The sequence below is a fragment of the Chroicocephalus ridibundus genome, chromosome 24 (assembly GCF_963924245.1).
Source record: "Chroicocephalus ridibundus chromosome 24, bChrRid1.1, whole genome shotgun sequence".
Lineage (NCBI taxonomy): Eukaryota > Metazoa > Chordata > Aves > Charadriiformes > Laridae > Chroicocephalus > Chroicocephalus ridibundus.
Genome location: NC_086307.1, coordinates 1,851,455 through 1,918,136, shown reverse-complemented (window position 1 = coordinate 1,918,136; position 66,682 = coordinate 1,851,455). Strand labels below are relative to the sequence as shown.

The window sequence follows — 66,682 nt, the reverse complement described above, 5'->3', positions numbered from 1 at the left end:
CCCCCCCTCCCCACCATGAATGATGGGGCGGCTGCTCGTCCTCGAGGCTCCCGGGAGCTGAAGGTCCTCGGAGATACCCTTTGGAAGCACTTCCCGCCCTGGCCGCGGCATCTCGCCTTCCTCGCAACCTTTGCCCTCGCGGCAGCCTTTATCCCCCGGCAAAACATGTGCAAAATCTGCCGGGAGAGAGAGAGAAAGAGAGAGAGAGACGGGAGGAAGGATTCATTCCGCTCAGCCGGGGGCCCTCGGTGCAAGGACAAAGGTGGGCAAGGAGCCGCGGCCCCAGGAAAAAAAAAACAACAACAAAAAAAAAAAAAAACAAGAACCAAAAAAAACCCACCCCCCAAAACCCCCTTAAACCCAAACCCAACGCACACGCGGATTTTGTTCTTTGTCGCTCCAGGGGAAAAAAAACCAAAAAACCAAAATAAAAAACCCCAACCAAACCTTTTGGAAATATCTACAGAACAATTCAACGGGCGCACGGGCTCAACGCTACAGTTTTGTACCTGAATTTCCGTAAACAGTTGATGGCAAAGAACCGGGAGGCCGGTTCCTGGGGCAGAAAAAAAAAATAAAAAAAAAAAAAAGGACTCCGCGAAAGCGGCGTTTAATATAAAATTGATTTTTCGGTGGCTTTTGCCACCCCCCCGAGGGACGCCCGACCTGCCTCCAGCTCTCCCAAACCCACAGCCAGGCCGCCCTAAGCACCGAGGGTGCCAGGCGGAACTCTTCAAATTAGGGCAGAAAAAGAAAAGGCCGGGTTTGAGGACGGGGGTGTGTGGGGGGGGAGGATAATATGGGTGCGGCGGGGACCCAAAAAACGTTCCTCCGCGCACCAACCTCCCGAACGCCCAGCCCCAAAGCGGCTTTTGCCCACCCGACTTCGAGCGCAGAGCGCCCAGAGCCACCTAAGTGCCTTCCCCACCCCTGAAATCCAGCTTTGCCCCCCCCCCCCCCCCCCCCCCCCGCCCCCAAAAACCAAAAGTCACGCCATCAGCTCAGCAAAGCTGGCAGCAAGAGCTGGAAAAAAGAAAAAAAATTTAAAAAAAAAAAAAGCCAACGTAAAAATTTAACGTTCCTTGAATGCTGTCCCCTCGAGTCTCAGCACCTGAAATTGCTTGTAAAAATAGGTCTTGAAATAGAATTTAAAAAAAAAAAAAAGAAAAAGAAGGAAAAAAAAAAAAAGCAAGTGTGCTTCTGAACATTTCTATTGCGCATTGGTCCGTGAACGGTGTTTTATCAAAAATAGGATACAGAGTTCGCTTGCTGTGTGTCTTTTGAGTCGACGCCTGCCCCGGCTCAGGCTGCGGAGCGGGGCAAATCTGGGCACTTCTGAGACAATCTCGCAAGGAAGCGGCTTTTCGGCACAACGGCATCATAACAGCTTGCGGTGAAGGATTTCCCAGGCCATCCGCTTGCGGAAATAGGGCATGTGTTGCTTCGCGGGGAGGAAAAGAAAAGAGAAAGGAAAAAGGCACATCAGCATCTCTCGCTGCTGGACCAGCCGCTCTCCCGGGCGCAGCTTTTTACGCGGCGCCTTTTTCTCGGGGGAAAATTTACTTTCCCGTCATTCCAAACGGGATCGCGGATGAGATGTAGGTAATAATATAACTCTGGTGTGAACAGACGTTCTCCAATAATCACAAGTAAAATATTCACGCACGGGGTGTATTCCCTGGAGGTTGACAGCGTTAAGTAACGCCCAAATTCCCCGGGATTCGGGCTACAACGCCCCACTTTCGTTACCGCTACAAGCGGGTCGCAGGATGGGTTTGGGAGCTTTTCCCCAGCTCACGCGCTTTTCGGGGACGCGCGCCACGGATCCCAGGACAACCGAAGGCCTGAGGGTGGCTTCAGAGGAACAATTTTGCGTGGTGTTAAAGCCTTGGGGCAGTGCCTTGCGCCAGCTCTGCTCCAAGGAGGCTCCCAGGCGGGCTGGGGACGCTTTAAACCCGCCGAGATGGCAAAGGGCGCGTGGAAAAAAAAAAAAAAGTCGGAACGCGCACCCGGAAGCGCCACGTGCCCGTCCCTCTCCCTCCCCGAGGACGAGGGGCACAGGCCAAGGCGGGGTTTACCTGAGTGAAGTTGATGGGTTTGTCTTTGGTAATGCAGTCGGCGTATTTGCAGGCGAACATCCCGCAGTCGCTGCCGTTCATCTGCTGCGGGATTTCCTTTAACGCAAGGACACGAAACCGAGTGTCATTTCCCAAGGAGCCAGCCCCCGTTTCCTGAATTCTAAGGATAAAGAGCTCCAAACGAGGGACCTCTCCCAAGCGAGGGACCTCTCCCAAGCGAGGGACCTCTCCCAAGCGAGGGACCTCTCCCAAGCGAGGGACCTCTCCCAAGCGAGGAATAAAGGTCATGGGGAAGAGGAGAGGTGCCTGAGGACTGGAGGAAGGCTGACATCGCTCCAATCTTTAAAAAAGGCAAGAAGGAGGAGCCAGGGAACTACAGGCCGGTTAGTCTCACCTCCGTCCCTGGGAAGGTAATGGAGCGACTCATCCTGGATGTCGTCTCCAAACACGTTGAGGAACAGGAAGTCATTGGAAGTGGTCAGCATGGATTTACCAAGGGTAAATCACGCTTGACCAATCTGATAGCTTTCTGTGATGTTATAACGGGTTGGCTGGATGAGGGGAGAGCCCTAGATGTCATCTACCTTGACCTTAGCAAGGCTTTTGACACTGTCTCCCATAACATCCTCGTTAGGAAGCTGAGGAAGTATGGGCTAGACGAGGTGACGGTGAGGTGGATCGAGAGCTGGCTGAGTGACAGAACTCAGAGGGTTGTGGTCAGCGGCACAGAGTCCAGTTGGAGGCCTGTAACCAGTGGTGTCCCTCAGGGGTCAATACTCGGTCCAATTTTGTTCATTATATACATGTATATTCATTAATGACCTGGATGAGGGGACAGAGTGTATCCTCAGCAAGTTCGCTGATGATACCAAACTGGGAGGGGTGGCCGACACTCCAGAGGGCCGTGCTGCCACCCAGCGTGACCTGGACAGGCTGGAGAGCTGGGCAGAGAGGAACCTCATGAGGTTCAACAAAAGCACGTGCAAGGTCCTGCACCTGGGGAGGAAGAATGCTCAGCACCAGTATAGGTTAGGGGTGGACCTGCTGGGAAGTAGTTCTGAGGAGAAGGATCTGGGGGTCCTGGTAGACAGGAAATTATCCATGAGCCAACAATGTGCCCTTGTTGCCAAAAAGGCCAATGGAATCCTGGGCTGCATAGGGAAGAGTGTGGCCAGCAGGTCGAAGGAGGTCATTCTTCCCCTCTACTCTGCACTGGTGAGGTCACAACTGGAATACTGCGTCCAGTTTTGGGCTCCCCAGTTCAAGAGGGACAGGGAACTACTGGAGCGGGTCCAGCGTAGGGCAACTAAGATGATTGAGGGACTGGAGCACCTCCCTTCTGAGGAAAGGCTGAGCGAGCTGGGACTCTTCAGCCTGGAGAAGAGAAGGCCGAGGGGAGACCTTATTACGGCACACGAGTATGTAAAGGGTGGGTTGAAGGAGGACGGAGCCAGACTCTTTTCATTGGTTCCCAGTGACAGGACGAGGGGCAAGGGCACAAGCTAGAACATAGGAAGTCCCGTTCAAATACACGGAAAAACTTCTTTACGGTGAGGGTGACGGAGCCCCGGAACAGGCTGCCCGGGGAGGGCGTGGGGTCCCCTTCTCGGGAGATTTTCAAGACTCGCCTGGATGCAGCCCTGAGGGATGTGCTCTGGGGCAATCCTGCTTTAGCAGGGGCGTGGGACTAGATGATCTCTAGAGGTCCCTTCCAACTCCGAAGTTTCTGTGATTTCTGTGACCTCTCCCAAACGAGGGAGGTCTCCACGGATGGGAGAACACGAGTAAGGGGCGGGGGGGTGGGGGGTGCTGAAGAGAAGGGGGTGGGCAGCAGGAATGGCGGCGGCGCTGGGGCAGCCCTGGGCTCAGAAAAGCCTCCCCGCTTCCACGAAGGTCCAGATGGGAAAAGCACCGATGAGCTGGGATTTGTTCTACCCCCTACAGTCACCGCGGGAATGTGCCCAGCGGGAAAACCAGCCAGAAAAGGTGCCCCGAGGCCAAGAAAAAAAAAAAGCAAAGACACAGAGAGACCAAACCTCGGGCTGCCCAAACCTACCTGACTCTTCTTACTCAGCAACGACCAGCCGTTAGTGTCGAACTCTTTCCTCTTCTTGTCAAGACTTTCCTGTTTTAAGTATTGCCTGTAGGAATAAGAGAACAAAGAAAGCTTACTGAGAGGAACGGGGGGGGGACGCCAGCCAGTACGCTATATGTCAGTTTACCTAAGATGGCCTCTGCCGTGTTTGCAGAATTAATGCAAAAAAAATGGAAGTCCAATATTTTCGTCTCAGTATTGGCCATTTTTAAAAGGGCTGCACAGACTCGGGCTTTGAGACAGGCAAAAGAAGGACCAAACAGACCTGAAGAACTCATCCAAAAAAAGTACCTGCCAAGCAGAGAGTCAAAACCACAAATAAACCAAGCGAGAACGAATCTAATTCATCGGAGAGAGTGAGTGACGGCGGAGAAAAGCTCAGCAGCCACGGGGCTGCCTCGCCAGGCTCCTGCACGCGGAGCGCTACGCTCCAGGGGGGACCGGAGACCTGAAGCCCGTCTCCGATGGCCTCCCGTGAACTGGTGCCGCTCGTCTTTTGAGGATCTCACTTAGCATAAAAATAGACAGGAATAAATTCATCGCCAGCTTTACAGCATCCCAGCAGCTCTGGAACAATCCCCCTGGGTGTAAAGCCTCAAAAAAGCCACCACGAAGCTCCTCTCCTGGCTGGTGGTGGGGGTTCAGGCGCTGGTAGATGTTCTCCTGGAGCTCTTCTCCCAGGTTTCCCTTCCACTCCTGATTTGATTTCTTCCCACAGCAGAAGACAGATGGCAAGTGCTTTCAAGGAGAGGAAAAGTAGGGAACGGCTCTGATTTTCTCCAAGAATGTCCAAGGCCTGGGGATGGAGAGGAGGCAGCACCGGGAAGAGCCATATTAGTGCTCTCCGACATGCGTTCGCAGGGATGGGGTCCAGCAGGAGCACAAGTGGGAGAAGGAGCCAACGGTGGCGGGGGTGGGACGTCAAATACCTTTCACAAGCAGAGGGAGAAGAGCCACAAAGCCAGCCCCGTTCCAGTTCCGAGAACTGGAGAACAGGGAAAGCTCACGGGTACTGGCCCACCTCCTCTGCCCAAAGAGGCTTCCACCAGTTTGGCCTCAATTGTACCACCGGAAGAACCAAAAAGTGGGGTTTTATTCCTGCCCCCTGGAAAAAATTTAGAAACTCTATCAAGACCATGCCCAAAGCACATCCACATGTTTTCCTTTGTAGATATAAACACCTTGAACCATTCCCTCCACTGGGAAGTACGGAAAAGGGAGCTCAGGGAGGACACAGACGTAAAGGTGGACTAGAGGGAGCCCAAGGAGACGAGGCGATGGGCCCAAGACACCCTCAATGGCCCTAAAGAAGCCCCTCTCTGTTGGCTGCCGGCGTCATTAAGAGACATCCAGCTCTGCAGACACCTCCTGCTCATCTCGGTTACCAAAAGGACCGGGAAGATCTACAGAAACCATCTCCTGCACGTTTGGCATCTTCTCAAAAGAGCCCGAGGAGCCTTCTCACTGTGGCGGCTGCAATGAGAAAGTTTGGAAAGGAAAAGCAAGGGATTAGATGCTGCTGGCTGGAACGGAGGGGTCAAGAGAGCGTCTGGCGCGGCGAGGGAGGCGGGTTTGGCCGCCAACGCGGGGAGATGTGCCATCTTTCGGAAATCTGATCCACAAAGACTTGGCTAAATCGCATCTTGCTGTTAGTAAACGCCGAAACGCGATGGCAGGAAGGGGCAATGCGATCCGCAGAGATCATTTAGGGTCAAATTTGCCGCCTTGGTGCCAGTCAGGGGATTTTTTTCTACCGTAACTCCAAAGAACTACTCAGAGAAAAACTCTCCTGGGCTCAAAAGTCGCTGACACACCCAGGGGCCATTGAGCGAAGTACTCAAAGTGGCAGCAGAATGACCCAGCGGCCTCTGAACACGAAGCCAGACCTTTCTTAGTGATCCTACCTCTAGAAAACAGCCAGAAATGGGGTTTGCTGGGTGTAGAAGTGCCAAGGAGGGGAGTCTCCCTCCTGGGAGCCCCCCCGAGAGCAGATCAGGTCCGGACAAGCGTTTTCTATCAGCCTTCATTAGCCGGACGCAGACTCGCAGCCCGGGGGCTGCCGGCTGCCAGCGACTGCTGTAATTGCTCCGGGGAAGCTCTGCTTGGCTGCTTCGCCTCGGCTGCAGTTTGGACAAGACAAGTTCAGCAGGGGGTAAACCTCAGAAAAAAGAAAACCAAACCAACCCCTTTCACTGAGCACGAGAAGTCTCCGTCTCTCGTCTCCGAAAATAAAACCTAATGGACGGCGAAGAAACTCCTCGCAACGAGGTCAAAACACGGGTGAGCCGAGCCTCCAGTTCGGTGGCTGGCGGAAGGGAGCGGACTACCTGCACCACAATAAACACGGTGAAAACGTTAATTCATTAAACACCCTCGTTTCAATTGCATTAGAAAAAAAAAAAAATCCTAGCAATTACTGCCTACTACAGAACCCACTTGAATCCTCAGCTAAATAAAAAGAGCAGCAGCAAACGGCCCGCTCTGTTCTGCGCGTCGGAGACGGGGAGTGAAGCTGTGGAGATAAATTAAGGGACGCAGCACACAGGGAACGGGGACGAAGCCTCCAAGCAACGTCTCCGCGTGGACCGGGACTGCACATATGGAACGGGGGCGGAGACAGGATCCGAGCGCGAGACTCGTCTGGCGGACGAGGAAGAAACTGGTGAAGTTTAAATGACGCCGTGAGCTTCAGCGATTAAAGCCATCAGGTGGCTTCAGCCCGTCCAGTTTTATCCGCCACTCCCACCAGCCAGAGCTGCGACGGCGACGCGCGCACGGCAGCCAGGAGATTTTGAGCTGTTTTCTAGAAGAGCGAGGAAACGACCCACTACGCACAGTTCGCGTTAACTGGGACCGTCACCTCTGTGGTTTCCTAAAAGCAGCCTCCAGCCATCCAACCTGCACGGGGAGACGGGCGAACACCAGAGACGTCGTGTAAGAAATACAGCACCTGCCCAGGCAACCGCCTGACCCACCTTTTCGGAAGGGACTGAAAGAAAACGCCTTAACTTAAAACCGCGAGGCAACTTTGGGAGGCAGAACTTAATTGATGAACTTTGTCAGGACCTCAAGGAGCAAAAAAGCTCGACACAGAACGGTTAAGCGTAATTACACGCCAAATCAAAACCCAACATGCCTGAGATGCCCCATCAAATACTGCAGGCTTTTAACCTCGCTTACCTAAATCTGAAAACGGGTATTTGCCCTCTACAGCGCTTCCGCGCACATGCGCAAAAACCTGAGCAGGTGCCTCAGGGAATTGTTGAAATCTACTCCACAGCATTCCGCTAAACGTCTGAAAGCCCCGAAGTAAAGGGCAGGGAAAGGTAAGCATTTCAAGCCCTGCTGCTAGCGGGAGATAAGAAGGTTTCTCAGGCCCGAGTCGCTTTGTGCGCTCCATCCCCTAAGCTTTCCTCCAGCCTCGGTACACCAGAATCAAGTTTTTAACTGATTTTAACAGGTTGCTTTAGGTCCGCTCCAAAAATCAGGCCCTTCCAGCAGAGCTGAGGTACCAAGCACCGTGTTTCCCAAGGGAAAAAACCCCAAAACCAGAGGCAGCTTTCTTAAAATCAGCGAAACCGATCAAATTAGAGAAACAGAGGATTTCTTAAAACCCTCTCCAGGTCTCACACCCAAGTTGCGTGAAAACCCCGCTGCTGAAGCAAAGCACGGCGGCCACCAAACCATGGACATCTTGTGGTCCCTGCTCACCCCGAGCCTGACCAGTGGCCCTCGCATTTCACCAGTTACCTTCCCTTTGCCTCAGTTTCCCTCCTGCGTAAAGCCTGGCTAACGGTACGACACTCACCACCTTTAGGAAGCTCTAAAGATTGAAAGCATGAAAGGGTCACTAACCATGAATAGGACCTCCGTCCCTTCTTCCCGGTGTGATCCTCCCACTGCATTCAACCATTAAAAGCCTCCTAAAAGGAAACAGAGGGAAAAAAATTACGTCCAGGGCAACAGTGACCTGAAATCACGGCTCTCTACCACTCACCCTGCGTGGCCGAAACACCTCGTATCCTCCTGTACTCTCTACTACCAATTTGGGGACCTGCTCCCTCATCCCAGACCCCTCAACGAGGCACGGGCAGGACTCCTGGGTCCCCCTCTCACCTCCCAGGTGCTCCCTTTCACCAGACTTTCCCTGCCTTTTTCCCGGGAATCCAAGAAATTCAGGTAGAAAGGAGCTGATTTCACCCAGACCGTCCCTGCCCCGAGGCAGGCCAGCTCTGCTCGCACCGCTCTTAAACGCGGAGGGAGAAACCGCGCTGCGAAGCTGAGAGATGCTGCCCCGAGCCGTTTCCAGAGATTTTATACTTTTCCTTTCCCTTGCCTCCCTTTAGACCAACAGCACAGAACGGTGTGGAAAAGGGAAACAGCTATTTTTACAGTTATTTATACGAACGCGGTGCACACAGGCTGCAAAACACCTGGACTGGAAAACGAAGGTGCTAAATGGACTGGAAATGGCATTTGTCTGCTGCCTGTCTTTATCAGCATTCACATTCCTTGACTGAATGAGTGACACCTCCGCTGACATGCTCAACCTCATGCCAGAAGACTCGGGATCAAATTCCCAAATCAGCGTCAGAACGAAGCCGAGACGAGAAACAGAACCGACGGCCGACCCAGGGTCAACCTGGGAGCGACAGAGGAGCTGGCGACCGACTGCGTTTTGTAAATCACTTTGCAATCAGATTTGCATCGAGCCTGACGCCCCTACGTGACTAGAGACCTTCCAAAAGAGGTTTGGGTTGTTTTTTTTTTCCACCCCTAGCCCAAGGAGTAGCTCGTTTTTAATCACGCTCCATTCAGGAGTGGCTTCCAAATATGGGAAGAGAGTTGTGGATTTGTCATGCAAGCACCCGTATCCTACAAGAGCCCGGAGCAGGCAGCCGGCTCCGCTCCCTCCCGGAGCATCGCTCGGGGTGGGAAAGCCAAGCCCCTCTCTGCGGTTTGAACCGGGAAGAACGACGTTCACCCAGCTCTGGTTTGGAGACACGGCCCGTAACGCCCTGCAGGAACTCCGTACAGAAGAGATCCGCGCGAACCTTTATCCAGGGCCTGATGCAAGAGGCGCTCCCGCACCCACCGCGCTCTCCAGAATCTCCCTCTTGAAAGAAAGGGCCAAGCGACCGAGCTGAGCTGCGCCACGGGCAGGAGAAGCTCCCACCGGAGAAAGGGGCCAGGAGATGCCATTTCTTCAAGCGGCTGCAGGACACAGGAAGGACTCCCATCCCTCAGGGTCCGAGAAGCCGTTTTCCTCCTCAAGATGATGCCCAAGATGACTCTGTAAGGCCGGTAAAAAGCCTGACATCCTGAACAGCGCGGGTCTGGAACCTGTCTATGCCCACAGAGATAACACCAGCCTGACTGACAGATCTTCTTGGGAAGAGGCGGAGACAGGGCATCGGCACAGGACTCCCTCGCAGCCCAGCGGCAGCAACAGCAACGTGTGGTGAAACACGAAGCATGAAAACCAGGATGTTCCTCGGAATCCTCCTTTCAGGACCCTGAACGGGGCCGTCCCCACGGAAGGGTTGTCTCTTCCAGAGGAAGACAAGAGGCTGTTCGGTTTTTTTAAACAGGCACGACTCAAACACGCGTTACTCACAACAGTATCCTGCAGGCCTCGCTGTTGATTCCACCCATGGAGTCGTAATAGGTGATGGTTTTTTTCCTGAAGTCTACAACCTACACAGAGAGAGGTCGGTTAATAACACACAACACGAGGAGCTCATCCCTTGGCCAGGACACAGGCTCTGCCGATAGGAAGAAGCCAATTTAGACCATTTCAGGATGTCAGAGGGTTTCTACCACCCTCGGTACAGCCCTCCCCAAACCTCCCCCACTTGCTGCTGTGTTCTTTAACCACCTGAATCTCTAAATGGGGTAAAACACAAGAGCACTCTGTTATCCTTATTGTTAAAGCCGCAGACAGATCGGTTTACAAAGGCGCTGCTTCGCCTGACGTGTGCGTAACCGAGCAGCTGAAGACACGAGTCCCCCCAGGTGTTTTTTGGGGGCCCCAGGCCCCATTTCCACCCCACCGCCCGGCCCCTCTGAGCGCAGCTTCACAGCGCTCCGAGGGCTTTGAGCCGCGGAGGCTGACGCGGGCTCAAAGGCCACGCGCTGTCTGTTACCGCAGCCAAGAGAAGGGACAGAAGAAATCAGGGGCAGGAGGCAGAGAAAGCTGCGGTATCTGTCGTCTAAATCTCGTGGCAACGTCTCTAAAGGCGAGTTTGTGGGAACGTGGAAAGGAGACCTTTCTCCGGAGAATAAGCTAGCCTAACGTGACCTTCGCAGCCATCTTTTTTATTTTAAAGACTAGAAACACACCAAAAAGTTGCAGCTACCTTTTTACTCCCCCTAGGCTTTGGTTTTAGCCACAAACACAATTTTTCCCCCCCGGCCCCGTGCAAACACAACTGCATCACTCAAAAGCCACGATATTTTAGCCTTAGCCGGGTGGGTTTATAGGATGCTCTACCGGGAATCACTAAAGCACTCACGGCCAGGCACCAGTGCACTCCCAGATGAATAGGCACCAAGAGGAGATCCACAGAGAAGACATCCACTTTCTTAGTCCACCGTTTCACGGCTTGGTACCCCGCCGTTTTTAATTTGGTAAAGAAGAAAGTATTGAACGCGTGAACTGCCGGCAAGCCCTTCTCTTTGCTCCGCTCCATCAACAAATTCATGTAGAAATTAATTATCTGGGAAAGAAAAAAAAGCATCCAGGCCACGTTAGAGTGTTGACGCTTCTCCACAAGGTGCTCTGCCCCTCTGCAAAATTCGGTAAGAAATTGGTTTTGCCTCCACCTGTCCCTCTGACAACCTGTCCCTGGGGGGATTTACACCAGCTCAACAGCCTTAAAGCCTTCAAAAATCCAGAAAGATTTAGGAACGCAGTCTTCTATATGTTTTTGGCTTTTCTCCCTGCTCGTGCCCACGGTCAGTCCCGCTCACCCCAGCATTACTATTTCTTCGAACGCCTGGTCTACACAGGGGTCTCTCCACGGATTAACTGCTCCAGAGCGTGAAGCGCAGCCCACACCGACCATCCACTCTGATTTCTTTCAGCACGGAGAAGGCAGACACGTTTCTTCACTTTAACTTACTTTAAATCGCCAACGAAAAACACCTCAACAGCCCAAGGCAGACTCCTCACCTCATCGTTGAGCCAGTTCAGATTGTTGAGGGTCTGAATGTCTTTCCGAGTGATTGTTAACCGAAAAGCTTCACTGAGGACCTCGTCCTGGTTCCCACCTCGGAACACGTTCTTTATTTCCTTTTCCATTTCCTACAGGGAAGGCACAGAGAGCATGGGAAGGGAGAGCTCCTGCTCTTCCCGTCACCGAGGCTGGACTCAAACCCAGGTTTATTCTTTGCTCCTCAAAGGATGAACTTGCTACAAAATGTACACGGCAAAAGGGAACACTTTCTACACACGGATCTCAGGAAATCGCATCCGTATTTAGAGCTTTCATACACGCAAGCGTCTGTTGTGTAGCCTAGATCCAAGCGGATTTACCTCGGTGATTTCGGGGAACTCCTCTTCGCCGTCAGCTGATTTAGCGTCCTCCTTTTCTTCCGGAACCACCGTGACAGGGATCTCCTTCTCGAGGGGTACTCGAAGATTTAAATCCACCAGATCCTGCACCGAGTGTTCCTGCTCCTGCAGCCGCTGGAGGAGAGACCTTCACATTTAGGTGGTGGCCAAGGGAGTCACCTCCCCGGGGCTTCGAGGGAGCTACGGAGGAACAATTGCTCCAGGAGATGCAGAAAAGGGCACGGAGGGGGAGCATCTATCCTGGCCACGGGAAGGGGAAGACACCAGACCCCGCAGGAGTGGATTTCTGTCATTTTTCCATTTCCAATTTGCTTTCTGCTCTGTGGTTTAACATTCAAACTTGCAAAGGCTGTTCTTTTAGTAACCGCTCGCCGTTACCTGGCTTTGCAGCTGTAAGGCCAGTGCTTTCTGCTCTTCGATTTGCCGCCACCTCTCCCGCGCTCGTGAATCGTAGACGCTGGTCCTGAAAAGCAGAGTTTCCGTGAACAAATCAGGGTTTCGTTTCTACAGGTGAACACCCACGAGAGAAAAACAGAGCAGAAAACATGTACTTACAGTTCTTTGATCCATAGCTCTGCTTGGAAGAACGGGAGGCTAGAAAGGGGGAGAAAGGAAAGGTGTTAAGTGTTGCTCTTTGCACACAGAGTAAGCAATTGCTGGAAAAGTGATTTGTAAGTATTGTCCGAGGACATCCTGGTTGCCAGAGCAAAAAGAGCTACAGACACATCTGCCAGCGGGTCTCAACTGCGGCCAGGTCTCAAGAAAAGAGGTTTGATAAATCCCACTCGAGTTCCTGTAACTACAGCAAAGCGGTCTCTCGTTCACGAGACATTCAGAAAGCCGCTGGTCACCTTTTACTCCGCATTTTAACCTCTCCGCAGAATTAAAAAAGCGAATATAACCCACCCCTTCCTCCAGATACCTTTTTACAGCCTCTTACCTTGGTGCTGGGGTTCTGGAATCCTTTACTTTGAGCAAAATGACAGAGTCCGATCCTAAAGACAGTAAATTTTATGGAATGTCGTTATCCTCACAATTACTGCCCACTCCCGCAACTGCCGCCAAGAGTCCAAATACAGGGCGGGGAGGGAAAGAGCGGGTTTGCCACATACATTTAAGTCGATTGCCAGGTTTGGGGGTTTTGTTTTGGGTCTGGCTGGGTTTTTGTTGTTTTGGGTTTTTTTTTTACCTTCAGACTGCGCGTTAGATGCTGGTAGATTTTCTTGCTGATGCTGGGCTGTGGAGTTACTGGACTGAAAGACACCGGAGGGATAGGCGGGGGGGGAGTAGAGCGAGGGTTTGTGCGAGGGCTGCTCCTGCGCTCGGAGGACGCTGGCTGCTGAGCTGGCTGGTGCGAGGCTGGGAGCTTCAAACAGCTTCGAGTTCTTGCTGGGAGTTTCTTTCACTACGGTTTTGCTGGAATTTGAACACCTGGACCTAGGGAGGACAGAGAGTAAGTTCCCAGCGACCACGTGGTGGGGGCTGTCGGCTGGGGCAGAGCATTTCGCATACTCACAGGTGGAAGGGGAACAGCGAAGAGGGCTTGGACGTGGAAAATTGTTTTCCTGTGACCATCTGAAGCAACTGCCTGTAGATCTCTCGCTCTTCCTCTCGAACAGTCTGCGGGGAAATAACCAGGTACGTCTAGCCAACGCGATTTCAGCACCGACACCGCGAAGAGTGAGCAGACAAACACGGAAGTGGAGATTTTAAGGGTAAAAGCACATCCAGGAGCCTTGAAGAGTTCAACCATCAGTCTCGACCAGACCAACCGCAGTTGAAGTCTGGACGTCAGCAGAGCGGAAACCAGTTTCTGCCCGGGAGAAGGAGCGAATCCAGAGCTAGACAAGTCGGATAGAGCCGCCTCAAGCGCTTTGCGATGCTCCAAAGGGATCTCCTCAGAAATAACCACCCCCCAAACGGTCTCCCGGCCTTTTCTTTACCTCTTCGGCCGTGCTGATGAACCGCCGGGGAGTTTTCTTGGGGCTAAGCAGGCTGCGGCGACACGGCCCGCTCCAGGAAGGACTCTGAGCCGGTTTGATGGGAAAAGCCGACGCATGGCAATGGTGGTTTGATTTTCCTACAAAACTGTTGGACGTCCCACTGCGAGGAAAGAAACACACACTTTCATTTGATTCCATGCTTGTTTCTGTCCATAACCTCATTCTCTCCCATCCCCACACCCTGCCAAGAGGCAGGTTGTCCAAATGCGATCGAAAATTAGTATTTTATTTCCGTTTTTAGGACGATCTCAAAGCTGAAGTCTGGCTCTCCATCAGCTTGATCCGAAACCATTCCCGAGGCCCGTGCGGCCAAACCGATGCCACCAGGTGGCACTGCGAGGCCGAGGAGCCACCGCCTGGAAACCCCCGGCCAGAGAGACCTTCCCGCCAGCTCCACCAGCTCCCGCTTCCATCCCCGCACCACAAAATGGCTGAACCTGGCCCTGAGACACCGCTCTCCACATCTGTATTTATCGCCAGCAGCCGATGCCCTCCCTCGCCTTCCTTCTCCTCACTCCCACGCTCGGGCTCACCCAACAGCCCGTAAAAAAAAAAAAAAAACAAAAAAAAAACACACCACAAAAACACATGGGGCGATTTGGCGTTTCTCTTCTTGAAATTAATTTTCCCTCTTTGCAAACGAGCGCTGGCCGCCGCGGGGATTTTTCAGGAGAAACAAAGACTTGACCCGGTTTGGAAAGGTCTGAAGCCACACGAGATTATACCAGCTGCAAAAACAGCTCCTGCACCCAGCACCCCCTGCACGAACCAGCACGTCTTCATCACAAAATGACGTGGTGTTATTTCTCCCCCATATCCCAGCGGTGTAACGATGTTCCTGTTCTCATCCCACCACCGCCGATACGCTCAAAACTGATCCGTTACACCACCAGCTTCCGCAAGAGGCAGGTTACGTCATGCTCTGCCCTCTAAAAATCAGCACTCACGCCCTTCACGAAGCACCTCTGCCACCGGGAGGTTTATAAACAGCGAAAGGCACCTACAGACCTGACCAACCTCAACCCACTCGACTATTTCCACCCCGAATCCACTCTGTATCAATACCAGTGGTTTCTGCAGGTAAAATCCCCACCTGAAGCCCCTCCCCGGGGCTCTGCGGGGAGGGCTGAATGCGAAGGGGAGCTGAACGCACCTGGGGTTTTTGCGGGCATCAAGGTAAGAGCCTCGGCTCACCCTCGGCTTCTGCGGGACGGAGCCCAGAGAGGGAACCAAACCCCTCCACTGCCCGTTGGCGCTGGAGCCAAAGGCTCGAGGCTCCCCCACTGCCCGGTAGCTCTCGGGGCAGGGGATTTCTGCAGGGAAAAAACACGGCAGCGGTCAGTCAAGAGCCACATCTTCCTCCTCAAGCTGCTGGGGAGGGGGAGGGAACAGCCAAAAAAAACGACACTCCAGGGCAGAAAACGATGTCTTACCCGGGCTGTAATTGAGAGCACAGGACGCGTTTCCAGCGGGACAAGCGAAAGCGCCGATCTTGTTGGGCAAAAACTGCGTGAAAAGATCACAGCATTTATTAGAAGAAAACAGAGCTCAATCTTAAACTCCAGGCACGATAAAACTAAGGGGGAGGGGGGGGGCACAACACGTTACAGCTCCTCCCCAGTCGACTCGTTATCAACTAGTGATTACTAAAGCAGACTGGTGTAATCACACACCAGCACTGGTGTGACAACACAGCCAAAGTCTCACTCACTCGTCTGCCCCCTCCTAAAATCTGCTCTGCCACTGTAATGGCAGTTTTAATGAGGAGAGAAAACCCAAACACTGTTTTCATTTTGTTACAGGGCAAAAAAATTAGCAGCTTCACAGCGACGCTGCTGACTCCTCGAGACAGAATGGCAGCGACAAGATACACGCACACACTTGCTGAGGCCGTAAACAGAGCACGCCCGCGTGTGGGTTCACCGTCCATGGGCAGATTCCACCCGCGATTTTGGTTTTACACACCCGTCGGTAACCGACAGCACGAGCAGGGCTCTCGCAGCACAGAAGTGTTGGGCATTAATGAGACGGGGTTGTCAAACCCCAGAACCCCGTCACAGCCTGGGCTGCATCCCCAGCAGCGTGGGCAGGGGGGCGAGGGGTGGATTCTGCCCCTCTGCTCCGCTCGGGGGAGACACCCCCCCTGCAGTGCTGCCTCCAGCGCTGGGGCACCAACAGCAGAAGGACACGGAGCTGTTGGAGCGGGGCCGGAGGAGGCCCCGGAGATGCTGGGAGGGCTGGAGCCCCTCTGCTGTGGGGACAGGCTGAGAGAGCTGGGGGGGGTTCAGCCTGGAGAAGAGAAGGCTCCGCAGAGACCTTCCAGCCCCTTCCAGTCCCTCAAGGGGCTCCAGGAAAGCTGGGGAGGGACTCTGGAGCAGGGAGGGGAGCCGTGGGACGAGGGGGAAGGGTTTTACACTGGAAGAGGGAGATTTAGGTGAGATCTGGGGAAGAAATTCTTGGCTGTGAGGGGGGTGAGCCCCTGGCCCAGGTTGCCCAGAGAAGCTGTGGCTGCCCCATCCCTGGAGGGGTTCAAGGCCAGGTTGGACGGGGCTTGGAGCAACCTGGGCTGGGGGAGGTGTCCCTGCCCAGGGCAGGGGGTGGCACCGGGTGGTGGTTACGGTCCCTTCCCACCCAAACCGTTCTGTGACTCTATGAACCCACCCGGCCGTTTCGCACTCCAGGCTGGGGACGCCGCGCAGACGGACCCTCCCCAGGGGCACCCGCTCCCCACCGACGGGACCGGGAGAAGCCCCAAACCCCCGTCCCCCGGCTCAGACCCCAGCTCGCTCCCCCCGGGGCTCGCACCGCACCTTGCTGTCGGGCTGGCAGAGGGGGTCCCGCGGGCCGGGAAAGGCCTTGAAGGCGGAGCCGTGGTTGGGCCGCGCCGCGTCCCGGGCCTCCATCCTCATGGGCTCCGCGGCCGCATCGGAGGGAGCGGAGCCGCCGTCAGCCCCCCCCGGCGGCGACGGAGGAGAAGCGACGGGACCGGGCCGGGCCGGAGAGCGGCGGGTTGCGCCGGTTTTCCCTCTAAATATGAAAATAACGAGGAAAAAAAAACCGGTCAGGGGAAGGCACGGCCCCGCCGGTCCGCGGCGGCCCTGAGGCGGGGAGCGGGGTGCCGGCACCGGCCGAAGCTCCCTGAGGCGGCACCGCCGACCCGGTGGGGACAGGCCCAGCCCCAGGCCCAGCCCCGCCGTTCCCGCCGCCCCCGGCCCGTCCTACCGGAAGCAAAAGCGTCCCGCGGAGAGCGCGCGCCTTTCCCGGGCTCGGTGGCGGCTGCCGGCAACGAGGCGGCCGGAAGCGGAACGCGGCGGCGCCGGAAGTGACGCCAGAGAGAAGCGGCGGGACGCGGGCGGGGTGAGGCGCATGCGCCGTGTGCGGGGGGAGGCCGGAGGAGGGCGCCCCCTGGCGGCGCGGCGGTCCCGGGTGAGCAGTGTCACCCTATGCTGGGGGGGGCAATCACCCTGTGGCGGGGTGTCACCCTGTGGGGTGTCCCCTATGGGGGGGATCACCATATGGGGGGGGGTGTCACCCTGTGGGGTGTCCCCTTATGGCGCGGGGATCACCCTATGGGGGGCTGTCACCCTATAGGGTGTCCTCCTGTGTGGGGGGAAATCACCCTGGGGGGGGTGTCACCCTGTGGGGTGTCACCCTGGGTGAGGGACGACTGCCATGTGGGACTGTCACCCTATAGGGTGTCCTCCTATAGCGGGGGATCGCCCTATGGGGGTGTTACCCTGTGGGATGTCACCCTATAGAGAGGGGATCACCCTATGGGGGGGTGTCACCCTGGGTGGGGGAAGGCCCCTATCTGGGGCTGTCACCCCATGGTGTGTCCCCCGATGGGCAGGGGGGCACCCCATGGAGGGCTGTCACCCTATAGTGGGTGTCCCCCTACGGCAGGGAACGCCGTGGGGCACCGTCACCCCATAGCGTGACCCGCTGTGGGGAGGGGTGTCACCCCACGGGGGCTCACGCTGTGGGGCCGCGTCACTCCACGTGGTGTTCCCTGATGGGGGAGTGTCACCCCATGGGGCAGCCGGTTCCTACAGCCCATCCCGTTCCGGTTGATCCCATCACAGCCGATCCCGGTGCTGCTGCTCCCTGAAGCCCGATCCTGTCCCAGCCGATCCCACTGCAGCTGATCCCGATGCAGCTGATCCCATTCCAGCTGATCCTGCTACAGTTGATCCCGTTGCAGGTGATCCCAGCACAGCTTGTGCCTCTGGGCATTCCCGCAGAGCTGATCCCTACAGCCGATCCCATTACAGTCGATCCTGTTCCAGCCGACCCCGTTACAGTGATCCCATTCCAGCCGATCCCGCTACAGCTGATTCCATTCCAGCTGATCCTGTTACTGGTGATCCCAGCACAGCTTGTGCCTCTGGGCATTCCTGCCCAGCTGATCCCATTCCAGCGGATCCCATTCCAGCGATCCCATCATAGCTGATTCTGTTACAGCTGATCCCATTACGGCCCATCCCATTCCAGTGATCCCATTCCAGTGATCCCATTAGAGCTGATCCCATTACAGCCCATCCCGTTCCAGCTGATCCCAATCCAGCTGGTCCCGTTCCAGCTGGTCCTGTTCCAGCCGATCCCATTCCAGCCGGTCCCGTTCCGGCGGCTCGGGCGCCGGCGGGGATGGTGGCCGTCCCCGAGCTCTCCCCCGAGGCCTCCCGGCTGCTGGTCTCGGCCGCGCTCTCCCTCGCCGCCCTCCTCCTCTTCCTCACCTTCCTCCCCACCGCCCCCAGGGGGGGGCACCCGCCAGGTCAGCCCCGCGGTGGGGGACGGGGGACGAGTGGGACCAGCGAGGGGGGCAGACTGGGACCAGTAAGGGACACAGACTGGGATCAGTGAGGAGGGCAGGCTGGAACCAGCAGGGAATACAGACTGGAACCAGTAAGAAGGAGAGACTGGTACCAGTAAAGAAGACACACTGGAACCAGCAGGGAATACAGACTGGAACCAGTAAGGAGGGTAGACCAGTAACTGCAGGGAATATAGACTGGCACCAGTAAGGAGAACAGACTGGAACCAGTACGGAGAACAGACTGATACTAGCAGGGAATACAGACTGGAACCAGTAAGGAATACAGACCAGAACCAGTACGGAGAACAGACTGGCACCAGTAAGGAGGGCAGACTGGCACCAGTAAGGGATACAGACTGGCACCAGCAGGGAACCCAGACTGGCACCAGTAGGACCATGCCCCCCCCCCCCACCACCGGCGGGTCCCTCCCCCCTCGGGCCCCATTTAGGGGCGGGCGGGCGGCGGGTGCCAGTCGGCGGGTGACGGTGACACCGGGGGCACCTCGCGCCCTCCCCACCCCGGCTTTTGCCCAATTCTCTTCTTTTTGCAGCCAAGAAGATGGCGCAGCTGCCGCGGGGACACATCCACGCCGAGAGCCTGGGCATCGGCAAAGCCATCGCCGTCCTCACCTCCGGGGGGGACGCCCAGGGTAAGCGACACCCCCGGGACCCCCCCAAGCTGGTGGCTGCGTGAGGGTCGAGCCCCGTTTTGGGGAGAAATCGGGTGAAAATGGGACTTTGCGGGGGGTCAGATCCTGCAACCGGTTGAGTTGCTTGAGTTTTCTCCCTGCTGCATTTTGGGGGTGACCTTGTGGGGACAGTGGGGTGACAAAGCCATGGGGCAGGGTTAAGGGGGGGGGTTTGGGGTGCGGGGGGGGGGTGGTGTCTGGGTGCCCCATGCCAAAATTTGAGGGGGCTTAAAGGGCTGGCACAAAGTGGTGGGGTTGCCCAAAAATGCAAGGATTCAACCCAAAGCTTGTCCTGCACCTGGGTGGTCCCAGGGATGGGGGATACTTCATGGCGGGGGGGGGGGGGTTCATCCAGCCTGGGGGCTGTCTCCACTCACCACCACCCCCACCCCCCCGCTGCCACCGCGCTTGTCACCCGGTGTCATGCGGCACCGCCGCTAAATGTCAACGGGGCAAAAATAACCCGGGCAGCTGCGGGGCCGGATTCAAGGGGGGGCCTGGGGGGGGGCGCCGAGCCCGGCGCTGTGATGATGGCTTTAGGGAGGGGGTGTCCCTATGGGGGGGGTGTCTCCCGGGTGACACTCTTCTCCTGTCCGTCCCCCCCCCCCGCCCCAACCAGGCATGAACGCGGCCGTCCGCGCCGTGGTACGGGTGGGCATCTACACCGGCGCCAAGGTCTACTTCGTGCATGAGGTCGGTGCTGTCCCCTTGTGCGTGTCCCCCCCCCCCCCCCGCAAAAAAAACCCAAAGCCTTGGGGTGGGGAGGGGTCATTTCAACACTGCGTGTGTGTGTGTGTGTGTGTGTGTCCCCTCCCAGGGCTACCAGGGGCTGGTGGACGGTGGGGACAACATCAAGGAGGCCACGTGGGAGAGCGTCTCCATGATGCTGCAGCTGGTGAGCTGATGGCTGAGCCCGGCCAACTCATTGCACCGATGGCTGGGGGGGGCGCGGAATATGGTGTAACCCTATGCCGCGGCGCCGGGGTCAAGCCTGAAAATAACCCGAAATCGGAGCTGAGATGGGGGTGGGGGGGGAAGAGATGGACAGATGGACATGGGGGTGCTGGGGAGGACCCAGCACCCACGGTGGGGGTGGGGGGGTCCCGCAGGGGGGCACCGTCATCGGCAGCGCCCGGTGCCAGGATTTTCGGACGCGGGAGGGACGCCTCAAAGCCGCCCGGAATCTGGTGAAACGCGGCATCACCAACCTCTGCGTCATCGGGGGCGACGGCAGCCTCACCGGCGCCGACACCTTCCGGGCCGAGTGGAGCAGCCTCTTGGCTGAACTGGTCAAAGTGGGTACGTTTGTGTGTGTCCCCCCCCCGACTTACCAGAACCCCCCCCCAGATTTCATCTGCGGGATGAAAAAGGGGGGTCTGTACCAAAATCAGGGGGTCTGCACCAAAATCAGAAGGGTTGTACCCAGAAAAAGTGAGGCTTTTTCCCCCACGCCGGAGGTTTGTGCCGGTGTTTGGCCCCTTGGGGGTGGTTTTGGGGGGGGGGGGGCAGAGGGAAAAGGGGGTGTCGCACCCTGCGGCAGGGGGAATCACGGCGGAGGAGGCGAAGAGGTCGAGTCACCTGAACATCGTGGGCATGGTGGGCTCCATCGACAACGACTTCTGCGGCACCGACATGACCATCGGCACCGACTCGGCGCTGCACCGCATCATGGAGATCGTGGATGCCATCACCACCACGGCCCAGAGGTGACGGGGACACCCCCCCCCGTGTCCCCCGCGCCGGGGTTGGGGGGACGATGACGACCCAGGTGTCCGCACCCCGCTCCGCTCTGCCGTGGGGTGAAACTCCTGTCTCCCGCAGCCACCAACGGACCTTCGTGCTGGAAGTGATGGGTCGCCACTGCGGGTACATCCTTGTGCCACCACCCCGATCCGCCTCCTGAGACAGAAACTGGGGAAAAAACCCTAAACAACCTCTTTTTTACCCATTTCCAGCTACCTGGCGCTCATCACCGCCCTGGCCTGCGGCGCCGACTGGGTTTTCATCCCCGAGTCTCCCCCCGAGGATGACTGGGAGGACCATTTGTGTCGGAGGCTGACGGAGGTAGGACGGGCTCCAGCGGGCGCCTTGTCCCCGTCCCTGTCCCCGTTGTCACCTCCTGGCTTCCACCCCCCAGACCCGCCTGGGCGGCTCGAGGCTGAACATCATCATCGTGGCCGAGGGTGCTGTGGACAAGCACGGCAAGGCCATCACCTCCGACGACATCAAAACCGTGAGCGGGGAGGGCAGGGGAGGGAGAAACCCCTTGATTTTTTTGTCCCAGCCCTTTCCCGGTCCCGCTCCGGGACCGGATCCAGGTGCATCCCTGTCTTGCAGCTGGTGGTGAAGCGTTTGGGATATGACACCCGGGTCACCATCTTGGGTCACGTCCAGCGCGGTGGGACGCCCTCCGCCTTCGACCGCATCCTGGTAGGCAGCTCCCTCCCACCCCGGCCCCGGGGTAGAGGGGGTCTGGGGCAGCGGTAACGTCCCTGTCCCCGTCCCTGTCCCCACAGGGCAGCCGGATGGGTGTTGAAGCCGTCATGGCTCTGCTGGAGGGGACCCCCGAGACCCCCGCCTGTGTCGTCAGCCTCTCGGGCAACCAGGCCGTGCGCCTGCCCCTTATGGAGTGCGTCCAGGTGGTGAGTAGGGGCAGGGGGACGGGACCCCCCAGGGCACCCCCGTGCTCCCCAGTGACGGGTGCGATGCAAAGCCGTGTGGCACGACGCAAACACAAAACCAGTGTGCAGCAAACCCAGGTGGTGGGAGGCAAACCAGCGTCCAGTGCAAAGGCAGGCAGCGTGATGCAAACCCCCCCCCGGCCGCGGTGCAGAGCTGGCTGGCAGTGGTGCAAACCCGGCCGCCGCGGTGCGGCACAAAGCTGTACGGTGCGGTGCCAGCCCAGCCGGCACGCTCCGAACCGCGCCGGGGCAATGCAAACCCCTCTGACACAACGACAAACCCAGCCCGTGCCAAACCCGGCCGGTGCGGCACAAACCCATCCAATGTAATGCAAACCCAGCGGGGTGCGGTGCAAACCGGGCCAGTGCGGTGCGACGCAAAGCCAGCCAGCGTGCTTCAAATCCTGCCGGGGCAACGCAAACCCATCCGACGCCAACGCAAACCCAGCCCGGGCCATCCAAACCCGGTCAGCGTTGTCCAAATCCGGCCGGTGCGGTGCGATGCACAGCCATACGGTGTGATGCAATCCCAGCCAACGTGATACCAACCCGGCCAGCGCAGCGCAAACCCACGTGGTGCGATGCCAGCCCGGCTGGCATGCTCCCAACCCCACTGCGGCGATGCAAACCCACCCAACACAACGCAAACCCAGCCGGCGTTGCCCAAATCTGGCCGGCGCGGTGCGATGCAAAACCACGCGGTGCGATGCAAAGCCGTCCAACGCGATGCAAAGCCAGCCGGGGTGGTGCAAAGCCGTGCAGCGCAGTGCAAGCCCAGCCAACGTGATGCCAACCTGCCCGACGCGGTGCAAACCCGGCCAGCACGGTGCAAATCCACGCGGTGCGGTGCCAGCCCGGCCGGCACGCTCCAAACCCCGCCGGGACCATGCAAACCCATCCGACACAATGCAAACCCAGCCCATGCTGGCCAAATCCGACCGGTCCGGTGTGCCGTAAAGCCATACGGTGCAGTGCAAAGCCATGCAGTGTGACACAAAGCCATGCGGTGTGACACAAAGCCGCGCGCTGTGACACAAAGCCATACGGTGTGACACAAAGCCAGCCGGCGCGGTGCAAAGCCACGCGGTGCGGCGCAAACCCCTCTAACGCGATGCAAACCCGCCCATCTTTGCTCCCCGCAGACCAAAGACGTGACGACGGCCATGAACGAGGGGCGCTTCGAAGACGCCCTGAAGCTGCGGGGCCGGTGAGTGTCTGCAATCCGTCCCCAGTGGGGACCCAGGGCTCCGGTCACCCCTCGGAGCTCCGACCACCCCCCAGGGCTCCGACCACCCCCCGGGTGTCCCACACCCACCTCCCCCCACTTTGCAGGAGTTTCCAAAACAACTGGAACGTGTACAAGCTGCTGGCACACATCCGCCCCCCCTCCACCAAGGTATGGCAGCGGGGAGGGGGTGACGGGGACACCCCCCGAGCCCCAGAACCCACCCCCCCAACACTTAACGCCGGCTGCGTTGTCCCCACAGAGCGGCTACACGCTGGCCGTGCTCAACGTGGGCGCCCCGGCCGCCGGCATGAACGCGGCCGTCAGATCCACCGTGCGGATCGGGCTCATCCACGGGCACCGCATGCTGGCGGTGCACGACGGCTTCGAGGGGCTCGCCTTCGGGCAGGTGCGACACCCCCCCCCCCCCCCACCCCGGGGGGGGGGAAAGGGGGGTGCACAGGGTGGGGGGCAGCCCCGAAAAACCCAGGAGCCCCCAAGATGGGGATGCTCAACGCCCTTCCTCATCCCAGCCCCCCACGGCTCATCCCGCTGTCATCCCCCGGGTTGAGGGGCACCGGGTTACCCCAATATCGCTCCAATATGGTCACAACACCCCAAAAACCTTCTCCTGCCGCCCCCCCCCCATCTTCTCCTTTAATGCCCCCCAACTTGCTGCGTTCCCCCCAGGTGGAAGAGATCAGCTGGGAGAGGGTCGGCGGCTGGACGGGGCTCGGGGGATCCAAACTGGGGACAAAGAGGTAACGCTCCTCCCCCTGAGAAATCCCGCGGGGGGGGGTCTCCAGGTGGAGCCCCCCACCCCGGGTGGGCTCAGCCAGGGCGGTTTCACCCTCCCAGGACCCTGCCCAAGAAATACTTTGAGGAAATCAGCGCCAACATCAGCAACTTCGGCATCCACGGGCTGATCATCATCGGTGGCTTCGAGGTGAGTGAGGAAGCGATGGCGGCACAGGGTGGGGGGCACTGTGCTGGCACCAGCACTGACCCCCCCCCCCCGCCCCCCGCAATGTCCCCCAGGCTTTCACGGGCAGCCTGGAGCTGATAGAGGGGAGGGCCAAGTTTGAGGAGCTCTGCATCCCTCTCTGCGTCATCCCCGCCACCGTCTCCAACAACGTCCCCGGCTCCGACTTCAGCATCGGCGCCGACACCGCGCTCAACACCATCACCACGGTGTGGCCCCGCTCCCCCCGCCCCCCCACAACAGCAACACTCCCTTAACCTAAATCCCCTTTTTCCACCCCAATTCTTCCGCCTCCGGCAGACCTGCGACCGCATCAAGCAGTCGGCGGCCGGGACCAAGCGCCGCGTCTTCATCATCGAGACCATGGGTGGCTTCTGTGGCTACTTGGCCACCATGGCGGGGCTGGCGGGGGGCGCCGATGCCGCCTACATCTACGAGGAGCACTTCAACATCCACGACCTGCAGGTTGGGGACCCCCCCCATACCCCAGGTCAGTGGGGGCTGCATTTATTCCCCCTTCCAAGCCCCCCCCCCGCAACACCCATTTCATGCTCCACATAGGTCAACGTGGAGCATTTAACGGAGAAGATGAAGACGACGGTGAAGAGGGGGCTGGTGCTCAGGTACGGCCCCAGGGGGGGTGGGATGGGATTCGGGGGGCGGGGACAGAATGGAATGGGGATGAAGAGGTTGCAATGGGACGGAGGGGCTGGAATGGGGATCGGGGCGGGGGGGCGGAACGGGGATCAGGATGTTGCAATGGGATGGGGGGGGGGCAGAATGGAATGGGGAGGGTGGGATGGGGGGTGGAATGGGAAGTGGTAAGGGGTGGGATGGGGGGGTGGAACAGGGATTTGGGGTGAGATGGAGGGGTGGAATGAGGATTGGGGGTAGGATGGAATTAGGACGGGAGCGTGGAACAGGGATTTGGGGTGGGATCAGGGGCTCCGGAAGGGGATTGGGGGGTGGCTGAGCCCTGCCGCGCTCGTGTCGTCCCCGCCATGAGCCCACCTTTCCCCCCCCTCCGGCGCAGGAATGAGCGGTGCAACGAGAACTACACCACCGACTTCATCTACAACCTCTACTCGGAGGAAGGGAAGGGCATCTTCGACTGCCGGAAAAATGTGCTGGGGCACATGCAGCAGGTTCGGACCCCCGGCAACGGGGGTGCAGCCCCCAAGGAAGGGGCTACGGGTCAGGAGACCCTCGCCCAGGGCTTCCTCCGGTTCACCCAGTGATTTTTCCGGCGTAGGGTGGCACCCCAACCCCCTTCGACCGGAACTTTGGCACCAAAATGGGTGCCAAGGCGGTGGCCTGGATCACCGGGAAGATGAAGGAGTGCTCCCGGCACGGTGGGTGCCGCACAAGGCGGGGGGGTTCTCTGCCGTCTTTCCGAAAGCCCCTACCCTTCCCCACCCCCAAAAGCAATCCCCTGGCTCTTTCCCAACGTCCACGCGTGCTCCGATCCCTCAATGCCAGATTTTGGGGGGTGCTGGCCCCCTCCTCCGGAGGGAGTGAATGGCTGAGCTGGCTCCCCACCTCCCCTCGCAGGTCGCATCTTCGCCAACACGGCCGACTCGGCCTGTCTGCTGGGCATGCGCAAGCGCAGCCTCGTCTTCCAGCCCATCACCGACCTCAAGGAGCAGACCGACTTCGAGTAGGTGGCCCCCCCCAGCCCTTTTGTCCCCGTCCCGCCCCCCCCACCCCGGGACCGTGCCCCAGCCCCAGGAAGGATAAATCACAGAATAGAATCACGGAATTGTCTGGGTTGGAAGGGACCTTTCAGATCGTGGAGTCCAACCGTCAACCCAATGCTGCCCAAACCACCACTGACCCACGTCCCTCAGCACCGCGTCTGCCCGGCTTTTAAACACCTCCAGGGATGGCATTTAGGGATTGGAGCCATGGGACGAGGGGGAGCTGTTTTACACTGGAAGAGGGAGATTTAGTTGAGATGTGGGGAAGAAATTCTTGGCTGCGAGGGGGGTGAGCCCCTGGCCCAGGTTGCCCAGAGAAGCTGTGGCTGCCCCATCCCTGGAGGGGTTCAAGGCCAGGTTGGACGGGGCTTGGAGCAACCTGGGCTGGGGGAGGTGTCCCACTGGATGTGGGGGTGGAACGAGATGATCTTTAAGGCCCCTTCCCACCCAAACCATCCTATGGTGACTCTACCACTCCCCTGGGCAGCCTGTTCCAATGTTTGATAACCCTTTCGGTGAAGAAATTTTTCCCAATATCCATCCTAAACCTCCCCGGCGCAACTTGAGGCCGTTCCCTCTCATTCCTTGGGAGAAGAGACCGACCCCCCCTGGCTACCCCCTCCTTTCAGGGAGTTGTGGGGAGCGAGAAGGTCTCCCCTCAGCCCCCTTTTCTCCAGGCTGAGCCCCCCCGGCTCCCTCAGCCGCTCCTCACAAGTTCTCCAGCCCCTTCTCCTCGTGCTCCAGACCCCTCCCCACCTCCGTTGCCCTTCTCTGGACTCGCTCCAGCCCCTCCATGTCCTTCTTGGCGTGAGGGGCCCAAAACTGAACACAAAATTCGAGGTGGGGCCGCCCCGGTGCCGAGAACAGGGGACCATCACTGCCCCAGTCCTGCTGGCCACGCTATTCCTGATACAGGCCAGGATGCTGGTGGCCTTCTTGGCCACCTGGGCACACTGCTGGCTCATCTTCAGCTGGTTGTTGACCAACACCCCCAGCTCCTTTTCCACCGGGCAGCTCTCTGGCTGCTCTGCCCCCAGCCCGGAGCGTTCACGGGGTTATTAAACAGAAGCTGGGAATGGTTCCCTGGGCGACGCAGCGTTGCTTCCACCCGCGACCATCCCACCGCCCTCTCTCTCTCGCCCAGGCACCGCATCCCCAAGGAGCAGTGGTGGCTCAAGCTTCGCCCCATCCTCAAAATCCTGGCCAAGTACCACATTGAGCTGGACACCTCGGAGAAAGCCCACCTGGAGCACGTCATGCGCAAGGGCGTGTCATTCGAGGCCAACATCTAAGAGGCGATGGTCGGCACGGCTTCCCCAGAGCACGTCCCCGTGTCCCTCCGGGGAACCTCCAAAACAAGCGCTCCCCGTTGTAGCTCGCACTTCCCCGGGAAGCCGGGCAGCACCTCCACACCCCAAGGGCACCCTCTGCCTCGGCAAAAGAACCGTTTTCCCGAAGCACAGGTTTTCCTCGGGGTAAATTTTGGATTGGTTTAGGTATTTTATGGGCTTTTTAAACAGAAAAGAGTTTTCCCAAGCGTTGCGGCGGGATGTTGCGATGAGCTGAGAGCAAACGGTGCGGGTTAGAGACCCTCGGGCACCACTTTAGTGTTAAAAATTCAGAATTGAGATGCTGCAATAAATTCACCGCTCACTCGCGGTGGCAAACACGAATCGTGTTCCAACCCTCCGGCGCTCACCCCCTGGGGAAGGGGAACGCGGCTCCCACCGCCCCGCATGCACCCCTGGCCCCGACGGCTTCGTTTCCCAGCCCAACAGGGAGGAATAAAATATATATAACCTGATTTCCGACACCAACCCCCCCCCAAGTTTCTCCCATAACGCAATTATGAAAATTTGCCCGCCTGACTTCACCTCGGAGAGCACGGGGCGGCTCTCCCGGGATCCCTGGGTACAGCTGGATCCCTGAAGCCCCAGGAGCCGCGGGGACATGAGCTCTGCCCCGTCTGGGGGGTGTTGAGCTGCGGCCGCGTGCGAGTGTTGGCACCGAGTGAAGGGGCCTGCCAGCATCGTTACACAACACACAGCCTCGCTACGTGTGCTTACGGTGGGTTTTTCCACCGGAATCCCAGCTGACACGTTCCACAGAACTTCTCCGGGTCCGACACCACCTTCTCTTGAAGGTCCTTCAAAGGAGGAGGGTTTCCCCATTCTCCCCGCACCCAGAAAGCTTTCCTTTCCCCAAGGTCCGCCCCAATAAAAAAAAAAAATAATAAAAAAAAAGAGAAAAAACCCAGGTTAATCCAACAGCTGGGATATAATTTGCCGTTAAAGGGGGATTGTTCATCTGATGAGGCCGAATTTGAGGGGAAAGCGCGTGTGAGGAGCCGCCGAGCAGGCGCTGTGGGCAGGGAGACACCACGGGGCCGTCTGTGAGCGGGCACCGGGAGATCCCCGCTGCCCCGCGCCGGCTCAGGCGGAAAAGCAGAGCAGGAGGAAAAGAAAACCAGGACAGCAACCGGGGAGGGGAATGTGGCACCTGGAAGTTCCAAACCCAGCGGCGAACCTCATCCCCGGCGCTGCCAGGAGGAAGCAGTGACAAAGGAGCCGAAGGCTGGCGAGGAAGAGCCCCGGCGCCTCCTCTTTCGCTTAGCTAAGGAGCAACACATACTCCTTCAGGCAGGTGGGCAGCGGCAGCTCCTTCACCGCCTCCGGGAGGAACCGCACGCCCAGGCTGCGGCGTACGGCGTAACGGGAGAGCGTCTGTAAGGTACCGGGGGCCGAGCAGAGCCGGGTGAGCTTTTCGCAGAGCTGCTGATCCCTGGTCACCTCCCAGGGCATGCTGCCGTTTTTTCTCAGCTCAAAATGTCCGATAGCTCGATGGAGAAGATCGAAGCAGGAATCTTCGCGCTCCGTACCCAATCCCCGCACCAGCAACGCCACCAGCCGCGAGATGGGGGTTTGACCTTTCAAATTAACCACCCGGACCTCGGCCCCGAAGTCGAGCAGGATGCTGACGCTCTCCAGGTTCCCCTTCATGGCGGCCCAGCTGAGCGGCGTGTCGTTGTTGTAATCGCGGGCGTTCACCAGGGCGCCGTTCTCCAGCAGCGACCGCACGCACTCGGCGTTGTTCTTGAAGGCGGCCCAGTGGAGCGGGGTGTCCTTGTTGCCGTCCAGCGCGTTGGGGTTGGCCCCATATTCCAGGAGGATTTCCACGCAGGTTTCGTCCTTTTCCGCCGCGTAGTGAAGGGCTGTTCGGTTGTAGCCGTCCAGGGCATTGACCTGCAGGAGAAAAGGAGGGAGGAGAAAGGATCTGGGCATCACTGAGACACCCCAGTTCCTGCCAGTGGCAGGGGAAGCTCTGCAAAACCATTCCTGCATCCCAAATTTAGCGGATGGGAAAATAATGCAGGGAGGGAGGGAGAGTACAACCTGCCGGCAGACAGAAGGAACTGGCAAAAATCAGGTAATATATAGGTTTCAGTTCTTCCTTCAGGCTTGCACCACAAAACCACCCTCCCTCCCCAGGCAGCGGCACCCCTGAGCTCTCGGGCACAAACGTTTCCCTCCCTACGGAGACGATAAACCTTCACCTGGGCCTATTTTTCCCCGTCAGGGGGCACAAAACCGGCACTGCTTAAAACCATCGGCTCAAATCTCAGCTGTCCATCGGCACCCACTGCCGCCGCCTCCCGACTTCCTGGCCCCTTTTCAAAGGGACCTTTGCATTTTTAACGTGCTTTTGTTTTTTTATTTATTTTTTTTTTAAAAGCCTTTACCTCCGCTCCCTTCTGCAGCAGCAGCTCGACGCAGTCGGCGTCAGCCACCATGCAGGCGCAGTGCAGCGGTTTCAGGGTGCCGTGCATGCAGTTCACATCCGCACCCTGCGAGGAAGACAGGAAACCGCAGCCGGGATTAACAAACCCACCCGTTCTTGGCCCTTTTCCACCCCCAAGCCAGCAGCTGATGCGCCTTGATTTGCATCGTTAGAAAGCGTTTATTAATAGATACGCGGCGTAACGCTCCTGCGCAAGCCCTCCTGGGGTTTGTTTTCAGACCGGGCACCGCGGTTGCACAGAGCTCCCCGCCGGGCAGAAACGCTCGACAGCCTGTGTGTCTGCTCCCAGCCTCAATTTTAATTAATTCATCATCGTTAAACGATGCTTGAAGAAACCTGGGTGCTGCAGGGGGCTGGAATAACCCACGTGGAGGTTCGCTGCCCGCACACCGGCTCTCTGCGCCAGCAGGATCCCGAGGAACAGCGGGTGCGAGGCCAACAGTGGGGCTGGAGAAATTCTGCCTCCGGCAAATAAACCGGGAGCCGTTTAAAAGCCGCTGGCGCGGCGCGAGCTGCCCCGGGAGCATCCTCTGGTGGGACACAGCCCCGGGCTGAACCCAGGGACTTGTCAGCTCTGAAAGGGCGTCTCTAAGGAGGCTTAAGAAGCTCGGAGGAACCTTCACCACCCAAAATAGCTCAGCAGCTGCCCGGATCAGCCAGGCTTAGCCAGGGTAGAATCGCAGAAAGCCAGGTCAGAAGGGACCCTGAGGAACACCCGGTCCAGCCTTTCTTAGACTTATTTTAAAGTCTAAAGCTTGATTTTAGGGTCTAAACCCTCATTTATAGGGTCAAAAGCCGCATTTTGAGGGTCCAAACACCTCTTTTTAGAGCCCAAAGCCTTTTTTTTTTTTTACTGCCTGAAGCTACTTTTACAGGATCCAAACCCTCATTTTTACTTTCCAAAGCCATTTTTGTGTTTCAAAGCCTCATTTTTAGGGCCCGGAGCCTCATTTTTATCATAGAATCTCAGTGTGAACCATTTTCCTCTTGTGTCCAGTCGCAATCTCCCCAGGAGCAACTCACACCCATCACGCCTCATCTTTTTCATGGGACCCCTTGTAAAAAGGGAATCTCCACCTTCTTTGTAGCCACCCTTTAAAGACTGAAACATGGCAATAAGGTCTCCCCAAACCTTCCTTTCTCCAGGCTGAACAAACTCCGTTCTCTCAGCCTTTCCTCACGTGACAGCTTCCCAGTCCTTGGATCATCTTGGTGGCCCTTCCCTGACCCCTCTCCAGCCTGGCAACAGCTTTTGTGTGTAGAATCACAGAAAGGTTTGGGTTGGAAGGGACCTTCAAAGGCCACTCAGTGCCACCCCCTGCCCTGGGCAGGGACACCTCCCACCAGCCCAGGTTGCTCCAAGCCCCGTCCAACCTGGCCTTGAACCCCTCCAGGGATGGGGCAGCCACAGCTTCTCTGGGCAACCTGGGCCAGGGGCTCACCCCTCTCACAGCAAACAATTTCTTCCTCAGATCTCATCTCAATCTCCCCTCGTTCAGTTTAAAGCCACCATCGCTCACCCTCTTGTCCAGCGGGGACCAGCACCGCTCGCAGCGTTCCAGGGGTGCCCGAACAGCACGACCCGGGCCGAGCCCAAGCTCCCAGCGCCCCAAACCCCTCACCCAGACGGGCAGCGATGCCCCCGGCCCGGCCGCCGCGAAACGGGAGCGGGAACCCTCCGGCAGCACCGGGTCTCAGGGAAGGGGTGCCCCTCCCCCCCATCCCCGGCAAACCCTCCGTTTCCCTCCCGAGCGCTCGGCGGCGCCGGAGGCTCACCCTGCCGATGAGATCCTCCACGTTGTCCCGCGGGAAGGAGCGGATGGCGGCGATGGTGCGGATGAGCCGCTCCGACAGCGAGTATTTGCTCTGGATGCTCTGCATGATGTACCACATAGTGCGGGCCGGCCCGGCCGCCGCCGCCTCCGCATGCCCCAGGGACAGGCCCCGCCGCGCCCCCGCCGCCAGGCCCCGCCGGGCCCCCCCGGCTGCGGCGGGGGCGGGAAGAGCTGCCTGGGCCGCACCGAGCGCCGCGGGGAGAAGCAGCGGGTCTCGGGGGTGGGGTCCGGGGGGTCCCGGCGCTCCGCGCCGTCCCGACGCGGCCGCTCCAGGCCCAGCGGGAGGCGGAAGCCACCGCCGCTACCACCCGGAAGTGACGCAGTCAGTCAGGACGCATGCGTAGCCACGCCCCCGCCTACCCCTCCGCCAATCCGGCTCCCGGCCTTCCGCGAGGCTCCGCCTCCTCGCAACTCTTCCGCCCCCGCTTCGGGAGGTCCCGCCCTCCCCACTCCACGTCGCTCTCCTCCAATCGCCAGCCGCTCCCGCCCGCAAGCCCCGCCCCCCTCCCGGCTCTCCACCAATGCGCCTTCTCCGTGCGCACCCGCTGGCTTCCGGCGGCCCTAACTGGGCGCGGGGGGAGGGGGGCTCTATGAGGGCCCCGGGGGATTCTGTAGGGGCCTGTGGGGCTCTATAAGGGTTGGGGGGGCTCTATTAGAGCTGGGCGGGGTCTGGGCCAAGGCCAGGGGGGGCTCTATAGGGCCCTGGGAGGGGGGTCCCGCCCCCTCCCCAGCCAATGGCGCGGCGCCGTCGCGCTCGGAGTGACGTCACGCTCCCGTCCCGTCCGACGGCCAATCCACGGCCGGCGACCCCACCCCGCGCATGCGCGCCGCTCCTGCCCCCCCCGCTGCCTCCGTAGAGGTCGTGACGTCATCGTGGCGCGCCGCGGGCACGGGCCGGGATGCAGCGGGCGGCGCTGAGCGCGGTGTGCGGGGCGGCGCGGGTGAGCGGCGGGGGGAACCTTCCCCCCCAGGACATCCTCGGGGCTCCTTCCCCCCAACCGCGGCTCCCCGGGGACCCCCCTCCCCCCTGTCGGGGCCGTCCTCGGGCCCCTTCCCGCCAACCGGGGCCCTCACGGGGCCCCTTCTCCTCCCCCAGGACTCCCCCCCACCATCCGGGACCCCTCCCGAGTTCCCCCCCGCCCCGAAGCCCTCCCGCGGTTCCCTCGGTCTCCTGCCCCCGCCCCCCCCATGGCTCCTTCCCGCCAACCGGGCCCCTCCCGGGGGTCCTTCTCCGCGCCCAGGACCACCCTCCCATCCCCCAGCCAACCGGGACCTCTCCCGAGGTTCCTCCCCACTCCGGGACCCACCCCCCCGTCAACCTGGGCCATCCCGGGACCCCTCCCCCCGCACTGGGGCTCCTTCTCCCCAACCGGGACCCCCGGACCCCTCTCCCCCCGCCCCAACCCCGCACCGGCTCCACCCCCGGGGCCTCTTCCCACCAACCCGGTCCCCCCCGAGGCTCCTCCACCCCTCACCGGGACCCCGCCGCCGCCGCCCCGGGACCCCCGGACTCCTCAGTCCCCTCCGTGGGGGAGCCCCGGTGCCGGCTCACGCCCCTCCCTCCCCCCCGCAGGCCCTCCCGGCCCGGTTCTTCCGCGTGTCCCCCCCGGTGCTGGCGGCGGACAAGGAGGCGCTGCTGGAGCTGCGGCGGCGGACGGGGCTGCCGTTCATGCAGTGCCGGGAGGCCCTGCTGCGCTGCGGGGGGGCCCTGGCGCAGGTGGGGGGGCCGGGAACGGGGAAGGGGGGCGGGAAGCGGGGGTGGAGGGACGGGGACGGGCGGGGGATGAACAGGGAACCGGGGGCGGGCGGGGCACCTGTGGGGGTGGAAGGGGGAATCGGGAGGGGGGACCTGGGGCACGGGGGGGGCAGGGGAACGGGGACACCTCGAGGGGGGGGAGGGGGTCAGGGATATGAGGGGGCAAGGGGGGAGAACGGGGGAGGGGGGGGAACGGGGTGGGGGGGTGTGACTGGGGGGAGCCAAAGGGGGAGGCCCCAAGGGGGAGGGACGGGACGGGACTTGGGGGGAGAACGGGGGCCTGGGGGGACACCAGGGAGGGGGGACACCAGGAGGGGGAGGAACCAGGAAAGGACACCCGGGAGGGGAAGGGGGGGGTGACAGGGACCTCGGGGGGGGAAGCCGGGGTGGGGGTGGGGGGCAACAGTGGCCTGGAGGGGGGGAACAGTGACCTGGGCGGGGGGGGTGACAGGGACCTGGGTGTCTCTCTCGGGGGCAGCCGCAGTGGTTGGGGTCTGCGGCCCTGCAGTGAGGGGACTCCCCTGCCTGTCGTCGTCCCCCCCCCGTCCCCCCCCCCCACGCAGGCGGAGGCCTGGCTGCAGGAGGAGGCGCAGCGGCGGGGCTGGAGCCGGGCCAGCACCGTGCGGGACCGTCGGGCACAGGAGGGGCTGGTGGGGCTGCTGCGGGAGGGGACGGCGGCCGTCATGGTGGAGGTAGGTGACACGAGGACACCCCCTAAGGGGGGGGGAACGGACACACACGTCCTGCGCCCCCCCCCCCCCCCCCCAGTGGTGTCCACTGTCACTCCCGCAGGTGAACTGCGAGACGGATTTTGTGGCCAGAAACGCGGAATTCCAGCGGCTGGTGGAGGCGGCGGCGCTGGGCACCATGGCCCTGTGTCAGGCCACCGCCGCGCCCCAGGACGGCTGTGCCAAGGTGGGGGGGGGCAACAGGGAGGGGGAGTCACCTGTACACACCCCCCCCCCGAGCCCCCCTAAAACCTCTCCCCTCTCTCCCAGCACCTGCTGCAGGAGGAGGAGCTGGCTCAGCTCCGGACAGGACCTGGGGGGGGGCTGCTCAGTGACCACATCGCGGTGGCCATAGGTGAGGGGGGGGGACAACACCAGAAACCCGCTGGGCGGGGGTGGGGGGGGAGAAACCTCGGGGACGGCGGGGGGGCAAGAAACCCTGGCGGGGGGGGAGGGAAGGAAGCCCTGGTGGTGGTGGGGAGGGCGCAGAAACCCCCTGAGGGGTCAAGAATCCTGGGAGGGGGGGTGGGGGAGGGCAAAAAACCCGGGGGGGGGGGTGGGTGGGGCAAGAATGCCCTGGCGGGGCAGAAAACCTCGAGGGGGGAGGTGAGTAAACCCGGGGGGGGGGTGGGACACGACCCTGGGGGGAGGAAGAGGGCAGAAACCCCTTTGTGGGGGATCAGGAATCCCTGGGGAGGGGCGAGAAACTCCTGGGGGAGTGGGGGTGGGGAAACAAGAATCCCCGGGGGGGCAAGAAACAATGGGGGGATACCCCTTTGCGGGGGGTCAGAAACCCTGGGGTGGGGAGGACCCCTTGGCCGGGGGGGGGGGGGTGGGGCAGAAAATCCTGGGGGGGCAGAAGAAAACCCTGGGTGGTGACCAGAGCCATGTCCTTTCCCTGGGAACAAGGATGTGGCTTGGGAAGGGGTATGGGAACCTGGGGGGGGGGGGGTGGTGGGCACTGGGACAGGACCCCCCCCCCCCCTGCCCAGACACCCCCCCTCCTCCTCCCCCCCCAGCATCCTGCCGACCCCGAACTGGTTTTACAGGGAAGCTGGGGGAGAAGCTGGCGCTGCGGCGCGCGGGGTGGCTGCGGGTGCCGCAGCGGGACGGGTTCATCGCCGCCTACGCCCACGGGTGGCTACCGGCCACCGCCCCGGTGGCCATGGGCACCTACGGGGCGCTGGTGGCCTGTCAGGTGACGGAACCCCAAGCCCCTGCGGCCACCTTGGAGGAGGTGGGGCGGAAGGTGGCCCAGCACGTTGTGGGGCTGGCGCCCACGGCCGTGGGGAGCCCCCAGGACGAGCCCCGCGGCGAGGAGGAGACGCGGCTGCTGGCCCAGAGCTTCCTGCTGGAGCCGGAGCTGAGCGTGGGGCAGTTCCTGCAGCGGCACCGGGCGCTGGATGTCCGCGACTTCCTGCGCTTCCGCTGCGGAGAGGAGACCCACGGCCAGACCCACGGCGAGGAGACCCACGGCCACGACCAGACCCACAGCAGCGAGGGGACCCACGGCCGCGAGGGAAACTACAGCAAACCAGCGGAGATGGGGTAGTGGCAGGGGAACCCGCAGCGAGTTCTGCCCACACCTCCAGGTCAGGATCAGCCCCAGAGCGAGCTCAGCCCTACGCGGAGCTCTGCCCCACACCGTAGGTCCAGATCGGCCCCACAGCGAGCTCAGCCCGACGGCTGTGGGTCAGGATCCAGCCCCATGCTCTGTGTCTGGCTTAGCCCCATGCCTTGGGTCTGGATCAGCCCCGTGTCGAGCTCTGCCCCACATCTCTGGGGCAGAATTGGCCTCACGTTGAGCTCAGCCCCACATCTCTGGGTCTGGGTGGGGCCTTCAGTCGACACCCCGGCTGTGTGTGGGGGGGGCTTGGGGGGTGTATTGGGGGTGTCACCGTGTGAGCCCCCCCGGACGAGGCAGAATAAAACCATGGAGGAACCGGCCCCCGGTGCTTTGTGGGGTGGGGACATGGCGGGGGCCCCAGTTCCAACCCCCCTGGGCAGGGGGGGCCCTATCATCCCCCCCCATCTGCTCCCCAACATCCCTGTGCCCCCCCCCGCCCCCCCACTGGAGCTGCTGCTTTTCTGCTGGGCTTTTAATGGCAAACGAGTAAAAAAGGGTCAAAAACATGGAGGGGGGTGGGGGGGGTGGCACTTTCTGGCTCCCCCGGGGCTGAGCAGGGGCCTGTGGGGGTGACACCAAGGGGGGGTGTAAACAGGAAAGGGGGGGTCCTTAACACCTTGTATTGGCGGGGGGGGGGGGGGGTGCCCCCCTGGGTGCTGCCCGAGGGGCCACCCCACTCCTGGCCCCATCTTGACACTGGGAGGGGGGAACCCCTGGGGGGGGGGGGGGAGGACGACACACATGACAGTGGTCATCGGGCCACCGTGGCGGGGGACACACGGGGGGGGGGGTGTCCCTGGTCCCTGATGGTGGGGGGGGGGAGAACACGGGGGGGCGGGGGGAGGCTGGCAGGGACACGGGGGGACAAGGGAGCGGGGGGGGTGATGACACGGGGGGGCCTGGGGTCCGTGGGAGACCCTCCCCGTCCCCCCCCCCCCCCTTGCTCCCCGGGGTTGGGGACACGGCCCCCCCCCCCCCCCGCCCCGGTCACCGTAGCGTGTGTGTCACAACCCCCACCCCGCCCCCCCCCCCGTCCCGTCGTCACCGGCCGCCTCCCGGGACAAGTAACCGGGAACAGGCCGGGCTGGAACAGCCTATCCTGGATTACTTGAACCGGGCCGCGGCCGCGCTCCGCTGCGCCCCCCCCCCCCCTCCACGACCCCCCTCGTCCCCTCCCCTTCCCCCCCCCCAGCCCGTGTCCCCGCTCCCTCTGCGCCGCCGGGGGGTCCCTGCTGGGGGTGACACGGGGAGGGGGGGGATTTAGGGAACCGGTGCCCCCCCCCCCCATAACTCCACGCTGGGGGTGGGGGGGCACATCCCGGGCAGAGCCCCCAGCCGGGGTGTCGCGGTCCCGTGTCCCCCCTCCCCCCGGGACAGCCCCTCACCGCGGCCTCGGTGCCCCCCGGGAGGGAGGCGACAGCGGGTGGGGGGGGGGGGGGAGACACGCATTGACGGGGGGGTGACAGTGGGGGGGCAATAATGGGGGGGGGTGTCTTTACCGGGGGAGGGGGGGGGATACACACACACGCCGCCCGGCCCTTCCCCCACCCCGGGGATCTCAGCCCCGCCCCCCCCCCCTCCCCCCGTGCCGCTGCCGGGGGGCTCCGGCTCCGACCCCCCCCTCCCCTCCTCCCCCCGCCTCCCCCCCCTCCCCGGTACCTGCTGCCGCCGCCGAGCCCGGGGGGGGGCGGGATGGGGGGGGAGACCCCGCACCGGGGGGGGGGGGAGGGAGGGGGGGGGCCGCACCGCCCCGCACGCGCCCCGCCGGAGGAAACGGGGCCGCGGCGGTTTCCAGGCCCCCCCTCCGGGGGTTGGGGGGGGGGGGGGGGGGGGGGCGGGGCGGGGGGGGAGGGGCGGCCGCGTCCGGCGCTTTGTTATTTTGTTACCGACGGCGGCGGGGTGGGGGGTGGGGGGGGGCGGGGTAGGGGTGGGGGGGCGGGGTAGGGGGTGTGGGGGGGGGGGCGGGGGGGGGGGGGGCCTTGAAACGGCCGGCGGGCGGTGATTGGGCGGGCGGGCGGGAGGGGGCGGTGCCGGCGGGGGGGTGATTGGCCGGGCGCGCGGAGGGGGCGGGGCCGGGCCGTGTTTACCTCGCAAACATTCCAGGCGCCGCGGGCGGGGGAGGGGGCGGGGCCTCCGGCGCGGGACACGCCCCCTCCGGGAAGGGGGCGGGGCTTCGGGGCGGGGGGGGATCCCTCCCAGTGCCCCCCCCAGTGATCCCAGTGTCCCCTCAGTGCCCCCCAGTATCTCCTGTGCCCACCCAGTATAACCAGTGCCCCCCACTGCCCCTCAGCATCCCCCAGTGCCCCCCAGTATCCCCCCAGTACCTTCCAGTGCCCCCCCAGTACCTTCCTGTGCCTCCCAGTATCTCCAGTGCCCCCCAGTGCCACTCCGTGATCCCCAGGATTCCAGTGCCCCCCCAGTACCTTCCTGTGCCTCCCAGTATCCCCCCAGTATTCCCAGTGCCCCCCGTGCCCCCCAGTGCTCAAAGTGCCCCCCAGTACCTGCCAGTATCCCCCCAGTATTCCCAGTGCCACAAGTGCCCCTCAGTATCCCCAGTGCTTCCCAGTGCCCCCCAATGCCCCCCAGTATCCCAGTGCCCTTTTGTGCCCCCACTGTGCCACCCAGTGATCCCCAGTGCCCCCAGTACCCCACAGTGCCTCCCAGTATCCCCAGCGACCTTTTGTGACCCCCCCAGTACCCCCCAGTGCTCCCCAGGATCCCCCAGTACCCTCCAGTGCCCCCCAGGATCCCCAGTACCCTCCAGTGCTCCCCCCAGTATCCCCCAGTATCCCCAGTACCCCCCAGTATCCCCAGTGCTCCCCAGGGATCCCCCAGTACCCTCCAGTGCTCCCCCCAGTATCCCCAGGATCCCCCAGTACCCTCCAGTGCCCCCCCAGGATCCCCCAGTACCCTCCAGTGCCCCCCCCAGTATCCCCAGTACCCCCCAGTATTCCCCAGTACCCTCCAGTGCTCCCCCCAGTATCCCCAGTAACCCCAGTGCCTCCCAGTACTCCCAGAGCCCTTTTGTGACCCCCAGTGCCCCCCACCCAGTATCCCCCAGTATCCCCAGTGCCCCACAGTATTCCCCAGTACCCTCCAGTGCCTCCCAGTATCCCCAGTGCCCTTCTGTGCCCCCAAGTGACACCCAGGGATGCCCAGGATTCCCAGTGCCCTCCAGTATCCCCCAGCACCTTCCAGTGCTTCCCAGTATCCCCCAGTACCCTCCAGTGCCACAAGTGCCCCTCAGTATCCCCCAGTGCCTCCCAGTAGCCCCAGTGCTTCTCAGTGCCCCCCAATGCCCCCCAGTACCCTCCAATGCCCCCCAGTATCCCCAGTGCCCTTTTGTGCCCCCACAGTGCCACCCAGTGATCCCCAGTGCCCCCCAGTATCCCCAGTGCTCCTAATGCCCCCCAGGATCCCCCAGTACCCCCCAGTATTCCCCAGTGCCTCCCTGGTGCCCACCCACGCCCCCCAGCATTGCCCAGTGCCCCCAGTGCCCCCCAGTATCCCCAACGCCCCCCAGTATGCCCCAGTGCCCCCCAATATGCCCCAGTGGCCCCCTGGTGCCCCCTCAACGCCCCCCAGTATCCCCAGTGCCCTTTTGTGCCACCCAATATCCCCAGTGCTCTCAGTGTCCCCCCTGTACCTCCCAGTATCCCCAGTGCCCCCCATGCCCCCCAGTATTCCCCAGTACCCTCCAGTGCCCCCAGTGCCTCCCAGTATCCCCAGCGCCCTTTTGTGACCCCCCAGTGCCCCCCGAGATCCCCTAGTACCCTCCAGTGCCCCCCCCAGTATCCCCCACTATCCCCAGTACACCCCAGTATTCCCCAGTACCCTCCAATGCCCCCCCAGTATCCCCAGTACCCTCCAGTGCCCCCCCAGGTATCCCCAGTGCTCCCCAGTATTCCCCAGTATCCTCCAATGCCCCCCCAGTATCCCCCAGTATTCCTCAGTACCCTCCAGTGCTCTCCCCAGTATCCCCAGTGCTCCCCAGTATTCCCCAGTACCCTCCAGTGCCCCCAGTGCCTCCCAGTATCCCCAGCGCCCTTTTGTGACCCCCCAGTGCCCCCCGGGATCCCCCAGTACCCTCCAGTGCCCCCCCCCAGTATCCCCAGTACACCCCAGTATTCCCCAGTACCCTCCAATGTCCCCCCAGTGCTCCCCAGTATCCCCAGTACCCTCCAGTGCTCCCCCCAGTATCCCCAGTAACCCCAGTATTCCCAGTACCCTCCAGTGCCCCCAGTGCCTCCCAGTACTCCCAGAGCCCTTTTGTGACCCCCAGTGCCCCCCGCCCAGTATCCCCCAGTATCCCCAGTGCCCCACAGTATTCCCCAGTACCCTCCAGTGCCTCCCAGTATCCCCAGTGCCCTTTTGTGCCCCCAAGTGACACCCAGGGATGCCCAGGATTCCCAGTGCCCTCCAGTATCCCCAGTGCCCCCAACGCCCCCCAGTATCCCCCAGTACCCTCCAGTGCCCCCCAGTATCCCCAGCGCCCCCCACTGCCGCTCCATGATCCCCAGGATTCCCAGTGCCCCCCAGTATCCCCGGTGCACCCCAGAATTTGGGGACAATTACCCCAGAACTGGGGGTTTCGGGATCCCAGAATCGTGGATCGAATCCGTGGGTCCCATTTCCCCACCAATGTGTCCCCCCCCCCGCCCCCCCATCAGCGTCCGCGGGGGATTTGGGCCCGACCCGCGTCGAACACCAGATATTTAATTACCTTAAACCCAGCCGAACGCCAACGGGGCAACGCCGAGCACGGCAAAAAAAACGGGAATCTAACGAATTCCCCGGGGGAAAAGGGAGCGGGAACATCAGTTTTTATTTCTAAAAGGGGCTGAAAACCGAACAGAAAAGATTTAAATCGAATCTTTTACCGGAAAACTCCGTCGCACTTTCCTCCCGGGCCGCCGTCGCGCGGTGGAGGACGTTGGTGCCGAAGTATCGTAGAAACGAAGGTAAAAAAGGCTTAATTGGGAAAGGATTTAATTAAACCGGATGATTTAATTAAAGGAAGGGCAAGGTGGGATGTCTAAAACCACCCTCCGGCGGGGGCTCGAAACAAATCACCCCAAATAAAATAGATTTTTGGAGGGGGGGGAGGTAAAAAGCGCATTGGGGAAGGGGGGGGCTCAGACCTGAAACTCTGCCTGAGGCGGGGGTTTGGGCTCCGGGGGTGGGGGTGAGGAGGGGGGGTCCAGGGGGGTTGGGGGGGTGTGTGGGGGGGTGGGTGTCCCGGCAGCGCCCAAAATGTCACGAAATGCCTGAAAAAAACCGGCTCTGTTGCGCGTGTGCGAAGGCCGCGCGGCCTGGCCGAGGCGAAAGGCCGGGGGGCAGGCCGCAACCTGAGAGGAAAAAAAAAAAAAATCAGCTTTTTTCCTGAAATTCTAAAAATTAGCAGCTTCGCTGCCGCCGCCGCCACCCGCGCAGGGGTAGAAATCGGCCCTGAAATAAGGTGGGGTGCGGGCGGCAGGTTTTTTAGGGCAAAAAAGCTGTAATTTGGTGGTGGGTGTAGGTTTGGGCTGGGGAATGGCCCCGCGCGTCGCGAACCCCCCGTTTCTCACCGCGGTTTCTCTCATTCCGCGGAATTCGAGCACGACCCCGCCTCTATAAAAATCGCTGATAATGAAACTCTGTCCCCCCTCAGTTTTCCGAGGCCGGAATTTTCCCTCAAATTGAGACCCCCCCCCCAAAAAAAAATCAGAATAAAAAGGGCGGCATTCCGGCAGCTCTACCGGGCAGGCAGGAGAAACGGGAATCAATATCAGGAAAAACATCGCCGAATCCTTTCCCGGGTTGGATCGATTAAAACATCGACGAGTCCCTTCCCAAATGGGATCAACTATTTTGGGGAAAAACAAGAAAAAAAAGCCGGGGGTGTGTGCGGGGAATCTTTGCGGTACCCCACAGCAAAGATCCCGGACTCAGGATCTTCCCCTGCGGCTGACGCCGCTCTTCTCGCCGTCGGGACACTGGGATCCCATCGTCCTTCCCGCGGCAAATCCCGGGCTCCCGCTGGCGATTCCCGGCCGTGGGGAGCTGCGGGGCGGGATGTGTGTGTGGTGTTTCTGCGGCACAAAGTTGGGAGCGTGGCGGGGCAGCCCCGGTATATCCGTCACCGTCCTGGCGAACGCGGCGGGATCATCGGGCGACCAGCGCGTCGGCATCGATGTTGTTGAGGAGGAAAAGCTCCGGGTGAGCGGCGAATCCCAGGCGGAGCTGGAAGAGAGGAGGAGAAGGAGAAGGAGAAGGAGAAGGAGAAGGAGAAGGAGAAGGAGAAGGAGAAGGAGAAGGAGAAGGAGAAGGAGAAGGAGAAGGAGAAGGAGAAGGAGAAGGAGAAGGAGAAGGAGAAGGAGAAGGAGAAGGAGAAGGAGAAGGAGAAGGGTTAGACCTGGGAGCAGCCCCAGTCAGGCAGGGCTTAACGAAGCCCAAATTGGGCAGGGTTTAACGAAGCCCAAGTTGAGCCCAGTTTAATGAAGTCCAACTCAAGCAGGGTTTAACGAAGCCCAAATTGAGCCCCGTTTAACAAAGTTCAAATTGAGCCCAGCTTAATGAAGCCCCAGTCAGGCAGGGCTTAACAAAGCCCAAATTGAGCCCTATTTAATGAAGCCCAACTCGAGCAGGGCTTAATGAAGCCCAAAGTGGGCAGGGTTTAACGAAGTCCAAGTTGAGCCTGGTTTGACGAAGCTCCACTCGAGCAGGGCTTAACGAAGCCCAAGTTGAGCCCAGTTCAATGAAGCCCCAGTTGAGCAGGGGTTAACGAAGACCGAAGCAGGCAGGTTTTAATGAAGTCCAAGTCGAGCCCAGTTTAATGAAGTCCAACTCGAGCAGGGTTTAACGAAGCCCAGATTGAGCCCAGTTTAACAAAGTTCAAATTGAGCCCAGTTTAATGAAACCCAGGTTGAGCCCAGTTTAACAAAGTCCCAGTCAGGCAGGGGTTAATGAAGCCCAAATCGAGCCCAGTTTAATGAAGTCCAACTTGAGCAGGGGTTAACGAAGCCCAAGTTAAGCCCAGTTTGACGAAGCCCAAATTGAGCCCAGTTTAATGAAGCCCCAGTCAGGCAGGGCTTAGTGAAGCCCAAATCGAGCCCAGTTTAATGAAGTCCAACTCAAGCAGGGCTTAACGAAGCCGAGATTGAGCCCAGTTTGACGAAGTCCAAATTGAGCCCAGTTTAATGAAGCCCAGGTTGAGCCCAGCTTAATGAAGCCCCAGTCGGGCAGGGCTTAACGAAGCCCAAATTGAGCCAAATTTAATGAAGCCCAACTCGAGCAGGGGTTAACGAAGCCCAAGTTGAGCCCAGTCTAATGAAGCCCAAATCCATCAGGGTTTAACGAAGCCCAAATTAAGCCCAGTTTGACGAAGTCCAAATTGAGCCCAGTTTAATGACATTCAAATTGAGCTCAGTTTAATGAAGCCCCAGCCGAGCAGGGGTTAACGAAGACCGAAGCAGGCAGGTTTTAATGAAGTCCAAGTCGAGCCCAGTTTAATGAAGTCCAACTCGAGCAGGGTTTAACGAAGCCCAGATTGAGCCCCGTTTAACAAAGTTCAAATTGAGCCCAGTTTAATGAAGCCCAGGTTGAGCCCAGCTTAATGAAGCCCCAGTCGGACAGGGTTTAACGAAGCCCAAAGCGGGCAGGGTTTAATGAAGCCCAAGTTGAGCCCAGTTTAACGAAGTTCAAATTGAAGCCAGTTTAATGAAGCCCCAGTCAGGCAGGGCTTAACGAAGCCCAAATTGAGCCCAATTTAATGAAGCCCAACTCGAGCAGGGTTTAATGAAGCCCAAATTGAGCCAGTTTAACGAAGTTCAAATTGAGCCCAGTTTAATGAAGCCCAAGTCCATCAGGGTTTAACGAAGCCCAAATTAAGCCCAGTTTGACGAAGTCCAAATTGAGCCCAGTTTAATGACATTCAAATTGAGCCCAGTTTAATGAAGCTCCAGCCGAGCAGGGTTTAACGAAGCCCAAATCAGGCAGGGTTTAATGAAGCCCAAGTTGAGCCCAGTTTGACGAAGCTCCACTCGAGCAGGGTTTAACAAAGCCCAGACTGAGCCCAGTTTAACGAAGCCCAAATTGAGCCCAATTTAATGAAGTCCAAGTCGAGCAGGGTTTAACGAAGCCTGATTTGGGCAAGGTTTAATGAATCCCGAGTCAAGCAGGATACAACAAAGTCCCAACTGAGCCCAGTTTAACGAAGCCCAAGTCGGGCAGGGTTTAACGAAGCCCGAGTTAAGCCCAGTTTAATGAAGCCCAAGTTGGGCGGGTTTTAATAACGCCCGAATTGAGCCCATTTTAATAAAGCCTGAGTCGGGCAGGGTTTAACGAAGCCTGAGCCAGGCAGGGTTTAACGAAGCTTGATTCGTGCAGGGTTTAACGAAGCTTGATTTGGGCAGGGTTTAACGAAGCCTGAGTCAGGCAGGGTTTAATGAAGCTTGATTCATGCAGGGTTTAACGAAGCCTGAGTCAGGCAGGGTTTAACGAAGCTTGATTTGGGCAGGGTTTAACGAAGCTTGATTTGGGCAGGGCTTAACGAAGCCTGGTTTGGGCAGGGTTTAATGAAGGCCAAATCGAGCTCCCCCGACCCCTCACCGGCGCTTTTCCACCCGCAGAATCCAAAGCTTTGGGGTTTCTCGGGTTTCCGCTCCTGGCTCGTCGAAGCAAAGCAGCGTTAGAGCAACTTTTCCACGTGAGAGTGAAATAAATCAATACTCGAGCCCTCCCAAAATCTGGGGAGGGGGTCACCGGTGCCGGGTAATTGCGAGCGCTTAATTAATCTGCAGGGCACATGGCGGGAACCGCCGAGGCTGATAGCGAAGGGAAAGCCGACCATCGCTTACAGCATCGGCTCGTGCCATGCCTTCGTTAATTAGGGCTTATTAAGCAGAGGGAACTTGGTGCAGCCCAAATATCGCTTCTGTTTATTAGCAAATCCAGCCACTGCGAGGGCTCTGCCCGCGGTGATGCTCCAGCCCAGCCGTAGAGCATCCCCTCCGTCAGTTTAAATTCATTTCCTTCTCGATTTGAATTAAGTTTTGGGTGTAGACGAGCCTTAATTAGCACGGATTACACAGGTTGGCTAATTAAGAGAATACATTGGAGGTGGAGGGGGGTGTCCGTCTCCTCCCAGAGGGGAACATGAGCAGGGAACGTCCCTCGGCCAGTGCAAGGGTTTAACGGAGCGAGACTTACCGGGAGCGATCCGTACCGGATAGAAACAAACCCTAAAGGGCTCCCGTTCTCCCCGAGCGCCGCGGCACGTTTACCGATTAATAAAATAAGAATAAAATACCCCGAGAGAGAGAGAGACTAAGAGAGAGAGAGAGAGAGAGAGAGACACGCAGCGCCCAGCTCAGTCCCGCGGGAGCAGGATGTTCACCGAGGTGGGAAGGTGAAATCCCAGGTATTGGAATAACATCGATTTCCAGCCTCCGGAGCCGGTGTCCGAGGTGGGATGGGGGCACCGTCAGCGCTTTCCCCAACGATTTTTAAGCAACGAGTGATAATTAGCTCGTCCCTCCGACCTCCCGCGTTACGAACCCACCAGGTTACTGAAACTTATCCCTGTTTTAACTAGGTCTGCGCCTACGCTCGGGCTTAGCTAAAGGAAACGCTCCGGGGGGCGGGTGGGGGGGGGATAAAAACCAGTAAAATAGGAGGTTTTTTGGGTGTAGCCGATAGTTTGACCGAGGAGCAACGCACCGCCCGGGGTGGAAAAGCCGGGAAGGGAAGAGCAGGGCAGGATGTGTGCTCTGTGTCCTGGACGCCAGCAAAGAAATCCCGGCGGGAACAGCACAGCCCGGCTGACGGTGACCTGATCCTTGGCTCTCTCGGAGGGGACACGGTGGCAGCGGAGCCGCTGCGTGGGTTCGGGGATGCCGGGAGGGTCCGGATGCCACGGGGAGCGGGATGGTGCCGGATGGAGCTCGTCCCGCCAGCGCCGTCCCGGGGCATCGGAGCTGTCACGGGGAGGGGGGGGGACTCCTTTACAGCCAGGTATCGCCGGCGATTCAGAGCCACCCCCCCCAGCTCACCCCCCACCTCCAAAAAAAAAAAAAAAAAAAAAAAAAGACCCAGGAAGCCAAGTTGAAAAAGTATCTGTCTTTTAATGGAAAAGGACGTTTGTACAAACTGGTTCAAAGGCAGATACGGGGGCGGGGGGGGGGGAATAAAATAAAATCAGTTTCCCAAGGAAGCCAAGAATAACTCGGTGCAGAGGCTCTGCCGGAGAGGCATGAATTATTTCAGGAGCATCTCCTCTGACAGCTACAAACCAAAAATCCCCCAAACAGGAGAATCGGGGGGACGGAGACAGCGGGGTTGCGGAGCCCGGCGGCCGAGGAAGGCTCCGGTCCGACAACTCCCCCCCCCCCCAGTTCCCACTTACAATGTACATGCCAGCTTTTTTTCACGGAGATAGGTATAAAACCTCCAAGCGTTGCCAACGCGGGGGTTAAATCCCGCCGGGATTTTTGAATTAGTTAAAATTGCAAACCTAGAAACACATGGCGGTTTTAACGCTCGCTCAATTTAAGGAGGAGCAAGCGAAGTCCAGCGGGTTTCCTAAAAGGCAGGAACAGCGTAAACGTTAATTTGCCTGGAATTCAAATGGAGTTTTCACGCTGCGTTTTGTCACCTGCATCTACGAAAGGCGTCACTGGCGCTGGGGTCAAGACACATCATGAAGTCTATAATATTTAAAAGCCATTAATCTTCCACAAGGATAATTTTGTCTTCAAAGTATATATCTATTTGGGCAGGCAAAGTAAGTCTCCTCGTTTGATACTGTGTACAAGTTTTAGTCTTTTTTGCGCACTTGTTCAATGAAGACAACGTCAAAAAGCTTTTGTTTTCCCCCAAAATTCAGGCGGCGACGGCTGACGACGGCCTGCTGCCCCCGAGTGTGCCGTTGGCCATCAGACGAGCAAGCGGCAGAGCCTGGGGCTTGTTCGTGCCAGAAAAGAGATCACCGAGTCAAACCCAAACCCCAAACCTCGTCTCTCTCCGAGGCTCCGAACTCCATGGGGTTTATTCCCTGCCTGGGACGAGAGGGGACACGAGGAACGCCGGGGAAGGGGAGGAATTTCCCGAGAATGCCTGTGCCTCGACTGCGCCGGGCCAGTCGCAGCATCCCGATGTCAAAGAGAAACCTCACGAAAAAATAAACCCCGGGTTTACACCCGATTTTCGTGGCCAAGACACCTAAAACCTCCCCCCCACCGCGCGGGATGTAACCGCAAAATTCCCCCGAGGCCGGGAGAAACGACGGGCGACCTTTGCTAACGGCAGAAGCAAAACGTACCGTTCTCTCTATCACTCGCTTACGCGGGGTTTCGGTCGCCTTCCAGGTGAAGGCATCTCCCGAAAAGGTACCTGAAACTCATTAAACGCTAACGAGAAGGGCAACGAGAAAGGCTTCGTAGTGAATTTACAGCAGGGCCAAGCCAGGAGCAGCAAATAAAAACCTGCACTTGTGTTACAGCACTGACCTCCCCCCCCAGAATGTGACATTTTGAGCCATAAACCAGGGATTTTTGAGAACTACAAAGAGCGTTTTCCATCAATCGCATCCATAGGGAACAAACCCATAAATAACCACAAACTCGTTTCCTTTGCTGACCACCAAAATCACATGCCAGGCAATTAAAAATAAAATAATGATAACTGACGAGACTGAGATTTCCTGACGTCATTCCGCCCTCGTGGAGGCTGCGCCATGGCGGTCAGCCCCGCACTGAACTAGAAGTGTTTTCAAGTGAAAAAAAAAAAAAAAATTAAAATAAATCAAACGCAGTCAGCTCGGGAACGGCAGCCACGATCTGACCGCAGAGGTAGACTCCGGACATAGTGTCACTGCGTCACACACTTCGCTTAGTGTCATCAGCGGCAGCCGCGTCCTTCAAACATGGCCCAAAAAGGTGCGTTTTGAATTTCCCAGCTTATCGGGTTTTGTTTTTTGTTTTTTCCTCCCTTCTCCAGTTGCGCGCAGAAGCAGTTACCTGGAGCTTCAGTGTTTCTGCTACGGGGATTACAATGCCGAGGGACAAGAGGCTGCCGGTTTTAATGCAAAAATGAGAGGCTGGCGGCAGAGGTTGGCGGGGAAGAGGAGCCCGTTTGCAGCACGACGCGCTTCCCTCCGCGCCGCCACCTGCGTTTGGCGTCTGGAAACCAGGCGGCCGCTGCCGTATTCGCACAACCGACGGGACGCTCCTCCTTAGGGGCGTGATTAGAGGCGTTCAGCAAAGAAAACGTCCAGTTTCTGAGGATTTTCAGCAGCAGCGCATTTGCCAACATGTACATCTGATTGGTTGCCTTTGAACGCGCGCGTCGCCTGCGCAGACCGCGCATACGTTTGTGTTACGTTCACACAGTAAACCATAGAAACGCACTGGCTCTGATGGCTACTCGCTGTGTACCGACACCTCTATTTAGCGGAGGGAGGTGACTCTTCCATCAGCAGTGTCCTGGTGACGCTTACCGTTTTCCCACAGGCCAGGAAGGAGACTCCCAGAGCAATCAGGCACAGCCAGGTCTGCAATTAAAGAAGGTGCCGGTGATCAGAAATGTGGGGGAATATTACAGAGACCCAGACTCGACGTGGCTCGATGGGAAATAAATGGTCATTCCAAGTCATAGGGGTTAGAGGTTAAGATCCCGGAGCGAGTCCAGAGAATAACGGAGCTGGGGAGGGGTCTGGAGCATGAGGAGAAGGGGCCGGAGAACTTGTGAGGAGCGGCTGAGGGAGCCGGGGGGGCTCAGCCTGGAGAAAAGGAGGCTGAGGGGAGACCTTCTCGCTCCCCACAACTCCCTGAAAGGAGGGGGTAGCCAGGGGGGGTCGGTCTCTTCTCCCAAAGAATGAGAGGGAACGGCCTCAAGTTGTGCCAGGGGAGGTTTAGGATGGATATTGGGAAAAATTTCTTCACCGAAAGGGTTATCAAACATTGGAACAGGCTGCCCAGGGGAGTGGTGGAATCCCCATCCCTGGGGGTGTTTAAAAGCCGGGCAGACGCGGTGCTGAGGGACGTGGGTGGTTTGGGCAGCATTGGGTTGATGGTTGGACTCCATGATCTGAACGGTCCCTTCCAACCTCAACGATTCCATGATTCTATAATTCTGTGATTCTATAAACAAGCACTGACGGGCAGCACTGACGGAGCCAACAGGTGGAGCAGTCGGTGGACAAGGAATTGGCCAGAGGGTGGCACTCAAAGAGCTGCAGCCAACGGCTCGATGTCAGGGTGGAGACCAGTGACGAGTGGGGTCCCTCAGGGTCTGTACTGGGACAGGTACCATTGAACATCTTTGCTGGGGACATGGACAGTGGGATCTCCAGCCCTGGGCTGAAGGACTTGGGGTGTGAAAAACTGAATATAGGCCAGCCATGTGTGCTGGTAGCCCAGAAACCCCCCCGCAGCCTGGGCTGCATCCCCAGCAGGGTGGGCAGCAGGGCGAGGGGGGGATTCTGCCCCTCTGCTCCGCTCGGGGGAGACAACCCCCCCTGCAGTGCTGCCTCCAGCGCTGGGGCACCAACAGCAGAAGGACACGGAGCTGTTGGAGCGGGGCCAGAGGAGGCCCCAGAGATGCTGGGAGGGCTGGAGCCCCTCTGCTGTGGGGACAGGCTGAGAGAGCTGGGGGGGTTCAGCCTGGAGAAGAGAAGGCTCCGCGGAGACCTTCCAGCCCCTTCCAGTCCCTCAAGGGGCTCCAGGAAAGCTGGGGAGGGACTCTGGAGCAGGGAGGGGAGCCATGGGACGAGCGGGAAGGGTTTTACACTGGAAGAGGGGAGATTTAGATGGGATATCTGGAAGAAATTCTTGGCTGTGAGGGGGGTGAGCCCCTGGCCCAGGTTGCCCAGAGAAGCTGTGGCTGCCTCATCCCTGGAGGGGTTCAAGGCCACGTTGGACGGGGCTTGGAGCAACCTGGGCTGGGGGAGGTGGCCCTGCCCAGGGCAGGGGGTGGCACTGGATGATCTTCAAGGTCTCTTCCCACCCAAACTGTTCCTGCTTCTCTGACCATTCCGTGATTTTACACCTCTGGCAATGTACAGAGATGTACAGAAGAAATGTGCATTATTCCAAAGTCTCCGCCAACCTTTCACCTGCTGCGTCATTAAATCGAGGCCTTTTTGGGAACAACGAACGAGTGAGTTGCTAAAGAGATGGTCAAAAAAGCAGGGGAAAGGCCGTGTGGGTCAGTGGGTGCAGCACACAACAGATTCCTAAGCAAATCTGGCCACGAAAGCCTCAACTTCCCCATCTGTTCTGAGCCTGTGACTGACTTTAATGCCTGTAAAGTGTGACAATGGTGAGAAAACAAATCCATTGGCTTATTCTGCCTACAAGGATTCTCGGCTTCAACCAGACTTACCAAATACACCACAAAGGACAGGTAGATCACACTGAGAATGCCAGCCCCGATGTACAAAGCCAAGTGGTTCAGGGACATGACGTAGGCCACCACGAAGTACATGTTAATGCTGCAGATCAGGAGGATGAGGACGCCACCAGCGATCCTCCAGAACCTGCGAGCAAAACCAGTGCACAACGGGGTGAGGCGGAGGGGCCATTCCCGCATTTGGAGGAGATGCTCTAGGCCGGGAGGGGAGGGGAGGAATGAAACGTGCGCCTGAGGTGAGCAACACGCCGTCTCCTGCTCGGAGGCGATTCCCTTCGCACTTACAATCCGTTGGCAAAATCATTCATCACGCTGGGCAGGCTGGTGAACGTCAGGACAGGGATCAAAGCGAACGGAAGCTGGAAGAAGCAAGAAAATACAGAAGAATAAAGAGTGGAAATTGTTCTGATTATCTCAGCATGGACAAACATCCAAAGCTTGCTCACATCCGACAGCATTTCCCCAAAGCTATTGTAAAGTGAGTCAAAGGGACTTCCCCTGGCTGGAAGAAGGAAGCAATTTCAGACCTTGGCTGATCCTCTCCACCTCCCCCCAGTAGATCAACATCTCCTGACAGTAATTCGCTCTGCTCAGCTGCTCCTGCGAGCCCTCAGGCACCCGAAACTGAAATATTCAGTGCTAGATGTTTTTCTCTGAGAACTGACCCCCCGAGTCGGGCACTGCTGCTCACCTGGAGGCTCATAAGAACATTTAAGAAGTCGTTCATTCCCGTCAGGTGTTCGACGTCCTGAAAGATGGCAACCAAGAGGGTGGGGGTGATGGCGATAGAGCGAGTCAGCAGCACCCGGGCAAATCGGGACCACCGCAGGTTCAGGAAGCCCTGCAGGAAAAACACAGAGCAGCTGCTGCGTGAAAATGGTACGGAGACGTCAAGGAAGAGGGGGGCTCGGGGCAGGATTAAAAGCTAATTTATTTGAAAGGAGATTTATGGAGCTTCCACCAAGAGTACGTCCATCTATATTAGCTTTAAAGGCTCAGGAATAGAGAGAACGAGGATGCACACAGACACTAAGAGTGCTAATTACCTCCATGACGAACTGCCCGGAGTACGTCCCTGTCATCGTTGAGCTCTGGCCGGCAGCGAGGATCCCGATCGCCCAGATATAGAGAGCAGCAGGGCCAAAGTAACAGCCCAGAACGACGCCCTGGAACAGAGATTTGCAGTCTCACGTCAGTTCAGTCTCGCATCTGAGAGCGGGAACAAGAAAAAGTAGGCGCATTCCCTTGTGACCACATTAATCACGGGCGTTGAGTTGAAAGAGAAACAACAATCCATCTGTAGGAGCGGGAAAAGCATTCCCCATGCCGGCAGCAGATAAGGCAATACCTCACGGGCTGCAGTTTTAACAAAGCAGATTGAGGATGCATGCAAGGAAAAGCTTCGTTGTGGCCAAGCTAATAAAAGAGGGGAGCGGACAGCGGGGAGTCTCTGGGGCCAGGCTGGGTGCAGCACGATTCGGAAGGGACAGATAAATTTGCTTGGTCAAAGGGCTGGGCTCAAGGATCCCCAGGGATTTGCTCCGGCTCTGTTTTTGGCCATCCCATCACGGGTCCCGGCCTTCAGCTTCCAGCAAGAGCTGTAAACAGAAGCAAACAGCTTCTGTTTACCCAAAAGCAGCAGCCGCCATCAGACAAGGACGCCAGGCTGCCATCGATGGGGACATCCCGCCCCGCGGGTCACTCACCCCTTTGTAGATATCCACTTCCAGCGTCTCGTTGTTGTTGGGGAAGAGCGAGGAGTGCGGGCTGCTGGCGTTCACGCAGACGGTGTTCTGCAACGACACGAAGGGGCAGGAGGGTTGGGTTTGCTCGGCGAGAGGGAAGGCAGGATGAGCAGAAAAGGCTGCACGCAAGGAGCAGTGGGTGCTGGAGGTCCCAAGGTGCTGGGTGCCTCTTCAGGCTGGTTTAAATGGAAATAACCAGCACTCCGTTCTTTCTCCCCGGGATTTACGCACAGAACATAGGGGCTGTGCTTGACCCAGGGGCACTGATAAGGGCCAGAGCTGCCCCTCTGCCCACACAGTCCCCGTTACTGCTCCAACAGCCCCAGGGTTCGGCGTCAGCTGGTCAGCGATAAAGCAAAATCCCAGCCCCAACTCACCACATCCGCATTCGTTTTTTCAAAGAAAGCCTCAGCGAAGACGGTCACAACGAAGATGTTAATGATGAAGGAGACAAAGAGAGCGATGCAGGACTCGATGAAGAAATACTTATTGGCTTCTCGTACTTCCCTCTTGTTTGCACGGTTCACTTGCCGGGACTGAAAAGGGGATTGTGACAACAACAGGCTTGAGAAACAGGAATTTACTATTATATTGCTTCTATCTGTAACTATACTGTATTAGACAGTGGGACACGGGTCACTGGACGGGAAGAGAACATGCCGGAGGGAAGAAAAAGCAAACCCCAACATTTGCAGAAGCGAACGGCTGGTTTTGCCAGCGTGGCTGCGCTAACCAAGAGACCACTTCTGGTCCCAGATCCACAGGTAAAGGACACGCATCCCTGGAGCTCTCACGGCTTTCCCCGTGCCAGGAATCCGACCAGCCCCCTTCAGGGGGTTTGTTATGTCCCCAACAAAGCAAATGCTTAAAGCAGACTCCCAGATGCTGTGATCGCTCGAGTATTTCAGGCCTCCCAGGGCACCATCCCAATAAATCATGGAATGGTTAGAGTTCGAAGGGATCCTGAAGATCATCTGGTTCCAGCCCCTCTGCCCTGGGCAGGGACAGCTTCCCCTAATTAGCGCAGCCGCTTACCTTGACCAAGGCAGAGTGCAGGTACATGTTGTGCGGCATGATAACGGCGCCCACGATTCCCACGGCTTGCTCCAGCTGCGGCGTCCCGCAGTTCTGGCAGTATGGGATGAACAGCCCCTGCAGCAGCTTCTTCTGGTCGGGTTTGACTGTGATATACTGGGCACAGAGACAAAAGAAACACGGGTATTTTCAGCGCGACACACGTCACACAGCCGCTTAGGCTGCTCGTTCGAAGATTCTCGAAAGCCAAAATGTGGCCGCTTTGGTAAAAAGCAAAACCAGAACGCGCAATTGTCGGCTGGTTAATAAAAGCGGGGATGCTGCACCGAACGGTATGCGCCGGTGCAGCCAGGGTGTGAGCTGGATGGTGGCCACACATCGGAAACACACACCCGGCTTCAAAAAACCTTAATTTTAAGTGTCCGCCCCCCTGTTTTGGTGCTGGTCGGCACAGGAGTAGTGATGGGGGAGAGGGAGCGTGTCACCAAACAGCGAGAGAGAAGGTGAAGGTACCTCGTATCCAAACGTTAGTGCCATGATGGTAATGAGAAAACCAAAGAACGCTTCCAGTTTTCGCAAGCCTGTGAGAAGAAAAAGAACCATCAGCAAATTGAGAAAAGCTGAATCTCAGCTTTAGTTTCTGGAATTCGGGAGGAGAAATTACCGTATTTGTCCAGGAAGAGAAAGACGAACGTGTCGGCGATGGTGATGAGCACGCCGCCCCACAGCGGGATCCTGCGGGAGACGAGCAGGAGCAGACATCAGCTCACAAACCACCCCGACCTCATCCGCCATCCACAACAACGCTTCAGAGTCCAAAAATCTCTTTTTATTTAGGGCCCTTGTTTGGGGCTGGAACCCCAAGGTTTGTTTGCAGGCCGACAAGGCATTCGGCTGCGCTGGGCAAGGGACCGTAGGTTTGTTTTCTGCACAAACAGCTCAGATAAGAGCTCTCTCCCCAAATCTGGAGAGCAAATCCCACGTGCACGCTGAGAATGACAGGAGCGAGCAGGACTTTGACTAGCTCCTTGGTACAAAATTGTAGCTTGCTGTTACATTTGCATTTCCAACCTTCCTGGCCGAAGAGGACACCTTTCTAGGAGTCCTTTATTAGGAATATAAAATTTGCCAGGAAAGCTGCAGCCCAATTTTGGCGCGTATCAGTTACAGCTAAAATAAAAGCCAGAACCCGCAGTTCTCCTTATAGCCAAAAAAAAAAAAAAAAAAAAAGAAACAGGCACCAAAGGCTGAGTCATCCGAGAGCTATCACAGCTTAGATGAATCACCCTCGACAAAGAGCTGATTTCGGAAGATTTATAGGAAATAAATGAGTCTTTTTTGGCACACACAGTGTCACTTTCTTCCTCCTAGAGGGGAGCACTCATTTCCTGCTGCCCTCTGACGACAAACCCAACTTACTTCCCCACAGACAGGAGGTTAATGGCAATCGCCGAGCCGATGACTTCTTGCATATCGGATCCAATGATAGCGAGTTCGACCATCAGCCACAGGATAATCCGAGGAACCTAGAGGTGAAGAAATATCCGACACCATTAAAAAGAGGGAAAATGTCTTCTCCCTTTAAATTCCTAGGTGAGCGCAGGGTTGTGGCGATCAAGCCTTTAGGAATGTTTTCCTTTCCCCAGCCGTGGTGTGGAAAACACGTTGATAATTGTCACTTCATGGCTGGTCCAGAGCAGGAATGCAGGTTACCTGTGGCAATCACTGGAGGAGGTTCCCGGGTCACTTATATAATCTAAATTACTCGCCTCAATACGTTTCGCTCGTTGCCAGAGCAGAACTAGGTGTTTCTGTGTACCGAGGCGCTGGAAAGGAGCATCAGAAGGTATCTGACATGGTCAGACCCATGACAAAGTCTCGGGTGTTGGATGAGAAACGTCAAACTCCCCAGATTTCCCCACAGCCCTTTCCCAAAGCCCAGCCTCACTCATCTTCAGCTGAACGAGACGCAGGGCCCTTTCTTACACAAGCCGTGAAGGTTTCTTAAGCAAGGAAATGTAACAGCCATGGAAGGGTCTGGTCTTAAAGCGCCATTTCTCTCCTCATGATTCCTTGAGTTTATTTAAGCAAAAAGTATTTCAGCTTCAGGAGGCAGTGGTCCAAACAGAAAAGCTGAAATCCTGGCTTTTATTCCTGACTCTGTCTGCAATTCGCTGGCAAACGCCAGGACGTTCACCCACCTCCCACCTCGTGCTTTCCTTTTCCAAGATGGAGAAGACACCGATGGGACCTGAAGCATCCCCCATCTGCTCTTCTAATGGCCTGGGTTCTTAACGAGCCCTTCGTTGCTGCTACATTAGGGCCACAATTAAAATATTCCTTTAAATCTGCCTTTCTCCCAACTGTGAGCCAAACCACAAGAAATCAACTTAATCCCCCATCTGGGAGAGTAAAGCAAGATGTGACAATGAAAATGTATTTCACCAATGGGAACGCTTTCTCCTGAGGAGGATTTGGCACTCACCAGGCAGCAGTGACGCTTCACGAGTCCCCTGCGACCTGCCAGCCCCAGGTGAGAGAACCCAGACCCGTGGGATGATCCCAAGAGCCCCTCCGTACTGCCAAGGGGCGGGATGTCACCCGGGATGCCACCCACCTTCTGGTACTGCCGGTTGCAGACTTCGGCGAGGTGCAGCCCCGTCACCACCCCCAGCCTGGCCGCCAGCCGCTGCAGGAGCAGCCCGATGATCGTCGCCAGCATCAGGACCCACAGCAGCTGAGGGAGACACGAAGGCAGCAGTGGGTGCATTGGGGCAGCAAGAAACAACGGCCACAAACAAGGTCCCAGGTCCCCTAAGACGCCTGCGCCCTACATGCACCTTTAGGGATCACAGGCCTTTTAAAATACACGTTACTGTCATTTGGAGGCTGTTTTATGTGCCCAGAGCTTGCACAGGAAGGATCCAAATGCATCCAAAGCCAGGAGTCACTGCTGGAGAGGGCATATGAGAGCCTCACGCTCCCCTTCTCCTTCCCCGGAGTGTTTTCAGCTCAGCAGCAACAGCAGCACCGCCAGTACTCCTGCCCTAAACCATGGATGGGTCCACGGTTTGCACAATTTACAGCGTTTAATCTGTAGGTTTCTGCACTGACCTTAAATCCCGCGACAGCCCCGGACTGTAAATCCGACTCGATGTTGCCCGGATCCAGGTAGGCAATGCTCATCAGAAAACCTGGCCCCGTGAAAGCCCAGAGCTTGCGGAAACTAAAGCAGGAGTGCTACGGAAAGGGAGAGAGGATCGAGGTGTCAGGCATCAGCCCTGCAGCGGAGCCCTCTCCTAACACAGGGGACACATTGTCCCCGTGAACCACCCCGGCTATCAGGCATAAAAAATGGCAAGAGACAGCTGGGATTTGATTTCGATTTCCTCGCTGCCACAGCACTGGCCAGATCAGCCTGTTCTTTCACCCCATCCTAAACCCTCCAGCAATTTCTGCTCCTAATCTAAAGAGTTTAGGACCAGACTCTGGAATAGCCAAGGACATGCTGCTCGTGTAAACCTGGGTGAGGGATGAATCCTCCCGAATTGTTGCTTAACCAAAAGCACAGAGGGCACCTATACACCCCCACGAAGGGGCCAGTGCTGTCGCAAAGGCCATGAAGCACTCTTCCTTGATAAGGGAACAAAGAACCAAGGTCCCTTCCCCTGGGGCTACGAGACATTCCTCTGCTCTTTAGCAGATGCTGATGCCTGGAGCTTCCCAGGAGACAAACCCTGAGTGATGAATCATTAACTCCGCAGCAAGCACAGGAGATCCCGCACTCCCTTCTCCTTCAGACCTCCATCCAGACGCCCGGCCACCCTTCCCCAGTCTGGGCAAGAAGGGGAACTGGCACCCAAGGGAATGACTCAAGCGCTTGCAGGTTTTTCCGATGGGATTTTGCTATCGGAAGGAGTGGAGGAGGGCTCAGCCACACTCACCGTTTCATCTTCGGGAATCGGGATCTTGCTGTCGAAGTAGGTGGTAAAAGGCTCCTCCGAGGAGGCGTCCGGCGGCTGCAGCGGGTTCATGCTGCTGGAAATGGTGCTGACCACCTCCCCGTGATCCCCAGAGGCATCTTCTGCCGGGGGGGAAAGAGAAGCAGGAAAGGAAGGAGGAGTGAGCGAGGGTCCCCGGAAACACAGAAAAACGTGGCAGAGGCCTGGCAAGACCCACAGGCAGAGCAAAAATGAGCGTGTTCTGCCCTCACAGCTAATGCTAATTAGGCTACTAAGAGACAATCGAATGAAAATAACATGTACTGCTGTAAACCCACCTTGGGAGACCACCCCGCCTTGCCCCAACTCTCCCTCTCCCACACAGTGAGAGGAGGCCGGCTAGCTGGCAGTTTATTTATTCAGATTAATTTAAAAAAAGCTGTCATGGGGCACTGCGCGATGTAATAGCAGCCCCGCAGTACTACTGTAATGATTAACTGGGATCAAACATGCCAGATCCAAGAGAAACCCGTGGCTATTTACGCTCCATTACGGAGAGCGTTACCCCAAACTCTCCAGGCTGAACAGACCACCTGCGAGAAGTTTAGTCCTGGAGGGACCCCGATTCCATCCGAGCTGCAGGAAACGCACAAGGCAGCACTTGTTTGGAAGCAAGTGACGGTCAGGAGCCTGCCTGACAATTTTCCCTTCTCCTAGAGCAGGAGAGACAGGCGGGAGAGCCAGTCCGGGTGGATTTTCAGGACAGTTTCTCCATTCAACTTGTGAGGAAGGTGCGCAGGGTTCGTCCAGCCACGCAAATGCACATTCTCACAAATTATGTGTTCAAACTCATAATAGCACCCGATTCCTCCCCTGCCCGCCTTCAGCAAAAAGCCCCTTTTCCCGAACCGAGCCAATACTCACTTTTTCTCTCCCTACGTGGCATTTTGCTCTAAGAGCGGAAGGGCCGCATGTGTGCCGAGCGCCCAGCCTTTGTAAGAGGAGGAGGAAAACCAAGGCCAGCTCTTTTACCAAGTTGCCTATTGCATCATCAAACTAAAGCCAAGTTGGTTGCTCCTCCTTTTTCCCTGCCTCCCAAACACCTGGCAGGGCTGCCTGCCCTGGACAGCCCCGTTTACATAAGGGATTTAGAGCGGTGGGGGAGTGTGTGTGTGTGTGTGCGCGCGCGTGTGGGCAGCAGAGAGATCGGTCTGCAGAAGACAGGCTTGTTCACCTGGTTAAACAAGGCTGAGTGAGCCCCAGGAACCGCAAATCTCCTCCTGGGGTCATGTCAAAAGCGCGAGGGTTTGTGTCCGCTGTGATAATCAGGTGTATGGGGTGGTAAACAGGCACATAGACTCCTTGGGGTGGTTTTTGCAGGACAAAGGAATTAATTAAATGGAAGGCGGATGTATGAGAGCAAATCTGCCGTGCCGCGAAGCGAGCCTTACCGTAGGATGCCTTCTGGTCCGTGTCGGAGTTCCCCATGGTGGAAGCCTTCTGGTGGCCTGGGAACTGGTTTATATTGGCTACCTTGGCTGTAAAGGAGAGGGGGAAAAAACCTGTCAGGAAGGAGAATAAAAACCAGCAAGAGAGCCCACAGAACCAACAGCTCCTGGCAGGGACAGACTCACTTCTCCGGCCCTTTTCCAGCTCCGAAGAACCTTGCAGGGCCAGGAGAGGAGTGTTTTGTCCGGGACCTGCTTGGAAACTCCGTGTTGCAACAACACGAAGGCGGCATGAGTGGACCGACCGGGCAAACCAAGGCGACACAAGTGTTTGCAAGCGGCCAGGCTTAGGACAGCGGCTGTTGTGAAACTCCAGCTAAAGAAACAAGAGTGGAATTTCCTTTATGTGTAAAAATCACACACCATCCCTCCCCTTCCAGGCACGGTTATTAGATCTACGCCGCACCCTTTACAGGCCATCTGAAGTTTCTTTTAAGGGCACGATGTTAACTCTTTCATCCCAGTGTATTTTTAAATTTTAAATCTAACCCACGCAGGAAGGAACTGGGATCTGGTATGGGACTTCGGATGAAGCTGGCGTCCTCCGGGCTTTAACAAGGTCAAACCCCCCAAACCCCTCAAGGACAAGTCAAAGTGCCAACAGTATATTCGTTTGGTATGTAAAGCACTTAATCTCCCTCAAAGCCCATTGTAAATTAACGGGAGATCTCCTTATAACAAGGCAATATTGGTTCACCGAAGACATAAATGGAAAACATTAGCCAAGAACTCCTTTTCGGTGATCTGAACTGATTTTAAGGTTTTCAAAGATGAATTTCTCAGTTCCATAACCAGCTCCAAAGGTGGTTTGTAACCCAGCCAGGCACGCTAAAATAATGCGGAGAGGGAACTTCAGGCAGGGCTGGAGCCATACCGTTTGTTGCAGGCAGGGCTACAATAGCTATTTCTCTATCCCGATATACTCAAATGTTATCGCGTTGACTCCGGGGCAGCAGGAGGAATAAAGCAGGCTCCAGCAGTGGAGCGAGGTGATGAGGTTTCACTAAACCATAACATTTCCCATCCCACTTATGTTGCTGCTCCTCGAGCACGACTTGGAAGGAAGCGAGACGCCAGATGCCACCGCGGAGAGCCGTGACACCGCGATCTTAAACACACCAGGGCCCCGAACAGCCCCTGCCCCTTCCAGGTTTTAACTGCCACCGAAGCACTACATGCCCTGGGGAGAAATGGTGAGTCAATACCTCCCGCCACCTCGGCCCAGGGAGGGGACATGTGCCACCTCTCCAGCCACCACAGCGACCACAGTCCCCAGACTGCTCCCTCCAGCAGCTCCCGCTTGGACGGGGACAGCCCCAAGGCTGGCACGAAGCTTTTATTTATCACATACGCTATTTTCTTTCTCTCTACAGGCTCCTTTTTAAAGCACTAAGCCTACGAGCTTTCATTACAAAAAAAACCCCTAAAGTTTAGCAATAAGCCATCTTTTCCCTGAAATCGAATTCCTTCAGGAGGAACAGCGCTTACCCTGGCAGCGAGTCCCACGAAACACTCACTCCGTTAACAAAGGCGAAGAGGAAGAAGATCACATGGGGAACATTCGTTATGCTGCCAGACCGACCTTAATATCTCCTCGCAAAACTCATCCCAGCTTGGGTGGGAGCGAATTCGGTTCCCCTATCTCCGCCGGCAGCTGCCCAGCTCGTGACGAGCTCATTCACAACCCGGTGCAGGGATCACTTCCCTACACGTGCCGGGCTGGAAACACTGCCCACAGAGCCTTCTCCCACCGAGCTCCAAGAAGAGCAGCCACCGGCTGCAGCCAGGTGCGAATATTCTGCCTGCGCGGCTTCGCAGGGTTCCGGCATCGCTGGGAAGCGGAGAGATATCAACACAGAGATGGTGAAAACGCATCTGAGGGATGTTTTTTGCCCACTCTGAATCCACGCCTGGCTGCTTTTCTAAAGGGAAGGCTCTAGGGAGACCCTGCCGCTGCTCTCAACACAGGTGAAATTAGGGAATAAAGAAACTGCAGGATAAAAACGGTTGGGATTTATCGCTCCTTCTACCCGTAACCACTGTGACATCATGACATCATCTACCTGGACTTGTGCAAAGCATTTGACACTGTCCCGCACGGCATCCTTTTCTCGGAATTGGAGAGAGGGCTGGAGCCCCTCTGCTGTGGGGACAGGCTGAGAGAGCTGGGGGGGTTCAGCCTGGAGAAGAGAAGGCTCCGCAGAGACCTTCCAGCCCCTGCCAGTCCCTCAAGGGGCTCCAGGAAAGCTGGGGAGGGACTCTGGAGCAGGAAGGGGAGCCATAGGATTTTAAGGGTTTTAAACTGAAAGAGGGGAGATTTAGATGAGATCTCGGGAAGAAATTCTTGGCTGTGAGGGGGGTGAGCCCCTGGCCCAGGTTGCCCAGAGAAGCTGGGGCTGCCCCATCCCTGGAGGGGTTCAAGGCCACGCTGGACGGGGCTTGGAGCAACCTGGGCTGGGGAAGGTGGCCCTGCCCGGGGCAGGGGGTGGCACTGGATGATCTTCAAGGTCTCTTCCCACCCAAACTGTTCCTGCTTCTCTGACCATTCCATGATTTTACACCTCTGGCAATGTACAGAGATGTACAGAAGAAATGTGCATTATTCCAAAGTCTCCGCCAACCTTTCACCTGCTGCGTCATTAAATCGAGGCCTTTTTGGGAACAACGAACGAGTGAGTTGCTAAAGAGATGGTCAAAAAAGCAGGGGAAAGGCCATGTGGGTCGGTGGGCACAGCACACAACAGATTCCTAAGCAAATCTGGCCACGAAAGCCTCAACTTCCCCATCTGTTCTGACCCCGTGACCGACTTTAATGCCTGTGAAATGTGACAATATTAATAGAATGGTGAGAAAACAAATCCGTCAGCTTATCCTGCCTACAAGGAGTCTTGGCGTGAGTCTCAGCCCTTCCAACCCAAACCATTCTATGATTCTGTGGTCTTCAAGCAATTCCTCAACCCCAGGCATGGGCTCACCAGGCCACATGCTGCCTCCTGGAGGTAACACACTCACCGTAACCATTGCTGGATTTGACTTTATACCCCATATTCACACTCAGGCAAGGCAGCCGCCTTCCCAGGAGAAATATTCCTTGGAATAAGACAAAAAGCCAAGAGCAGAATATCATGAGGTTGCTCAAATCGAAGAAGCGAAGACACTAGCACTGTTGTCTAAGACCTTCAATACCCGCGGAGCGAACAACGGATCATTCTCCCATCTACGCCCTCCCTTTTCACTGATGAAACCACAAGCCTCGGTCCAACGGGTCTTTTCTTCTCGACAGCCACAAAAGCAGCGAAGCCGACAAGGGGAAGGCCAAGGAGCCGACGGCTGCTCACTGATCCTCAACGTAGAGACACGGGGGTTTGTTAGACAAGTCTTGTCTCATGCTGGGAGCGGTTCCTGCGATTGAGATTTCTGCATTTGATGTCAGGCTTTGAACTCTGGTTCCTGTGGGGCACGCCGCCATCGTTAACTCTTTTAGAGTGGTTTTGGGGACGACGTCTCCTTAGCGTGGCATTTTGTTGGTACGCAGGCCGTGCCGGGCAGCCCTTTACATGGTCACACCGAAAACCCGACCCCGTTTCTCCCAGCTCTTGTTATACAAGTCACTCAAGGGTGGCCCTGAGCGCAACACGCCTACCAAAACCGGGGCAGACAACCCGGTTAATAACTCATCTTCCCAACAGGGGTAACTCCTTGCCCGCACAACCAGGTCACCCCCTTGCCTGCTTTCCAGACGCCCACACCGCTCTGCCGGCACCGGCACCGCCAGGTCCCGACCCTGGAAAAACCTTTTCCTCTGCACGGACCTGGCGGAGAGTCCTGGGCGGCGGCGTTTGTCCCCACAGGATTCCTCCTCGCTCCCTCGCCCACGCTCCTGCTGATGACCAGAGATGACAAAAGCAGGTGAAGAAAAGGCTGCGACATTGGCTTTGCTCCCATCGCTGAAGTCCCCACTCAGCTGCGCCGAGGCAGGTCACCCAGCTGCCTCCTAAATGGGTCAGACGAGCTCGTCCCCTGCTAATTGTTCACCCGGCGTCGCCCACTCGCTCCACCTGAGCTGGGACACGGCCTGGATGCAGGAGCCAAGGCATGGGGGGACGAGCCCGCCCTGCTCACCCGAGCACACTCTCCTTCTAGAAAGACACGGCACGATGTATTTATTTCTATGGAAGGAGAACAAGACCTGGGAAACGAGAACCTGGAAGCAAGGAGCAGCTCTCCTCGCCAGCCTGCTCGATCCAAAGGCTCCTGGATTCAGGAGGCAGCCCCTGCAGCTGCTCCCTGCTGCTCTCATCTGCTTTTGGTAAGCGTGGAAAGGAGGGGCTGGCGCACACCGGAGACTTCAAATATTTTCACAACATGTAATAAATCCAACTGATTGAAAAGCTCTATTCTAGCAGCAGCCGTGAGGCTCGGGGCTTAAAAACGCCCTCAAAAAACGTAAGGCAACTGTGGAAACTTTGGTTAAGAAGTGCTGTCAAGTGGGGAAAAAAAGAGATTAGCTGTGGGGCCACCACGTATGGCCCTGGATGCCCCAAGCCTCGTCCCACATTGAACACGGAGTTGTTATCTCATCACCGACCGCAGAGTCCCGCTCTCCCAACAAACTCCGGTGCTCGAGAGCTGGTTTGATGGTTCCCCCTGCCCGTTTAATGAGCTGTGCTCACTGCAGGAAAGAGCATTTATCCCTCCTCGGAGGAAACCTCTGCCTTGCAGTCATGCGAGGACTTTGGTCAGGGACTGCACCTCCGGAGGGTGAGGCTGAGACCGGGTATGTGAATCCCTGCCAGGGTCACGCTGACCTTCGCTGAGCTCGGCCTGGCATGAGGCACCGGCAGAACTGCCCCGGGAGCCATCGCCACCGGCCGGCCTCGGCTTCCCCACCGCAATAACCCGAGACAGGCGCCGGAGATTGGACCCCGGGGACGCTCGGCTGTGGCTCTGCCACGATAACGGGGCACGAAACGCGTGTCATGGATCCCTCAGCTGGGCAGGCAGAGCTCCCCAGGGCGGCTGCCGAGCCAGCCGAGGCTTTAAGAGCTGTTCTCTAGTCACAAGCCCCGGTACGAAGTTCATCTCTAAACATCTATAAACACTCGGACACACAAGGGACAAGGCTGGGGCTACATGGGACAAGTTTGTCCCAAGCCCTGAGGGGAGGGTACCGCGCCGGAGGATTAATGTCTGACCCGGCCCTCGGCGGGGAGGCAGAGGATGAGTCGGGGGATCCAACCCTGGGCCACCAGCGGCTTCAGTGTGGCGAGGAGAACCTGTCCTCGGGGAGCCCCCCCCCGGGCCAGGAGACCCCCACAAGGTCACCGAGCACCCAGCGAGCCTGGGCTCATGGGGGTCCCTGCTATGGTGGGGGGTGGGGGGGTGGGCAGTGCCCGGGGTGCTGGGGACCAGCGGCTCCATGGCACCCCCTTGCAAAACTGATGCGGGGATCCTGCAGCACACCCAGAGGATCCCTAGGGATCGCTTAAGGAAGGATCCCACCCCCCCAGCACATGCAAGGGACCCCCAGGGATCAGCTGAGGGGATCCCTCCCCCCTGCATGCCCAGGGGACCCCCAGGGATCAACTGAGGGGATTTCCTCCCCCCTCCCAGAGCACCCAGGGGACCCCTCTGGGATCACTCAATGGGGGGGGATCCCCCCCAGCACACGTAGGAGACCCCCAGAGATCACTCAATGGGGACATCCCCCCCCCCAGGGATGACTTGATGGGGAGGGATCCCCCAGGGACCACTTGAGGGAGGGTTGCCCCCCCCCTCCCCAGCACATGCAAGGGACCCCCCGACCGAAGGCGAATCCCCCCCAGAATATCCTGGGATCCCTCAGGGATCCCTCGGGGGGGGGGGGATGGGACCCCCCCAGCAGGATTAGGGGACCCCCCCCCCAGGGATGAGGGAGCACCCCCAGAGCACCCCCCAGGGATCACTCAAGGCGGGGGAACCCCCCCCAGGGATCACCTGAGACGGGGATCTCCCCCCCCCGCCCCCAGCACACCCAGGGGGGGTCCCCCCGCCATTCCCTCAGCGCACCCCAAGCCCCCCGCCGCTCACCGCCTCGGCCGCCCCCGGCCGCCTCCGCTGCCGCCGCCGCCTCATGCCCCGGCCGAGGCCCGCGCTGCCGCCGCCGCCATCGCCTCAGCCCGCCCCGTGACGTGCTCCGAGCGACCGGCGACACGGGAGACGTGGGGCCGGCGTGGGGCGGGGGGGGGACGGACGACGACAGTCCCCGGGACAGGCTGCGGGGTTGGGGGGGACACGCCGGCCGCAGCCGTGCCCTCCTCGACCCCCGGCCCCGGCCGGGCCTTGTCCCTGCCCCGAGGATTTACCTCACAGCGGCTTATTCCGCCCCAAAATACGCGGGTCCGTCAGGAGCCAGCCCGCCCCGCCAGGACCTCGCCGGCCTCAGCGGCGCTTTTCATGCCAAAACCCCAATTTTCCAGATTTTTGGCTGCGGGCAAACGGCCGCAGACCCAGTTATGTGGGAATTATTTCTAAATGCACCTGCATCTCACCAAAAAAAAAAAAAAAAAAAAAAAAAAAAATCTGTATTTTGGGGGAGAAGAGTCTTGATTTGGCTTTTGTTTCCTTCTTCTTTTTTTTTCTTTTTTTTCAGAGAGAAACGCTGCAGTTCTACAGAATTCCTCGTACTCTGCACACTCCCTTGAAAATTTAGGATTAAGCAACCCCTTCCCGAGAATTAAAGCAACAGATTTAATTGTTGAGACGCCCCCCGCGCGCACCACGGCATCGCTTCCAGCGGCACACCAGCTCTCCGTGTTCCGATCTCCACCATCCCCACCTTTTAATTTCATGGGACATCACCGAGAGTGCTCCTTTGGAAGCACGGCCTGACCGTGGACAGGCGGGAGAGTGCATGGAGATCCCGGCTGATGGACCAGGACACCCCGATCCGCACGGGAGAAGCCGCTTGTTGAAAACCAGAGCCCTTCGCCGAGCCAAGCGGCTCACAGCGGGGAGGGCAGCTCCTTGCTTTTCCCAAACGTGGAGGCTTTGCAACCCGTGTTCCTTATTATTTAAACGCGAAAAAAAAACCCAAAAAAATCCAAACCATGGGATGTTGCTGAAATGACCGAATCCTGGAAAAATAAGAGGAGAAATCCGGGAGATGAGAGACTCCGCTGTCGCGGATTTAACCTTATGGCTGACCTGACAGCGTGGGCATTGGAGAGGGAAATTAAAACCAAATCGCAGCATCGCTCCCGCACGGGAATGCGAGTACAGCACCCTCACCGTGCCGGCACGCTGCCCGGCCTCACCGAAAGCACGGGCAGATGCGAGAAACCTCACAGGAGGTGCTTTAGCAACAGCTTTTGGCTTGAAGCTGGAAAATTCACACTATTCCCCAAATCCCAGGGTATTTTGGGATGAGGGCGATGCCTCCTATCAGCAAGACCACCTCGCGGGAGGTGGTTTACCAACAGCTTTTGGCTCGAAGCTGGAAAATTTACATTATTCCCCAAATCCCAGGGTATTTTGGGATGAGGGTGATGCTTCCCATCAGCAACACCACCCCGCACCTCGCCAGCGTCGGCGTTTGCGGCACTCACCCAATTCGCAGCTGGGTGAGCTCTCCTTGAGGGTGTATTTCTTGGGCATGGTGGTGCCGCTTCTCCCTCTTGGCGGTTTCTGGGAGCAGACAGCCCGGTCTGCGTTCCACTCTCTATATAAGAGGTGTCCCCACCCTCCCCTCCCTCCCTCCTCCGCCCGCAGCACCCACACCGATCCGCTGGTGCGGAGTTCTCCGAGGGAAGCTCAGGAGACAACTCAAAGTCTCCCGAAAACAACCACATCTGCTTCAGCCTTATCGTTTATTAAAGAACTATAAATAACGCCGAGTTAAGGGGGGGTTAACAGGGCGGCCGAACGCTTTGATGTGCAGCCTTGTCCCCATGGCGAGCGGCAGCGTTGGGCTTGAGGGGGGAAAGGTGAGTTAATGCTGCCCAGGGCACATTATCAACCCAGGAGGCTCAATTAAAAGGCCATTTGGTCGAGCATCAGACGTCCTCTGGTAATTAGCACATGAGATGGCCTGGACTCTGCTCCACTAGAGCTATTTGACAGATTAGAGCCCAAACTGGCATTTACAGGGCATTTTACAGACGCCGGTACGTGCAGCGCTGATAAGACACGATCCCTTCCCGGCTTGGATCAATACAATCTATTATCACCGATCCCCGCTGGTCCGAAACCCGCCAAGGCAGAGCGATAACCCCGGGTTTGTCGTTTTTTTTTTTTTCTTTTTTCTCTACAAAAGAGCCCCTGGTGCGTCTTTCTGATAAGCAACAGCTGAATGTGCAACCCTTCAAGACTCACCAGGCAGGAGGGCAAAGACGCGGGCGTGCGTGACCAGCACCACGCACTCCGGTGTCCCTGGGCTGCTGAGAGGGAGCGGGGAGGTTTTGGGGTCCAGCCAGAGGAAGGAGAGGGGGCTCGGCTGGGAAAA

The 66,682-nt window shown here is 58.3% G+C and overlaps 5 protein-coding genes across 8 annotated transcripts; 2 read left to right on the top strand and 3 right to left on the bottom strand.

The window, feature by feature from the left end:
- Positions 1–958: 958 nt before the first annotated feature.
- On the bottom strand, positions 959–17,182 carry SENP1 (SUMO specific peptidase 1). 2 transcript variants are annotated; one of them, XM_063359126.1, is made up of 17 exons: positions 16,975–17,181; positions 16,563–16,779; positions 15,186–15,258; positions 14,906–15,065; positions 13,693–13,852; positions 13,266–13,369; positions 12,939–13,186; positions 12,690–12,744; positions 12,305–12,343; positions 12,128–12,212; positions 11,711–11,863; positions 11,348–11,479; positions 10,689–10,892; positions 9,791–9,870; positions 4,135–4,219; positions 2,079–2,174; positions 959–1,441 (listed from the first exon to the last, which is right to left on the bottom strand). In XM_063359126.1, exons 1-17 carry the CDS (start codon positions 17,118–17,120, stop codon positions 1,379–1,381), a joined length of 2,100 nt encoding a protein of 699 aa, XP_063215196.1. In that variant the 5' UTR covers positions 17,121–17,181; the 3' UTR covers positions 959–1,378. The 2 variants fall into 2 exon arrangements, 1 of the variants encoding a protein (XP_063215196.1); XR_010074046.1 differs by lacking the exon at positions 959–1,441 and adding an exon at positions 8,029–8,096 and having other exon boundaries at positions 2,111–2,174; positions 16,975–17,182.
- A 1,222-nt stretch (positions 17,183–18,404) lies between these two features.
- Positions 18,405–27,512, top strand: PFKM (phosphofructokinase, muscle). The gene is made up of 23 exons (XM_063359124.1): positions 18,405–18,523; positions 19,117–19,215; positions 19,874–19,947; positions 20,072–20,149; positions 20,364–20,553; positions 20,795–20,960; positions 21,076–21,120; positions 21,210–21,318; positions 21,392–21,487; positions 21,592–21,684; positions 21,771–21,896; positions 23,078–23,142; positions 23,268–23,331; positions 23,423–23,569; positions 23,851–23,921; positions 24,019–24,106; positions 24,199–24,351; positions 24,443–24,607; positions 24,704–24,765; positions 25,176–25,287; positions 25,395–25,494; positions 25,694–25,799; positions 26,984–27,512. Exons 2-23 carry the CDS (start codon positions 19,125–19,127, stop codon positions 27,129–27,131), a joined length of 2,349 nt encoding a protein of 782 aa, XP_063215194.1. The 5' UTR covers positions 18,405–18,523; positions 19,117–19,124; the 3' UTR covers positions 27,132–27,512.
- Positions 27,513–28,097: 585 nt separating this feature from the next.
- On the bottom strand, positions 28,098–31,936 carry ASB8 (ankyrin repeat and SOCS box containing 8). The gene is made up of 3 exons (XM_063359131.1): positions 31,414–31,936; positions 29,579–29,683; positions 28,098–29,081 (listed from the first exon to the last, which is right to left on the bottom strand). The coding sequence occupies exons 1-3, from the start codon at positions 31,528–31,530 to the stop codon at positions 28,449–28,451; spliced, it is 855 nt and encodes a 284-aa protein (XP_063215201.1). The 5' UTR covers positions 31,531–31,936; the 3' UTR covers positions 28,098–28,448.
- Positions 31,937–32,313: 377 nt separating this feature from the next.
- On the top strand, positions 32,314–35,925 carry TSFM (Ts translation elongation factor, mitochondrial). The gene is made up of 6 exons (XM_063359130.1): positions 32,314–32,413; positions 33,046–33,189; positions 33,792–33,920; positions 34,021–34,143; positions 34,227–34,311; positions 35,006–35,925. The coding sequence occupies exons 1-6, from the start codon at positions 32,372–32,374 to the stop codon at positions 35,506–35,508; spliced, it is 1,026 nt and encodes a 341-aa protein (XP_063215200.1). The 5' UTR covers positions 32,314–32,371; the 3' UTR covers positions 35,509–35,925.
- A 4,462-nt stretch (positions 35,926–40,387) lies between these two features.
- On the bottom strand, positions 40,388–64,533 carry SLC11A2 (solute carrier family 11 member 2). Of its 3 annotated transcripts, XM_063359129.1 has the most exons (17): positions 64,270–64,533; positions 58,144–58,230; positions 56,696–56,835; positions 55,866–55,991; positions 55,369–55,488; positions 54,171–54,277; positions 53,416–53,486; positions 53,265–53,332; positions 52,752–52,907; positions 52,094–52,252; positions 51,678–51,764; positions 51,018–51,137; positions 50,663–50,812; positions 50,257–50,330; positions 49,945–50,098; positions 48,059–48,112; positions 40,388–41,805 (listed from the first exon to the last, which is right to left on the bottom strand). In XM_063359129.1, the coding sequence occupies exons 2-17, from the start codon at positions 58,178–58,180 to the stop codon at positions 41,728–41,730; spliced, it is 1,701 nt and encodes a 566-aa protein (XP_063215199.1). In that variant the 5' UTR covers positions 58,181–58,230; positions 64,270–64,533; the 3' UTR covers positions 40,388–41,727. The 3 variants fall into 3 exon arrangements, with proteins under 3 accessions (XP_063215199.1, XP_063215197.1, XP_063215198.1); XM_063359127.1 differs by lacking the exons at positions 58,144–58,230; positions 64,270–64,533 and adding an exon at positions 57,617–57,713; XM_063359128.1 differs by lacking the exon at positions 40,388–41,805 and having other exon boundaries at positions 45,667–48,112; positions 64,270–64,387.
- Between the last annotated feature and the right edge of the window lie 2,149 nt (positions 64,534–66,682).

Coding starts and splice junctions, on each gene's coding strand:
- SENP1 (XM_063359126.1), bottom strand. CDS start 17,120: ATGCGCCTCACCCCGCCCGCGTCCCGCCGCTTCTCTCTGGCGTCACTT. Junction 11,864..12,127: donor CCTTACAGCTGCAAAGCCAG/GTAACGGCGAGC, acceptor TCTCTCCTCCAG/CGGCTGCAGGAGCAGGAACA. Junction 9,871..10,688: donor GAGTGCACTGGTGCCTGGCC/GTGAGTGCTTTA, acceptor CTCTCTGTGTAG/GTTGTAGACTTCAGGAAAAA.
- PFKM (XM_063359124.1), top strand. CDS start 19,125: ATGGCGCAGCTGCCGCGGGGACACATCCACGCCGAGAGCCTGGGCATC. Junction 21,319..21,391: donor TGTGTCGGAGGCTGACGGAG/GTAGGACGGGCT, acceptor TCCACCCCCCAG/ACCCGCCTGGGCGGCTCGAG. Junction 21,488..21,591: donor CCTCCGACGACATCAAAACC/GTGAGCGGGGAG, acceptor CCTGTCTTGCAG/CTGGTGGTGAAGCGTTTGGG.
- ASB8 (XM_063359131.1), bottom strand. CDS start 31,530: ATGTGGTACATCATGCAGAGCATCCAGAGCAAATACTCGCTGTCGGAG. Junction 29,684..31,413: donor TGGAGGATCTCATCGGCAGG/GTGAGCCTCCGG, acceptor TCTTCCTCGCAG/GGTGCGGATGTGAACTGCAT. Junction 29,082..29,578: donor TGCTGCAGAAGGGAGCGGAG/GTAAAGGCTTTT, acceptor TTTCTCCTGCAG/GTCAATGCCCTGGACGGCTA.
- TSFM (XM_063359130.1), top strand. CDS start 32,372: ATGCAGCGGGCGGCGCTGAGCGCGGTGTGCGGGGCGGCGCGG. Junction 33,190..33,791: donor GCGGGGGGGCCCTGGCGCAG/GTGGGGGGGCCG, acceptor CCCCCCACGCAG/GCGGAGGCCTGGCTGCAGGA. Junction 34,144..34,226: donor CCCAGGACGGCTGTGCCAAG/GTGGGGGGGGGC, acceptor CCTCTCTCCCAG/CACCTGCTGCAGGAGGAGGA.
- SLC11A2 (XM_063359129.1), bottom strand. CDS start 58,180: ATGGGGAACTCCGACACGGACCAGAAGGCATCCTACG. Junction 56,836..58,143: donor GGACCAGAAGGCATCCTACG/GTAAGGCTCGCT, acceptor CCCCCCCGGCAG/AAGATGCCTCTGGGGATCAC. Junction 50,099..50,256: donor AATGATTTTGCCAACGGATT/GTAAGTGCGAAG, acceptor TTTTGCTCGCAG/GTTCTGGAGGATCGCTGGTG.